General features: G+C 46.7%; 2 protein-coding genes across 2 annotated transcripts in view; one reads left to right on the top strand and one right to left on the bottom strand.

The window, feature by feature from the left end:
* Positions 1 to 6254, top strand: part of LOC142263179 (uncharacterized) — a 67543-nt gene extending 61289 nt beyond the window's left edge. The window contains 5 exon segments of the mRNA XM_075332204.1: positions 64 to 161; positions 243 to 321; positions 428 to 510; positions 634 to 745; positions 4216 to 6254. Coding sequence (XP_075188319.1) covers positions 64 to 161; positions 243 to 321; positions 428 to 510; positions 634 to 745; positions 4216 to 6098 — 2255 coding nt within the window. The 3' untranslated portion in view covers positions 6099 to 6254.
* A 19659-nt stretch (positions 6255 to 25913) lies between these two features.
* LOC142257971 (uncharacterized) lies at positions 25914 to 65073 on the bottom strand. The gene is made up of 11 exons (XM_075330315.1): positions 64955 to 65073; positions 56095 to 56192; positions 55933 to 56011; positions 55735 to 55832; positions 39747 to 39855; positions 32987 to 33042; positions 32817 to 32903; positions 32623 to 32691; positions 32085 to 32301; positions 31822 to 31981; positions 25914 to 27155 (listed from the first exon to the last, which is right to left on the bottom strand). Exons 1-11 carry the CDS (start codon positions 65037 to 65039, stop codon positions 26345 to 26347), a joined length of 1869 nt encoding a protein of 622 aa, XP_075186430.1. The 5' UTR covers positions 65040 to 65073; the 3' UTR covers positions 25914 to 26344.
* Between the last annotated feature and the right edge of the window lie 7016 nt (positions 65074 to 72089).

Here is a 72089-nt window from a genome sequence, read left to right as displayed (position 1 = left end):
GAAGTGTCTCTTATATAAACAAATACACGGCCGGTCATGTATTCCATCTTTGTGTCTTCACAGATGGATCCAGAATTATCAACTCCCCAGAGAGATGTCCCCGTCCTCTGTGTCCCCAGGACTGTCCAGAGGAGAAGCACAATGTCCCGGAGACTCATCAGGTAGATGGGGCTGAAGTCTCCACAACATCTGACCATAAAGTGATTGCACTGGAGCTCGATTTACATTTTCTTTCCTTTTAGGATGAAGATCTGATTGATATTAAGGGTGAAGTTATAGATGAAGCAGAAGAGACGATGGATTTATGGGCCGATCCTCAGGGTGAGGAGGGGAGACTGACATGTCTTTTCTGTGGTCATCTACTACTACACCCATCATCTCATCATCACATGACACAATCTGTTCCATCACTGTGTGTTTCCTACAGATGGACTTATGGAAAGAAATTCCCCAGAGAGATGTCCTCAGGACTGTCCAGTGGAGAAGCACAATGTCCTGGAGACTCCTCAGGTAGATGGCGCTGAGCCCTGGACCGGATCTGTATATGGGGGACATTTCTGCTCCTGCGGTCGTAGGTGTCATAGATATTGGAGGTCTCTTGTATTGTGCTGATTGTTACATCTGATATATCAGGGGGAAGATCTGACTAATATTAAAGTGGAGGAAGAAGAAGAAGCGATGACGAGGGGGGATCAGCCGAGTGTGAGTGACGGGAAGGAGGAGAGTCCAGGAGAGGTTTCCACAGGTATGTGGTGGTGATGATGGGCAGTTGATGATGACAATAGCGGTTGTGTGAGTCTCCGGTGCTCGCAGTAAAGCTTTATCCGCCGTCCACAAAACAGCAGAAGTGTCTGGTGATGGCGCAGCAGCTCCTGTACAGAGTGCGGCTATATGAATGTCTGAGCTGGTGTTACAGGCTATGACTCTCCCCATCCTATGGACCTCAGTGATGTCGCCGCTCTGTGCCCCGGCACTGACAAGTGACGACACGTTTCACATATATAGTTGTCCTACTTGTCGCCCTCTGTTTGCCGCCCACACTGAGGCCAGCATTCTGCTCCTTCTGCATCCCGAGCCCTATGATAAGTCAGTAAGTACCAAGCAATGGAGATCTGGATCAGGTGTGCAGCTGTCGTCCCTGTGCCGCTATGGAGGACATATTGGATGTTGGAATAACCAGCACACAGGTCTCAGGTGGAGGCAGCGGAGGGCACCGGGGAGGTGACAGCACAGGACAGATATTTAGTCACTTTTCTGTGCCAGGATGGAGGGAGGCTTTACCATTATATTACAATGTATGTACAGATGCGATGTCAATATCTAGAGTTGCCTTTATCTGGCAACCATGTTGGTTTCTGAAACCTGGTTCAGCCAACGTATAAACATGGAAACAAATTACTACTCGCAGAGAGTGTCCTTTTCTGCGCACGGTTTATGTCCCCTGCCAGCATGTCCTTTAAAGCCAAATCTTGTAATATGGATAGATTCACTATATGGAGAAAAGTATTGGGTTGCAGACGCACACATTAATTATTGAATTCCGATTTCTCCTTTAGTCTCCTCTCCCTCCTTCATGTATAGAATCTGGCTCCTCACTCCTCTGTATAATACCCCACCCACCCACACACACACACACACACTGCCCATCTGTATAATATCCCCCATACACATGCTGCCCCACTGTATAATATCCCTGCTCCTCGCAACAAATTTGGTGGGCACCACAGTGTAATAAATATAAATAAAGGGAGGGGTGCTAACAAAAACTATCCAAAAAAATGAATTGCAACACGAGAGGAAAAAAGCTGCATAGTAAAAATGTGCACACCCAGCTATTTATATATAAACGTGGCTTTTATTGATAAAAAACATATAAGGCTGACAAAACCAAAGGTTAAAAATATGATTGACAAGAGAAAAAGAATGGATGAAATAGGGGGATGGACATAATAATCTTGTGCTTATCCCCAATGAAATATCAGGGCACTGATAAGAATGCCCAATAAGTATATAAACAAGGCAGTGTCCGCAGATAAATAATATAATTCCAAAACACCTGGTTGTAGAGCCTCATCTTAAAGGTAAGGTGGCAGTAAGTCAATAAAGGGTATAAAAAATTACTAATAAGACTTACGGAGCAAATACAACACAGCCAATGAGATTAAACAGTGCAAAAGATATAATGCAATAAGAAACGGCAGGGCATTTTTTTTAATACCCTCTTTTGACTTACTGCCACTTTACCTTTAAGGTGAGGCTCTAAAGCCAGGTATTGTGTGTTTTGGGATTATATTATTTATCTGCAGACACTGTCTTATTTATATACTTATTGTGCATTCTATTATCAGTGCCCTGATACTTCATTGGGAATAAGTACAGAATTATGTCTATCCTCAATTTCATCCATTCTTTTTCTCTTGTCAATCATGTTTTCAACCTTTGGTTTTGTCCACCTTATATGTTTTGTATCAATAAAAGCCAAGTTTATATATAAATATATATGTCCCCTTTCTGGAATATATCACCATCCTGGGCCCCTTCTAGTATATATATATCCTCCTGGTATATATGTCACCCTCCTGGGCCCCTCCTGGTATACTTGTCCCCATCGTGGTTTATTTGTCCCCTTCCTAGAATATATGTTCTCATCCTGGTATATGTCCCCTTCCTGGTATATATGTCCCATTCTGGTATATATATATCACATCTTGGGCCCCTCCTTGTGTATGTTCCTGCCTGTGCCCATTCTGCTATATATGTCATCCTTCTTGCAAATATGTCCCTTTCCTCGGCGCCTCGTAGTATAAATGTTCCCCTTCTGGTATATATGTCCCCCTTCTGGTTTATATGTCCATCATCCTGGGCCCCTCTTGGTATATATGTTCCCATCCTGGTAAATATATCTCTGTTCATCATTATACACACTCTCCCCGCCTCCCATGTCTCACGGCGTCTTCTCTGTGCCGCGATGCATTTCAGCTGGATGTGCATCTTGGGGCACACATACAGCTGAAGCAGGAGCTGGGGTCTACGGGCCTCCCACCACCACCACCCCTAGCCCCTGCGATTATCCCGTCCCTGTCTTCAGCTCACAAAGTGCTTACCTTTCCCTGCTGGCTTCCGGGTCCTTACCACCTCCACAGCTCTGTGTTTCCCGCAGCATTGGGATGAGGTCGCAGCATGATGACTTCATCACGCTGCTACATGCAGGGGGGCGGGATGAGATACTCTGCTCTGCCTCTGGATCCACCACATGCCTAATTGTCATGCGATGACTCTGAAGAAGATTGCATGCAACTTAGGCATGTGTAGGGGCCAAAGCGACACGACTGGGCCGGCACCTGATGCTGCTGTCTGGGACCCAGTGAAGCCCCGGGCCCCCCCTCTTAATAAAGCTAAGTATGGGGCCCAGTACACCCTCTTTACCGGGCCCCATACACCAGTAATGGTTGTAATGCCCTGATGGTGGCCCTGCCTGACTTGTTACCAATGTCACCAGTTTATAACAGTTAAGCCTGATTTACACCTTACGATCCAGCATACGATATCGTATGCGATCGTAACCGCCCGCATCGTATGTGCGTCACATTCAATTTGTTGAATGTGCCGCACATATGAGCAACACCCCGTCACACGTACTTACTCGTCCATACGACCTCGATGTGGGCGACGAACGTCCACTTCCTGGACTGGGAGGGACGTTCGGCGTCACAGCGACGTCACGCGGCAGCCGGCCAATAGAAGCAGAGGGGCGGAGCTGAGCGGGACGTAAACATCCCGCCCACTCCCTTCCTTCCGCATTACCGGCCGGGAGCCGCAGGACGCAGGTAAGATTTGTTCATCGTTCCCGGGGTGTCACACACTGCGATGTGTGCTACCCCGGGTGCGATGAACAATCTGACGTTCAGTTCACGAGAAATGAACGACTTGTGTGCGATGAACGTTTTACCGTTCAATCGCACGTAGCTGTTACACACTGCAATTTACCTTACGATGCCGGATGTGCGTCACTTACGACGTGACCCCCGCCGACACATCGTAAGATACATTGCAGCATGTAAAGCGGGCTTAATTCACTTTACCCATCATTGTGTTAATGTTATGACGTACTGTCACTGACTAGGGTCTTAGTTGTGAACGTTATAAAATAAATGTATAAATCCTTTTTATGTTGTAGAAAAAAAATCACATCCAATCTATCTTTCATCCTTATAGGAAATCCTTGTGAGAATAACTGTTTATTAAATTGTAAAAAAGAAGATATCGGGAAGCCCTCTAATGGAGAAAACCTCATTACCCTTCATTTATATCCTGGACTTCATGATACCTCACTATCATATAATCCCCCTACTCATGAGGAGCCCTCTCCTGAGCAATCTCAGATTGTTACCATAATTCCTGGTGACAAAGAGGAGACAAGATTTCAGTGTGACAAACAACTTGCTAAAAACTCAGAATTTTTAACACAAAGAAAACACCTAGGCGAAAAGCCATACTCCTGTTCAGAATGTGGGAAATGCTTTACAAATAAATCAAAGGTAGTTATACATGAAAGAATTCACACAGGAGAAAAGCCATTTTCATGTTCAGAATGTGACAAAACTTTCACAAATAACGGTAGTCTAATTAAACATCAGAGAATTCATACAGGAGAGAAGCCATATTCATGTTCAGAATGTGGGAAATCTTTTAGAAATAAATCACAACTTGTTAAACATCAAAGAATTCACACAGGAGAGAAACCGTTTTCATGTGTAGAATGTGGAAGATGCTTCACAGATAAATTAAATCTTTTTAAACATCAGAGAATTCACACAGGAGAAAAGCCGTACTCATGTACAGAATGTGGGAAATGTTTTAGAAATAAAGCGCATCTTGTTAAACATCAAAGAATTCACACAGGAGAGAAACCGTTTTCATGTTTAGAATGTGAAATGTGCTTTACAGATAAATCACAACTTCTTAAACATCAGATAACTCACACAGGAGAAAAGCCATATTCATGTTCATACTGTGAAAAATACTTTACAGAAAAATCCTGTCTTGTTAAACACGAGAGAAGACACACAGGAGAGGAGCCATATTCATGTTCAGAATGTGGGAAATCTTTTTTATATAAATCAAGTCTTGCTACACATCAGAGAATTCACACTGGGGAGAAGCCGTATTTATGTTCAGAATGTGGGAAATCTTTTATATATAAATCAAGTCTTGCTACACATCAGAGAATTCACAGAGGAGAGAAACTATATTCATGTTCATTTTGTGAAAAATGCTTTACAGATAAATCAAGTCTTGTGACACACAAGAGAAGTCATACAGGAGAGAAGCCGTATTCATGTTCAGAATGTGGTAAATCTTTTTTATATAAGTCAAGTCTTTCTACACATCAGAGAATTCACACAGGAGAAAAGCCGTATTCATGTTCACTTTGTGAGAAATGCTTTACAGAGAAATCAAGTCTGGTCACACATGAGAGAAGACACACAGGAGTGAAGCCGTATTCATGTTCAGAATGTGGGAAATCATTTTTATATAGATCAAGTCTTGTGACACACGAGAGAATTCATACAGGAGAAAAGCCGTATTCATGTTCACTTTGTGAGAGATGCTTTGCAGACAAATCAAGTCTTGTGACACACGAAAGAAGTCACACTGGAGAGAGGCCATATTCATGTTCAGAATGTGGGAAATCTTTTATAAATAAATCAAGTCTAGTGACACATGAGAGAATTCACACAGGAGAAAAGCCGTATTCATGTTCACTTTGTAAGAAATGCTTTGCAGACAAATCAAGTCTTGTGACACACGAGAGAAGTCACACCGGAGAGAGGCCGTATTCATGTTCAGAATGTGGAAAATCTTTTATAAATAAATCAAGTCTCATGAGGCATAAGCGAATTCACACAGGAGAAAAGCTGTATTCATGTTCACTCTGTGAAAAATACTTTACAGATAAATCAAGTCTTGTGACACACGAGAGAAGTCACACAGGAGAGAAGCCGTATTCATGTTCAGAATGTGGGAAATCTTTTAGCAATAAATCAAGTCTTACTAGACATGAGAGAATTCACAAAGAAGAGATGTTTGATGTTTAGAGTGTGGGAAATGTTTTGTAAAGAAAATAAAATCTTTTTATGCATGAGAAAAGTTATACAGGAAAGAAACTAATTATTTTCACAGTGTTTTAAAATTTTTAATAAACTGTGTTAAGCTTAAATGAGTAAACCCCTGTTGCTAAGTAAAATGTTCATATCTCCCGGAATACAAGAACAATTTCCAAAATGTTGTCAACATGGAGTTTCACAACATTTTTTTTAACTAATAACATGAAAGTAAGGTTAATAATATCACGTTCATTACAAGATCTTCTCAAATTAGTTGATGCAAATATGAGTACATCCCACATCAAAAACTATATCTAGTATTTTGCATGGCCTTCATGATGGTTAAAGACAGCACCAAGTCTAGGCATGGAATGAACAAGTTGATGACATAATTGTCACGCCTTCAGCATTAAGTTTCATGTTTTTGTTACAGAGTTTTTGTTCTCCGTTTCCATCTAGGGCTGAACTTGCTTAACGGCACTAATATTGTTCCTCTGTTTTTCCCACTTTCTCTCTCTGGTGGTTTGACTCAAACCCAAAATATGGCTAATCTACCAGTGGACAGACGCTGCATAGATCCTCTTTTTACCAGCATTGTTCTTGATGTTTTGAACCTTGATCCATTGTTACACTCCATACTAGAACTGGTCAAGCCAATAGTAAACATTGGGCTGTCATATTTACTTGCATGTCTACTAGGGCTGTTCAAGTAGACGACATTGATTCCCTTGACACTTTGAGTCTTATTAATTCTCTCAGACAATTTATTGCCACCTATGGACCCATCAAACACCTATGTTTGGACAGAAGAACTAACTTTGTTATTACAGAGAGGAGAGAGCCCGCACTGGCTATGAATGGCATGCAACAAATAAAAAGCGTAAATTTCACAAATTCATTCTTTCTCTACTATAGTACAAAATGAGATTTTTCGCAAACAATTGATCAATAATTTGAGCCACCCCTGCCACGTCAAGGCAAATCTCACTAGGGGGGGTCCTACTCTATATTGTATAATTTACCATTGTGCCATACGGCCTCCTACATATTTTAATGAGCAGAACTATATAAAAGCAACACATATACCTGTGACATCTCAGAACCGCTCCCATGTAGTAAACACAAACAACTGCGAGTAAAGGCTGCCCAGGTGCCAACATATGCAGCGAGGCCACATTCACCAGCACAATGTCAGAGCTAGCCCTCACAGTGTGACCAGCAGCCAAGGATAAAGGCGGAGCAGGCCCAAGTAAAGGGTGCTTAATTAATGATGCCTGCGGAACAGGGGGAGGTGGTTGAGTGTGAACAGCTACCATTCAACCACCTCCCCCTTGTCAACAGGCTTTGTTAATTAAGCACCTTATACTTGGACCTGTTCCGCCTTCATTCATGGACCCTGGTCTGGCACTGTGAGGGCCAGTTCTGACATTGTCCCGGCCTTGTGTGGCGTTCGCTGCACATGCTGGGACCTGGATTGCCTTTATTCGCAGTTGCCGTTCCTTGAAAACATGGAAGCGGTTTCTGAAATGTTACAGGTATATGTGATGCTTCAATATGGTTCTGATTTTAATGAATTTAGGAGGCCGCATGGCACAATGTAAATATTAAATATAAAGTAGGACCCCCCTATCGAGATTTGCTGTGACGTGGCTCAAAAAATGAATCAATTGTTTGCTAAAAATCTCATTTTGCATTATAGTACAGTTGGAATAATATGTGAATTTTCACTTTTAATTGTTTGCATGCCATTGTGAATCAGTGCTGGCTCCCCCCTTTTCTGTTGTTAACTAACTTTGTTGGTGCAGCTAAAGAATTTGGGATTCTTTTAAATCTGCACTGCAAAACTCTTGAGTGATTAGTGACCAGAGTTGCAAATGGACATTCAACCCTCCTCACTCTTCTCATATGGGAGGATGTTGGGAAAGAATGATTGGTGTAATTTTTAGAATTCTCGACTCTACTATTCTACAAACAGGCACAGAATGCTCACCCACAAAACCTTTAATAGCCTTCATGGCTGAAGCTATAGCTATAATAAATATCAGACCCTTAGCTCCAGTCCGAAATGACCCTCAAGGGCTTTTATTATTGGCTTCAGCCACTCTCTTCACCCAGGAAACAGGGCTATTAAGCGCTCAACTAGGCAAATTTGATGTCAAAGACCACTACAGGAAACAATGGAGATAGGTAAAAAGTCTCCTTGGTAAATGATGGTAATGTCTCCAAAGTAGAAAAATGACCAAAGGAGACAAACCCAAGACATTACTCAGATCACTATCTGAACCAATACTACTCTTATTCTTTGAGGACCAGGATAGTACCATCCATTGATGCCAGGCAGGGAGTGTTATGCCTTCACCATTAAGTTTCATGTTTTCCTTACGTACTTTTTGTTAACATGATACATTCTCCATCTAGTGGCTGAATTTTGCTTATCGTCACTAGTTGTGTCCCTCTACTCTTCCCATCTCCTCTCTCTGTAGTGGTGCATTGTGGGAATGGGCAGCTCATTTTTCTCATATTCCGGGGACAGAGGACATCCACCATTTTAGCCCCTTTTATGATTCCATCGCTAGTAAGAATGATTATGTAGCACCTGTTTACAGCCAGCAGATACTCAAGACTCTCACCCCTGGATTAGTCAGCTGCATTTATAAGACTGGATAACAGGCTTGTTGGTTTAACACATGTTGTTCATACACTGTTCAGCCATTTGTCACATGCATTTCTGTGTTATCCTACACACTTGCTGACCCCTTGTTATTTTATTGCTTCTAGTTTCACCGAATACATCTACTTAATGGTTAATAAACTGCATAGTCTTCAGGGTTTAGCTGCATGTCAGGCTAAGCACACATCTCAGGGTACCACATATCAAGGATAGAACAAAAATGCAAAATCCATCTTTCTTCCCTTCAAAAATGAGCTATTTTAGAGTCTAGATGGTGGATAGAGAGCGAAGCAACTTGTCTCTTCAGAATAGCTGGGTTCAGACCAGGAGACGCTTTTCCGCTGAATCACTGATACCCTGTTTCTTTTTCAGAAATGCAGCAGTGGCCTTATGATGTGAGTTTTCTATGATGCAAGTAAAGTGCAGTAATATCTAGGGCCCAGAGTTGTGGTGGCATCTTCTCTGTCACTATAGAGCAGTACATCCATTGTTGATGAGAGCCATTAGATCAAATACTTGATTAACCTCTTGACAGGGGATTGTGAGAAGTGTGTCGATTTGCCTTACATAAACCAGGTTTTCAGAGATAACTAAGATGGCCACCGATGACATCACAGACCCTCCCATCAGCATGAATCCACCAGATGACGACATTGACCTTCCCATCAGCATCACCACGGATCTGTCCAATTACGTCATAGACCCTCCCATCAGCATGGATCCTCCGGATGACGACATAGACCCTCCCATCAGCATCACCACAGATCCGTTCAATGCTGTCATAGACCTGCCTACGATGACGCCCATCAATCAGCTTATGGACTAACACATTGTTCAACCCATTGTCCAATTGACACATCCAAGTATGCCCACTGCAGGGCTGACCATGCCCCTTTTCCTAGTTTTTAATAGAGCATGTTCTTGGAATAAATCAGTTCATTTTGGGCCGACGTCGATTGAGGAAAGATGAACATCCGACAGTGTGTCTGATCTCATTTTTCAAGCATGCATTTGATCCACACCAATTAGGCCAGGCAGCAGGCAACAAGTGACCTCTGGTTAAGAGTTCACCCTAACACTGTGATTTCATGATACCATCAATGGAATGTAGCTCCTCCACACTAGCAGTGCTCATGCAGCCCCAGATAAGAACAGGGCCACTAAAAGGTTTCACTATAGGCGCCACACATTTTTTATTGTATTCGTCACTTTTGTTATGTCATACAGTTTTTTTATAACAATCAGTTAAAAAAAACAACCATTTATCTTGGTGTCATCACTCCAGAGTATAGAGTCCCAGTATCTTCATGTTTTTCAACAAGTGCTCTGGTAAATTGTAGGTTATCCTTTTTGTGCATGGCTTGTAGGCATGACTTTCGGCATCCCTGCACTGCTCTGCCTTTTTCCAGTAGGGACGACGATTCGCTCACTGCCGCGGTCTGACTCCATCACCCTGCCTCGCTTCGCCACGGTCCTCTACGTGTGAGTTTCCTACTACCGAGACCTGTGCACGCCGCACAGGTCCTCCTGGAATGTGCTTAGGTCGCGTGCGACTGCACTGCTCTTAAAGGGCTGGCACGCTATTTCCCGAAGTGCCTATCAGCCTGTTGTGAATACATTTGAATTAGATTCCAGTTTGGGGCTCCCTCTTGTAGTCAGTGCTGGTAAAATGCATATGACTTGCTGAGTGGGAACTGGACAGCTGAGTAGGATTTGTAATCAGGCCATTTGGTTTAGGCCTATATAACTATGTAGCTTCCTTTTGTTCCTTGCCGGTGCTCAATTATATTTCCTGTGTTCTAAGGATTTCCTGAAACCAGCCCTGTTCGCTATCTCTACTAGAACTCCTCTCAGATAAGTTGGTCTTGTACCTTTGCACTTTCTTATGATTTTTCCTGTGTGGAGTTCCTGGTGGAATTAGATTATTCCCTGCTGGGAGTATCTGTGTACATTGCTCCATGTTCTGTTATGTAGTGTGTTTTGTCATGCTTGGTACAATATTCAGTCCCCTCTCTATATCAATGTTTTTCTTGGATCCCAGTAACACCAGAGTACTGATATAGCGGGGGAGAGCCTGTTCAGGCTCAGTATTTTTCCATGTCAGGCGTGCTGGTATTTATTAGGGTTTTTACGGCTGCAGTCAGTGCGCTTTCCTATGGAGATAGTTTTGGGCCTCATCTTTGCTGACTCTATTCTCTAGCTATGTATTGTGTTTTCCTATATCACCGTAATTTTTACATGTGGGGGGCTATCTATATCTTTGGGGACTATTCCGAGGCAGATTGGCTTTTCTACATTTCTCTCTGTTACAGTATTTAGTTCTCCGGCTGTGTCGAGACGACTAGACATCGTAGGCTCGTCCCACGGCTACTTCTAGTTGTGTGTCAGTATTATGTTTGCAGTCCGTTAAGATTCCACTCTGGTTATTTTCTGGGTTTTCGAGTTATTGCTATTTTCTGATCCTCCTCGGTCACTGGATCACAACACAGCCTTTTGCTGAGAGGCATCGGGTACTTAACCCTTCCTCTAATTAGGAAAAACGAACAGTTTTTTTTTCCTCCAGCAATCCACCGCGGACTTGAGGATTATTTCAAAATTGCGCTTTTATTAAATGACAATCATTCCATCGGTCAACAGCAAAAAAAAACACTCCACGCAGGGAGGGGGACACGTGCAATGTGTTTCAACCACCGCAGTGGTCTTAGTCATGAACTCGACCACTGCTTAGTTCAAGACTAAGTCCACTGCGGTGGTTAAAACGCGTAGCACGTTTCCCCTTCCCTGCGTGGAGTGTTTTTTTTTTTTACGGTTGACCGATGGAATGATTATCATTTATTAAAAGCGAAATTTTGAAATAATCCTCAAGTCCGTAGTGCATCGCCGGAGAAAAAAAAGTTTGTTTTTCTTATTGCCACATGCCACACAGCGTGTATCTCCGAGCTGAAGTAAGAACAGAATGCAAGAGCGTACAAGGTTGAGCTGACTCAAACTGTGTGTTTTTCGCATCCTCCAATTACTGCATGTTTGTCTAGCTAGCTAGTTGTCCGGTCCCATTGCCTACTATCTGTTTTCTGTACCTGAGTGTACCTACCCATACCTGTAACCTTGTCCCAGCTATGCCCTCTGTACCCACCTGCTTCTACTCTCCTGTCTGCCTTGGCCATCTCGGCTGCATCTGTCAGCACCTGCGACTGTATGTCCATACCTGAGCCGGTCCCTGTTATGGAGTACAGCTGCTACAGTCCTGGACAATGCCTTGGGAGTGGTACCTGGTGTCTACCCGGTTGGTGCTTACTCTGTTGAGGATAAGAATTGAGTATACAAAAATACTTAATTCAGCCATTTCATAGACTCAGGTATATAGTCTGGTAAATGTAAACTAACACACATGTTTATGTATGCTTTTGTTCCTTGCTAACACGCATATATGTATATTGCATATTCAGTGTATTTTCCTTAGACACAGTATATACCAGCACATGTAATTGTAAAGATGGCTGCCATTTCCTGTCTACACCTGAGGTGATAAAGAAAAGAAATTCCTGGAGTCTGGACTGTCCAATCAAAGAGAGGATATGCAGTTTTCTATACGTCATGAAGCCCCGACCCACGATATTTGATTGGACTGTATTTTGTCCACGCCCTTCACTTCTGAAGAGTTGTGGAAAGTTTTAAACAATAAAGACCACTTGGTCAGTGCCAGTCATGGAGATAGATGTAACAGACTCGTCCGTTATTTAGTCTCGAAGTGCACTCATGACATTATGATTTGAAACAGCGGTCAGTCCGAAAAGGGATCGCTTGTGTCCCGTCCTTAACAATTCAAAGCCCTTCTCATGACTGGGTAAGCCCAGGTCCTATGTTCCAGTAGGTCCATTCCCGGTCACTGCCTTATCACCAAAAGCCAGCGTAACAGATTGCTCAGGCCATGGACTCCGCTAACTCTGACTCTCTGCCCCTGTCTGAACTATACTGTGAGATCTTCAAATTAATTGGCACACACCCACTTAGGGTGGCGAGGTGCAAGTGGACAGATTATGTTCAACCAAAATTCAGTTGTGACGCCAACAAAGTCTTTTATTTCAGAGCTTTTACATATATGTGGGTGACTGTAACGATGTTTCGACCTGAAGGGATTTGCGTAGAAGCCAGAGTTCCACCATGTGCAGAAATTAGCCTCAGGTGATGTCACAATAGAGGCTTGCATGTGGTAAGCTGGTGCTTATGATCACTGTTATGTGCTATATGACCATATGACCATATTAATGAGTGGAGAATATTTTCCCTCACAGTTATCAATTTTTTATTTGTATATATTTAAGCATTTTTTTGTACATCTTATGGTTGCGGTTTTTGCAGATTTTCGCACATGTTGTTTTGCACATGCAGTAGGGGATAGTTCACACTTTTTCTCCATCTTTTCCTTTTTTTCTACGTAAGAGGGACCAACAGGGCGCCTAGGGCGAGCTGTCATTGGTTGGGGGGCACCAATGTGAACCATAAGATGTGACAACTCCGTTAGTAGGCAGGGATTTTTTTTGAGGGGGAGTGTAGATTATAACAAGGCGCCCTTTTCCCCAACATTTACGGCATGTCACTTGGTTGTACCAGGGTTTGTTCTTTTTGTACTAGCCCTTCCTGGCATTGATCCAGTTTTAATAATAAAATCTATTAAAGATTATATTTTCATTTTTGATATACAGTTAGGTCCAGAAATATTTGGACAGTGACACAATTTTCGCGAGTTGGGCTCTGCATGCCACCACATTGGATTTGAAATGAAACCTCTACAACAGAATTCAAGTGCAGATTGTAACGTTTAATTTGAAGGTGTTAAAAAATATACTCTTAAATATATATTTCTTCAAATACGTAAATGCGCATGAAAGAAAGAACTTCGAAAATGTAAAAAATAAATGTATTTTATCTATTTAAAAATGGTTGTCAGGGTTCAGTTACAGAAAGGAAAAATAATATACTTCGTTAGCTTACGTAAAAAGAGTTCATTTAGTCCATACTGATCAATGGGAAATCTTCATCCATCTCTCCTTGGGTTCTGAATGGCAAAGCAGGGGGTGATATCCCTAGGCTGGACAGCATGTGTTCATCTTGCAGCCTCGGGGCCTTCTGGGCAGCTGACAAAGTGCTGGAGCGACCACTAGCCCCCTCCATCGTGTGTTATATACCAACTGTTCAGTCCATATAGGGTGTTTAGTTGAACATAGTTCCATATGACATAATCTAGAAGCTACCAGAAAACTTATATATATCCTTCCATGTCAGTACTCAAGTATATTCAATATGGGCATTTTAATATTTATTCCTTATAAAAACTTTATTAATAACCTATGCCCTCCAACATAAACAGAACTGTGAACATATATGTCCTACTATAAAATATTTGATAACTAGATGTATTAATTTTAATGTTTTTACAGAAGGTTTGAACAAAAATATCTGATAGAAATTGTAGGAATTGTCACATTTCTTTACAAACACTCCACATTTTAGGAGGTCAAAAGTAATTGGACAAATAAACCAAACCCAAACAAAATATTTTTATTTTCAATATTTTGTTGCGAATCCTTTGGAGGCAATCACTGCCTTAAGTCTGGAACCCATGGACATCACCAAACGCTGGGTTTCCTCCTTCTTAATGCTTTGCCAGGCCTTTACAGCCGCAGCCTTCAGGTCTTGCTTGTTTGTTGGTCTTTCCGTCTTAAGTCTGGATTTGAGCAAGTGAAATGCATGCTCAATTGGGTTAAGATCTGGTGATTGACTTGACCATTGCAGAATGTTCCACTTTTTTGCACTCATGAACTCCTGGGTAGCTTTGGCTGTATGCTTGGGGTCATTGTCCATCTGTACTATGAAGCGCCGTCCGATCAACTTTGCGGCATTTGGCTGAATCTGGGCTGAAAGTATATCCCGGTACACTTCAGAATTCATCCGGCTACTCTTGTCTGCTGTTAAGTCATCAATAAACACAAGTGACCCAGTGCCATTGAAAGCCATGCATGCCCATGCCATCACGTTGCCTCCACCATGTTTTACAGAGGATGTGGTGTGCCTTGGATCATGTGCCGTTCCCTTTCTTCTCCAAACTTTTTTCTTCCCATCATTCTGGTACAGGTTGATCTTTGTCTCATCTGTCCACAGAATACTTTTCCAGAACTGAGCTGGCTTCATGAGGTGTTTTTCAGCAAATTTAACTGTGGCCTGTCTATTTTTGGAATTGATGAATGGTTTGCATCTAGATGTGAACCCTTTGTATTTACTTTCATGGAGTCTTCTCTTTACTGTTGACTTAGAGACAGATACACCTACTTCACTGAGAGTGTTCTGGACTTCAGTTGATGTTGTGAACGGGTTCTTCTTCACCAAAGAAAGTATGCGGCGATCATCCACCACTGTTGTCATCCGTGGACGCCCAGGCCTTTTTGAGTTCCCAAGCTCACCAGTCAATTCCTTTTTTTCTCAGAATGTACCCGACTGTTGATTTTGCTACTCCAAGCATGTCTGCTATCTCTCTGATGGATTTTTTTCTTTTTTTTCAGCCTCAGGATGTTCTGCTTCACCTCAATTGAGAGTTCCTTAGACCGCATGTTGTCTGGTCACAGCAACAGCTTCCAAATGCAAAACCACACACCTGTAATCAACCCCAGACCTTTTAACTACTTCATTGATTACAGGTTAACGAGGGAGACGCCTTCAGAGTTAATTGCAGCCCTTAGAGTCCCTTGTCCAATTACTTTTGGTCCCTTGAAAAAGAGGAGGCTATGCATTACAGAGCTATGATTCCTAAACCCTTTCTCCGATTTGGATGTGAAAACTCTCATATTGCAGCTGGGAGTGTGCACTTTCAGCCCATATTATATATATAAGGCCTAAGCCACACGGCGAGAAAAACAATGCGAGTGGAGTGCGATAAAACATCGCATTCCACTCGGACCAATTCTAGCCTGTGTGTCAGCACACGAGCGATTATTTTCTCAGCCCTAATCGGACCGAGAAAACAATCGCAGCATGCTGCGATTGTAAGCTGAGACTCTTTCTCTCGCACCCATTCAAGTGAATGGGGCGAGAGAAAAATCGCACTGCACTCGCGGTACACCGGTGTACCACAAGTGCAGTGCGAGAATGGCAATAACCGGCTATGCAGGCGAGAGGGAGAGAAATCCCTTCCTCCCCTCCTGAGTGCCTGCCCGCCCCTTGCAGCTGAGGTCTGCTCGCACGAACGGACCTCAGTTGCAAGGACACACGCATGACACTCGGCTCTGCTGTACTGCCAGCACGAGCCGAGTGTCATGCAAGTGGATCGCAGTAATCCCCGTGTGGCCCCAGCCTAATTGTATTTCTGAACATGTTTTTGTAAACAGCTAAAATAACAAAACTTGTGTCACTGTCCAAATATTTCTGGCCCTGACTGTATTTTGATGAATCCTGCTTGTTATTAATATATCAGTGTATATCATTTAATTAGGCGATTAGCCCTAGATTAATTCCTTGAGAGGTGTAGTATCCAGAATGGGGTTGCTTTTGGGGGTGTCTGCTATTTTGGCATGTCAGGGGATCTTCAAATGTGACATGGTGTCCGTAATCTTTTCCAGACAAAATGGTGCTCCTTCCCTTCTGAACTGTGCCGTGAGGCCAAACAGTAGTTTTCCATTCACCCATGACAGTGTACCGCTCCGCGCTCAGCTGCAGCCAAGCCGCTCGGATCCGGGCTCGTTGGTGGGTGGCTCGAGCGCCTCCGGACCCGGGGTCACTTCGCTCTGAAAGGGGATGTTGGCGCTTTCGGTGGGGTTTAGGTAGGTGCACGGCCGGAGCCGCGCTTGAGTTCGTGACGCCACCCACGGGATGTGGTGAAGGTAGACAGCACTGCTGCAGTTACGGGGCACCCGGGGGAGATGGTAGTGCAGCCAGATGTTAACCCCTCTGTGGGCAGGGATGATGGCCCCGGGACCCGTTGGGGATAACTGGGCGGTGCAGGGCGATGTGCGCGGCCGGAGGGCACTGTTGTACTCACTGTTACTGACACACACAAGTCTCTGGTAAACCAAGTTGATGGTGGTCGGTGCCCGCAGCCGGCTGCGGTCGGGTTCCCCACCCGGATGGTGGTCTCTGCCTTTCTCCTGCACCGTGTTGTGTAGCTGTAGACTGCCTGCGCTTCAGCGATGGGAGTCCGCTCCCCGGCTTTGTGTATGTTGGGAGAGCCCGTTTGCCCGCAGACGCTGGCCCGTGGGATCTCTCTGCCTGTGTGGTGGCTTTCTATCCTCGGTGGACTGTTGTCTTCAGTCGGGACTTGGGTGGGAAAGGACCTATAGTCCAAACTGCAATCAGTTAATTAACTCAGTCCAGTGGACTCTGGACCTCGTTTCAGGGTCTGAGTACCCCCTGTGTGCTCCGGTTTCCGAGTCGGTTCCACAGGTCGGTACCGGCGGGCCACTACCCTGTTCTACCACGGTTTCACCGAGCCGTCTTCCCGGCTCCTGCAGGCTGAGGCCACCGCTTGCCTCCTAGCCAAGGTGTTCGGGCTACGACCCTCACACCTGTCAGACTGTCACAGGCCTTTCTCACAGGCCTGACCTTCTCCACTCCTCAACTCTAAAACTGATCTGACTACAACTGAACTGTGTTTTCCTGCCTCAGGCCCTCTGAACTCCTCGGTGGGCGTGCCAACCGCCTGGCTCCGCCCCCCTGGTGTGTTCATCAAGCACTGAGGGAGGTGACTAGGGTTTTTGTGGTTGGCTGATGACTCCATTTTAGGGGACCGGTGTTGTGTGGGGCACTAACTGTGACTACCTGGCTAGTCACACATCCGTTAAAACCACGCACGTGTAATACGGGCCGTTTTTCAGGTCCATGATCCATTTTTTTGTCCGTTTTTATGGTCCGTGTGGGCTTTGTATGACCGGCGTATGCTAGCCGTGTGTGCGTGTGCAATGCCCGTGTGTGTGTGTGATGTTTAACTGACGTGTGAATGTTTTTTCCGTGTGAAATGTTCCGTATTTAATGTAAAAACTCGTGTTTGATTACCCGCTGACAGCAGACAGAGTTGCGCGCTGAGAATGAACTCGGGTGAACTTCACCCGACTTCATCCTCATACTGCGGCTCAGTCTGTGTCGCATCCTGATTCGCGGTCACCCGTGAAGGACTCACCGGTGACCGCTAATCCCCTGAGTGACTGTAGTGAGCAGCGCGATTAGCGCTGCTGTCACTCAGGTTAGCCGCGGCTAGCTGGATCCTCCACCCATGACCGCAACTCACCTGTGACTTCATCGCTGTCACTCGGGCGACTTGCAGTCGCAGGTGGAGGATCCAGCGGTGGCCGCGAGTTACCTCAGTGACAGCACAGATGATCGCAATACTTACATCAGTTGCTGCATGGATCTGGCAGGAGCGGCGGTGTTCTTCTGCAGCTCATGTCACCTTCATGTAGCAGAGCTGGAAGCGACGCGGGACCTCCGTGGATTACGACGGACATGGATGGGTATTTGGGGCATAATTGGTGAACGAGGTTTTTTTTTTAGTGTTTATTATTTCAAATAAAGGATTTTTCGTTGTGTGTTTATTTACTGTCACATACAGATTAATCATGGAAGGTATCTCGGGGAGACGCCTGCCATGATTAATCTAGGACTTATTGGCAGCTATGGACTGCCATTAACTCCTTATTACCCCGATTGCCAACGCACCAGGGCAAATCGGGAAGAGCCGGGTAGAGTTCCAGAACTGTCGCATCTATTGTATGCGGCAATTCCGGGCGGCTGCTGGCTGATATTGTTAGGCTGGGGGGCTCCCCATAACGTGGTGCTCCCCATCCTGAGAATACCAGCCTTCAGCCGTGTGACTTTTCCCTGGCTGGTATCAAAATGGGGGGGACCGCACGTCGTTTTTTTTTTTTAATTTTTTTTTTTTTTACTGCACAGTATAGACCCGCCCACCGGCCGCTGTGATTGGTTGCAGTGAGACAGCTGTCACTCAGCGTGTGGGCGTGTCTAACTGCAACTAAAGGGACTGGTGGGCATGGAAAGCAGGGAATACGAGATTGATTAATGAGCGGCCGATTTTTCAAAATAGTAAAAGTCGCCGGAGCAGTGTGAACGCCGTGCAGCGCTGCGCCGGTGATCGGGGATCGGTAAGTATGAGAGAGGGTGGAGACTGACCAACAGACAGAGAGAGGGACCGACCGACAGAGAGAGGGACCGACCGACAGAGAGAGACTGACCGACGGACTGAGGGAGATTGACCGACATAGACAGAAAAAGAAAGAATAGCCGACATCACTACAAAAAAGCACAAAACGTACACGGAACATACAGAGATGCATCCGTGTCACGTACTTGTCCGCACCAAACCATTGACTTTCATGGTGTCTGTGTGTGCGTGTTCCGTGCAGGAAACGGACATGCTGCCGTGCAAAACGGAAACACATACAGATCACGGACACGGACACACGGACATGATGAAAAATGCAAGTTTGACCACAAACATAGATTAACATTAGTGCACATTTGTCCGGGTCTCTAGTATATTCGGAAACGGAAAAAACACGCACGTTTTTAACAGATGTGTGTCAGAGGCCTGAGAGAGGTTCCCCCCATTCAGGACGGGAAACCCACTGAAATTAAAGGGCAGCACCTCTCCTCTGCATCAGTCAATTTCCTGTCCTGGATGGGAGACCTCAAGAAGAAAACAAACTGCAGCTGAATGTCCCAGTCCTGCCCCGGTAGCAGGAAGAATTACTTACCTGGCTGTGGCACAGGTGAATCAGGCCTGGAAGTGCCACCCCATGGCTTTGGATAGCTGATGCGGTGGCGGGCGTGTACACCACAGGTTCGGTTGTGATCTGCTTCTTTACACTGCTCAGGCAGCGTGCACGAATGTCCATTAATGAGATGGTATGCCCTGTCGTGATACACAGAGAGTGAAGGCGAGGCAGAAGTACAGAGACTCCAGGAAGGAACAACCCTTGACCTAATCCAGCCTCCAGATCCAGTATCTTTGAGTTACAATGGGTGGTGAGTAATCTTCGGTGTAATTCTCTTGCTAATTTGGCCCCCTAGGGCCGGGAACACATATCCGGCTTTCGCCGGTTTGACGGATGCGGCGCACTCCAGTACAGTTTGATACACTACAGTGGCAGCGCCGCAACCTCCGGGTCATATGCTCCGGTCACATGACAGCATGTGACCGGCACTTGTTGCACTGCCAGTGTACTGTATACAATGTACTGGCGTATGCCGCATCCGTCAAACCGGCGAAAAGCCGGATATGTGTACACAGCCTTATTTGTTGTCTTTTCCAATAGGCGAGGCCTAGCTAAAAGGTGGCAAAGCTGAAAAGTAGGGAATGTGCACTTTAAACTTATAAATTCCCTTTTCCATCCGCCTTGCCAAAGTAAATGTGTATTTGGAAAACAATCTGTGAGGAGGCCCCTAATTTCGCATTAAGTCTAAGCTCAATGATTAGGACAGAGGTCTTAGAACCTTGGTGCAGTACAAAGGAGGCCTAAACAGTTGTTGGTGGATTTAGAGAGATCTTTTGCGATGGGGGATGATTCAGATTCTTGATACTCCTCCTCCTTTTTCTCTTCATAGTCTGAAAATGAAGTGGGCGGTAGACCATGTTTTCCTGTGGGAGATACTAGCCATTTGATTAATGCAGTAAAAGCCATCATGGAGCTAGTAGAGACAGGGGCTTTCCATCCATGACATGGCAATGGGGGTTTACAGCTGAAGAATGGGAATCTGATACCAATCAACAATGGCCTGCTGTATGAAAGTATCGGCCAAACCAGAGCCCAGTAAGGCCCCGTTTCGGAGAATCGGGTGTCTCCACTTGTTACGGACACTGTCAAATGAAGGGGTTGAGTGGACTTGCTCTCATTTAGGGTAGCCTCTCCTACCGACCCAAGGTTGGGCAGTTTCCCAGCTTCTTAGGAAAGAGGCGGTTCCGGTGCATAGGACTTCCGCAATAGAAGCATCCCTCTCAGGTGCGACGGACCTCACGGCAGGGTTTTGCCAGATACACTTGATCCAGCTCCATGGGTTCTTGAGGCATTGCAGAGGCTACAGATGGGCATGATGGGCCTCTAAAATGAAGGAGCCAGGCTCGACTACCTCCTCTCCTGCTTTGCCTCTATGGATTGTTCTTGGAACAGAAGGTCGATGCGGATAGCCAGTGATTCTATGTTGTCCAGAGAAGATGGCACATGTCGACTGGCCACCTCGTCCTTTATTCTTCCAGATAATACTTCTCAGAATATGGCCACCGGTGCTTCATTATTCCAGCCCAGTTCAGAGGACAAGGTGCGGAAAAGGACAGCATATTGGCCTACTGTGAGACTCCCTAGACAGAGTCTAAAGAGTGAAGATGTCAAGGAGCCAGCTCATCAAACTCTTTGAGGAACATCACCAGGTAGGTCGATAGGTTCTGGATGATTGGACCATTCCTCTACCACAATGGGTTGATACAGGACAGGGCATTGCCAGTCAGGTGCGATATCATGAAGGCCACATTGGACTGGTCTGACACGAACAGATGTGGAAAAAGTTCAAAGTGTACAGTATTAAGCACTGATTTATGAAGACCCTGCATAGTTGGGGATCACGGAGGCGAGCAAAGGGATAGGGATCTGCTGGACCAAGGCAACAATCTCTGACCTGGAGGAACTTATCTGTACGATTACTGAGTCTTCACTAAAGCCTCAGGTGGTGGACATAGACAGGTGCTGGTAAGTAGCCGCCATGTGCAGCTCCGGGGGATCTCTGTACCTCAGCAGCTAGTGCCATAAGGATGGATAAAGACAGTCTCTGCAGCGGCCAGTAATGTAGGTTCAGCTAGGATGGATGAATGCCAGCAGCAGCGGCCGGAACTGTAGGTGCGGTCAGGGTGGATGGATGCAGCAGCATCGGATATGTCATACACTGGAACACATAAGTATTAACAAAACAGCACATATCACAGTAACAGCAGCACTTGGGATCTGTCAACAAGCACCATAAAAACCACGTTGGCCAGGCACCTCCCTTAAGGGTAAGGTGCCTTAAATACCTGATGTCTCTCAGCAATTGGCTGAGAGGCACTTCTGTGTTACGACATATTGGCCCTTTAATAAAATGTGTGCAACCTAGGAGCCCTCCCAGGAGGCCTGTACGGCATGCACAGGCCCCAGGAGGTGGCGGGAGGGACTGAGGATAGAAAAGCCACCACTGAGCTGCTGGCAAGGTGAAGGTGCTTCTACTTGAAGAAGTCCTACACAACTGATCTGCTTCTGTCGTAACATTCTGGGAAAGTGCTCTGCCTTGAGTCAGTAGAAGAGGCTACCCTAGGTGAAAGCAAGTACTGTCCACCTTTATATGTGACCATGCCTGTAACTAGTGATGACACCTGGTTCATCGAAATGTCCCTACTGGACTCTGGTTTCATCAGGAATTTCATATAGCAGGCCACAGTGGATTAGTATCGCATTGCCGGTCATCAGCTTCAAACTCCCATGCTGTGTTGTCCCTGGATGGAAAGCCTCTGTATGAGGCTATCCAGTTCTTAACTGAGCAAGTTGACCTTCCAGTGGTAATGCTGAATATGGAAAAAATCACCTTCCATGTACTACCGGGAATGTTACATCCACGATTACGGAGTCTGCCATGGCTTCAGAAGCATGAACTCGTCCTGGACTGGAGATCCGGAGATGTGGTCAGGTCCGGTCACTCCTGCCACAAAAGCTGTCTCATTTCTGTACAACCTACTTGGCCACCTGTGATACCCTCTAATCTTATGGGTCTGCTGTCCGCCTACTGGGCCTACACGGACATCTTTGACACGAAGGAGGCCAAGACTCTGCCACCACAAAGGCTACATGACTGTACCATCGACCTTCCTTGTTCCATTCCTCTCCACTGTCGGATTTACCTTCTGTCACAGACTTAGGGGTACTTTGCACGCTGCGACATCGCTAGTCGATGATCGCGATGCCGAGCGTGATAGTACCCGCCCCCGTCGCACATGCGATATCTTGTGATAATGTTCGCTACGGCAGCTATCGCTACGGCAGCTTCACACGCACTTACCTGGTCGGCGACGTTGTGTGACTGCCGAAGAATCCCTCCTTCAAGGAGGCGGTGCGTTCGGCGTCACCGCAACGTCACTAATCGGCTGGCCAATAGAAGCGGAGGGGCGAAGATTAGCAGGATGTACATATCCCGCCCACCTTCTCCCTTCCGCATTGCCGGTGGACGGCGGGCGCAGGTAAGAAGATGTTTGGCGCTCCTGCGGCTTCACACACAGCAATGTGTGGAGCTGCAGGAACGACAAACAACATCGTACCTGCGGACGCACCGACAATATGAAAATGGATGACGTGACACAGATCACCGATTTTTGACTGTTTCACGCTCGTTCATCTTCTCTCCTTGGCTTTACACGTTGCGACGTCGTTATCGGCGCCGGATGTACGTCACTTTCGATTTGACCCCGGCGATATCGCAGTAGCGATGTCGCAACGTGCAAAGTACCCCTAAGGCTATGTGGCCATGCTGCGGAAAATGCGAGAATTTTGCCGCGGATTTTTCGCGGAAAAGCCGTGGATTTTCCAGAAATCTGCAGCACAGCTACTCCCCAGCCATTTCTATGGCATTTGGGAAATGCTGTGCCCACGCTGCGGATTTTTCCGCAGTGGAAATCGTGCGGATTTTCGTGCGGAAAAATCTGCAGCATGTCAATTATTGTTGCGGATTTTCGTGCGGATTTTGCCTATTCAATTGAATTAAAAAAAACCCAAAAAACGCAAAATCCGCAACAAAATCCGCATCAAATCCGCACTTATGAAAAGGTGCGGATTCCGGGGGAAAGCTGCGAATTTTGATGCAGAAAAATCCGCAGATACAGAGTCCCGTGGGCACATAGCCTATAGACCGAAGCCATATCCGAGTAAATAAAGGTGAACCTGACTCATCCAAAAGTCTTCCTCTGTGGTTGGAGCTGGATTCTTCTTTGTGAAGAAAAAGCACTGTTCTCCTTGGCCTTGTATCTACTACAGAGGTCTCAATCAAATCAGAGAAAAAAATAAATATCCACTGCCGTGAATTATTCAACCGGCTCCGAGATTCCATAATCCTCACCAAACTCAACCTCCATGCTGTGTACAACCTTGTCTGGATATGGTCCGGTGACAAATGTAAGACGACCTTCAATACTTGTAACGGTCACTATGAGTCTCTGGTAATGCCATTTGGACTCAGCAATGCTCAAGCGGTCTTCCAGGAATTCATCAACGATATATCCGGAGATCTGCTCTACTCATGCGTGGTGGTGTACCTGGATGACATTCTGGTGTTTTCTCCCTATCTGCCTACACACAGGAGTGTCTGCAATGTGTTGCAGAGACTAAGGGAGAATTGTCTTTATGCCAAATTCAAGAAGTGCCTCTTTGAATGGTCCTCCGTGCCTTTCCTTGGCTACATAATCTCGGATACCGGCTTGAGGATGGATCTGGAGTCACTACTGAAGTGGCCTTGGCCCGACAGTTTGAAAGCTATCCATTGGTTTCGCAAATTATTATCGGCAGTTCATCCTGCAATTCCCGTCCTGCATGCTTCCCATCTCGGCCCTGACCTGCAAGTGGGAGCATCCATAGGTGTGGGCCCCAGAAGCGGAAGATGCGTTTATCGTCCTCAAGAAGGTCTTCTCTTCTGTTCCAGTGCTTCATAGACCTGAATTTAGTAAGCAATTCCTCCTGGAAGTGGATGCTTCTTCCTCAGATGCGGTTCTCATACAGATGTCGGCTGCGGGTAAGATGGTAATTTGCAGATTCTTTTCCAGGGCCTTCTCTCCTGCTGGGTGAAATTACTTGATCGGTGACTGAGAACTGTTGGCAATAAAGAAGGCTATGGAGGCGTGACAATACCTACTGGAGGGAGTGGTGCATCCAGTCATCATTTACACCGACCACAGGAACTTGGCCTTCCCACAGTCGGCTCAGAGGTCGAATCTGTGCCAAGCGCGGTGGTCGTTATTCTTTGCCTGCTTCGAGTTTATAATGCACTTATGTCCAGCCTAGAACGTAAAAGCCAATGCACTTGTCTTGGTCTTTTCTGTTAGCCGATCAAGAGGAGGAGCCTTAGCACATTATCAAGCTTTCCATGATGCTCACGGTGGCATTACTGGTGGCTTATGCTTCATCAAGATGTTCTGTAGCTTGTTTTAGCCTGGTTCTCAACAACAAAACCGCCAAGAAGCTTCCTGCTTGCGGACGGCTTCCCCTACTGGTGCCATCTGCTCCTTGACAGCATATTTCGATGGACTTTGATCACCAACCTGCCGAAGTGCTCTGGCTGCACTGTTCATCTGAGTAGTAATGGACAGGTTTTCCAAAATGGCCCATTTCACCCCGCTGTCTGGTTTACCATCTGTACCAGTGAGCGCTGAGCACTGTGTCCAGCACATCTTTCGGCCGCACGGTCTACTACTTCACATTGTGTCAGACAGAGGTGTTCACTTTATGTCTCAGATCTAGAGGGCCATCTGTAAAGTACTGGATGTCACCTTGGACGTCTCGTGGGCATACCATTTGCAGTCCAACGGCCAAGTGGAACAGACAAAACAGATCCTGACACACTTCATGTGGCACTTCTGTCAACGAGCACCATAGTCAATGTGTCAGGTCTCCATTTCACAGTGTATGGACAGCGACCTAAAATCACATTACTAGTGGTGCTCACCCACTAATATATTCCCCAAAACACACACACACACACACACACACACACACAAACACTATTCTGAAATACAATTTGTAGCCCAAATACTATACAAAAATGAAAATAAACAAAACCCATTATGTAAAAATGATTTATATGGAAAGGGGATCACGATTTATAATGTTGTAACAGTCCTTTGTAGTTGAGCTCATCAGAAATGTGGCTGCTTTTGTGTATTGTCTTTTGACGAGGGTGGCAGCTGAAGACGATCACTCCGGTGAGAATATCTGGTTTACATGACAGACCCGAGTGCCCAGCTCGAATTCCAGATATCTTCTACCCATATATTATACTCTTCAAAAAAAGAATCCACTGTTCTTAATTATTAGAATTTTTTTTTTATTCTTAAACTATTTTTTTTAATTTGGCAAAGTATAGAAATTTACATATAGGCATAAAAAGACAAGGCGAAAAAAAAAGTATTTTACATTATTTTACTGGCTCAACATTACCTTTACTTTTTACATTTTCTTAAAACCTAAACAAAACTAATATTTCTATATATACTGTATACAAATACACACCCAGACGGAGGAAAAGAGAAGTATTTAGCTTCTGTGTGTGTGTATGTGAAGGGGTAATGGTGGAAGTCAACCTCAGTGTCCTCGATGTTATTGGGCTCATCAGAGGTACTTTTAAAGGCCTCGGTCCGTGTGGGAAAGTCTACAGAAGGGATATTAGGAGAGAAAAAGAGAAAAGGACTATAGAATGGCCAGCTGGGTTAGAGGGTGTAGCAATGACAGAAGAGACAGGTGAGGAGGAAAGACGACAAACAGGTGAAAGAGCGAGAGGAAAGAAAGGTCTAGGAGCGGGAATAGGACTGGGAGGACTGGACATAATGGGACGGGGGTAGGGACTGTGGATAGGACTGGGAAGGGGGATGGGATTGGGGAAAGGATTGAGATGGGGAATGGGACTGGGATTCAGGATAGGAATGTGAAGGGGGATGGAACTGTGGATAGGAATTAGAGGGGGAATATGACTCTGAAGGGGGATGGGACTGGGACGGGGGATGAGAGCGCTGTAGGAATTCCAAAACGGTGTGAAGAAGTGTCAGGCGGCACTCATGCTGCTGCTCAGGAGTCATTAGGTCCATCCAGGGACTGAGACTTATGAGGTACTGAGTATTTCTTGAAGGGGGAAGTGACGTCCCCACCCCTTCAACCAATCGATTCAATTCTTCTCTTAAAGAAAGGTTCTGTTCTTCCAATCCCATCATGGCTTCACGTGTGATCCTTGTGATATCGTCTAAGACCTCTAGACGTCTCCTACCGGATCGTTCCCGCCGTAACAAAGGCTCGGACACATTATACATGGCTGTCCGAGCAAGAGCAGAGTCTGGAAGGGGACACTCAGGTGCTTGAGCGCGTGTACTAGGGACAGAGGGGCCGGCTCTGGCTTCTTCCTCGGGGACCACTACATTTACGACTACTGGTGCCCGAGCGCGAGTATGAGGGACAGAGGGGCCGGCTCTAGCTTCTTCTTCCGGGACCGATAGATGACGAACTACTGGAGGCTGAACGCGAGGATGAGGGAAAGAGGGGCCGGCTCTACCCTCTTCCATTGGGACCACTACATGAGGGACTTCTGGTGCCCGAGTGCTGGATGTCGGCCTGAAAGGAAGATAAAAATCAATTATTCACCTAATATAATATAGAAATGACAAGTCTACGTGAGGAGCTCTAGAAATAAAGATCTAATCAATTATACTTATGTTGTTAAGTCTCTTTATTACGAGCGGAGGCAGCGTATTTCACAATGTGGGGCAGCGAGGAGCGGAGGATGGACGAGAGCCGGTTTCTAGTGTGAGAGGTGAAAATTTATGAGATTTTACTAAAGAACAGGTGATGGGGATTAGCAGGGCAAGGCGGGTCCTGGATGTTTTTACGGGAAGTATTGGTACTTTGTTTTGCAGAATATGAGCCGATCAGCCGTTGATTATATATTTGGTTTCTGTAAGCAACGATAGTAGCTCTCTCCCGTGTCGCCGCACCCCAGTTACAGTGAGTAAAATAAGCATTTGATCCTCTGCCCATTTTCCAAGTTCTTCCACCTACATAGAATGGAGCGGTCTGTAATTTTTATGGTAGGTAACAAACTGTGACAGAATAAAAAAAAAATACAGAAAATCACATTGTATGATTTTTATGTGATTAATTTGCATTTTAATGACTGACTGGCAAAAATTCTACTCTCACAGACCTGGTATTTTTTTTTCTTTGAGATACTCCTACTCTGCACTTATTACCTGGATTACACAATCACACTCCAACCTCTCAACCATGGCCAAGACCAAAAGAGCTGTCTATGGACACCGGGGACAATATTGTAGACCTGCACATGCCTGAGATGAGCTACAGGACAATAGGCAAGTGGCTTGGTGAGAAGGCAACAACTGTTGGTGCAATTAGAAAATGAAAGAAACACAAGAGGACTGTCAATCTTACTCGGTCTGGGGTTCCATGCAAGATCTCGTCTCGTGGGGTAAGGATGATTCTGAGAAAGGTCAGGAATCCACCTAGAACTACATGGGAGGACCTGGTCAATGACCTGAAGAGAGCTGGGACCACAGTCTGAAATATTACCGTTAGTAACACACTACGCTGTCATGGATTACAATCCTGAAAGGTACACAAGGTTCCCTGCTTACACCTACACATTTCCAGGACTGTTTGAAGATAGCCAATAACCATCTGGATGATCCAGAGGAAGCATGGGAGAACGTCATGTGGTCAGATGAGACCAAAATAGAACTTTTTGGTACCAACTCCACTCGCCTTATTTAGAGGAAGAAGGATGAATATAACCCCAAGAACACCGTCCAAACCGTGAAGCATGGGGGTGGAAACATCATACCTTAGGGGTGCTTTTCTGCAAGGGAACAGGTCAACTGCATCATATTGAAGGGAGGATGGATGAGGTCATTGCGTGACATTTTGTCCAACAACCTTATTGACTCAGTAAGAGTATTGGAGATGGTTCATAGCTGGGTCTGCCAGCAGGACAATGACCTGAAACACACAGTGAGTGCATCTAAGGAGCAGCTCAGTAACAAGAATTTCAAGGGCCTTGTTGCTAAGTGGCTGGCCGTTATTTCAATGGCAATAGACTGGCATCCATCTTCTCTCTCGTCACACAGGCACATACCCTTGCTCGCTGTTCCCATTATGTGTGCTGTATTTTAATCCTGCAACCTTCTCTTGGTATATACCTCTGCTTGCTGTAACCTTTGCCATATGTCATCTGTTGCATTCTGTTCAATACTCACCAATGTATGACTGTATTCACATCATTGTAAACTTTATCTGATGGTGGAAGGTGTGATTTTGTGTAGACTGGAGTCAGGCCTGGTGTTAGAGCTTTTCTGTTTCCTTTGATTAGTCCCTCTTGTCAGCCCTATATATGTGTGTGCATCATAAGGGTTGCACGTGTGTGGGGTCTTCTGCCAAGTGCCCTCGTTGCTAAGTGTCTGGCAGTTATTTAAATGGCAGTTAGTCAGGGCAGGAGTCGGGTAGCCACCTCTTTGACACACTTTTTTAATTAAGACATTCATTTCTACGTCAGACTGTCTATGTGTTTTGGTTATCTCCTTCCCGCTCATATGCACTTTCCACCTTCCTGAATAATCTCACTTCACCATGCTCTAGGGTTCTGCATCATAAACCAAGTCACAAATCGAAAAACTATCTGCTCTTTCTCCTTTTACTGCTGCTTCTTTCAGGCAATATCTCTCCTAATCCAGGTTCATGCTGATGACTGGTAAAGGCATCCTTTATCTATCCCCCATATCCTTGAGATGGCTGGGCCATCATTGTAAATAAGCACGTGTACCTTGGGCCCCCCACCTCATTGTAGATTATAAGTTCTTACGAGCAGGGCTGTCTTCATTTTTACCCCAATTATTGTATCCTCTATAACTGTTACTTACCTGTATATGAACCTCTGAACTGCGGAATATGTTGGTGCTATAGCCTAATAATAATCATTATTTCTATGTGCCCATGGGAGAAAGTAACTGTGGACTTTGCCGCGGAACACTGCGGATTTTCTAGATTTTCAAATTAAATCCGCGGGTTTACACAAGTACAGACACTCCCCATGTTATCCTATGAGATTTGGGGAGTGCTGTATCAATACTGCGGTATTTGCAGCTGCGGAAAATGCTGCGGATTTCCCGCAGCCGCACGTAACTGCATGTCAATTATTCATGCGGAATTATCTGCGGAATTCTCCACTATGGAGATAGAGGCCGGGAATTCCGCACGAAATCCGCACTGTTTACCGCAACAATTTCACAGAAATACCGCCGCAATGGATAGCTGCAGATTCCGGGGAGATGCTGCGTGAACCTGTGGAAATACCTGCAGAAAAGACCGCAGGTACGATCTCCCGTGAGCACATGGCCTTAAGGTCCTGGCGTGGCTTAGCCAATCTCCAGACCTAAACCCAATAGAAAATCGTTGCTGTATGGAGGAGTGTCCTGGAAGATCTGTATGGAGGAGTGACCTGAAAGATCTGGAGAAGATCTGTATGGAGGAGTGACCTGAAAGATCTGGAGAAGATCTGAATGGAGGAGTGACCTGGAAGATCTGGAGAAGATTTGTGTGGAGGACAGACCTGAAAGATGTGGAGAAGATCTGTATGGAGGAGTGACCTTAAAGATCTGGAGAAGATCTGAATGGATGAGTGACCTGAAAGATCTGGAGAAGATCTGTATGGAGGACAGACCTGAAATATGTGGAGAAGATCTATATGGAGGACAGACCTGAAAGATCTGGAGAAGATCTGTATGGAGGAGTGACCTGAAAGATCTGTATGGAGGAGTGACCTGAAAGATCTGGAGAAGATCTGTATGGAGGAGTGACCTGAAAGATCTGTATGGAGGAGTGACCTGAAAGATCTGGAGAGGATCTGTATGGAGGAGTGACTGAAAGATCTGGAGAGGATCTGTATGGAGAAGTGACCTGAAAGACCTGGATAAGATCTGTATGGAGGAGTGACCTGAAAGTTCTGGAGAAGACCTGTATGGAGGAATGACCTGAAAGATGTGGAGAGGTGTATGGAGGAGTGACCTGAAAGATCTGTATGGAGGAGTGACCTGAAAGATCTGGAGAAGATCTGTATGGAGGAGTGACCTGAAAGATCTGGAGAGGATCTGTATGGAGGAGTGACCTGAAAGACCTGGATAAGATCTGTATGGAGGAGTGATCTGAAAGTTCTGAAGAAGACCTGTATGGAGGAATGACCTGAAAGATGTGGAGAAGATCTGTATGGAGGAGTGACCTGAAAGTTCTGGAGAAGACCTGTATGGAGGAATGACCTGAAAGATGTGGAGAAGATCTGTATGGAGGAGTGGTCAAAAACCCCTGCTGTAGTTTGTGCAAATCTAGTCAAGATCTACAGGAAACATCTGACCTCTGTAACTGCAAACAAAGGTTTCTACCAAATATTAAGTTCTGTTTTTCTATTGTATCAAATACTTATTTCCTGCAATAAAATGCAAACTCATTATTTAAAAATCATACACTGGGATTTCATGGATTTTTTTTTATTCTGTTACACTTAAAGTTAAAAATAAAAATTACAGATCTCTCCATTCTTTGTAGATGGGAAAACTGCAAAATTGGCAGAGGATCAAATCCTTATTTTCCCCACTGAATATGATTGTGTCACTACTGGAGTGGATCTCTGGTGTGATATGAATGCAGAAAGCCTGTAACCAATGAGTACTGGGTCACGATTGGATCAGGTTCTCCATGTGTTCTAACTTTCTTTTTAACCCCTTCTAGACATCCTAAGTATATACACCTCAGAGGCGGGTGTTTGGTGTGGGGCACACAAATGGTATAACACAGCTGGCATCTGGCAGAGCTTAGCTTGGATTGCTGCTGTCAATCATTGTTAACAGCATTTAAGACGTGTGGATCAAGAGAAGGTGTCATTATTGCACATGCCAATCGCCCCCTCACCCCATGGCAGCCATGTTGATACATCTGAAAATCCAACATTTTAGCTATATACTGAAATACAGTTTCATTCCACCACATAAAAGCGATCAGAAGATAACAGGTTAAAAAAACCAAAACATTGCACCTTAATAAACGCTGTAGAAACAAAAGCTCAAAACCAGAAAAAGCAAAATTGCAAAAAATGAAAAATTGGAGGGAATAACACATATTCAGGTAACTACTAATTTTCTGAAGTTCTACCTTGTGCTTACCGGGGACGTATCTGGGAGATCGGTGCTGGAAGCAGTGACATAATAGAGGAGATACTTACAGACGGAGGTCGGCGCAGCGGTCCAGGAACCGCAGCATATCCCTGTAACAGTACAGGGGTCTTCGGGTGGGCGTTGGGCCGCTCACGCCATTTCTCTCTTCTCTTAAGTCTCTCATGTAACGGTCCCTGATTGATCGCCACCGAATCAGAATTTTCTCTCCTATGAAAAAAAAAAATACAAATTTTTTAATCCACAACTGCAGCGCAACATTAAACTTTACCTCCTCCAGTGACCGACCAGAGCGGCTCCACACATCACTCACCGCTTTTCCTCCTCTGCTCAGGCGTGAGCTCACCCCAGCGGATGTCAATAGTCCGGTATATCTTCTCCCAGAGGCGGCGGGTGTGGACGTAGTCGGCATGTCTTGGGTCCATCGAATCCCATAAAGGGGCGCTTGCCTCCACCAGTTGGATGAGGAGCTCATTGTCGATGTCCGGACCTTTGTACTCCTCGCCCTCCCTGTTGGCGCCTCTGGAGACCTGTAATAAAAACATATTTTATCCAAATTGGTTGGTTGCCATTCAATTCAGAGATGAACACAGTAAGAGGTTAGATAGAAAATGATAAAAATTGGGTTCTGGTCCATCATTGCATATGGACTTTAGATTATTCTTATTTGCCATCAATCTCAGGACTCCCGAAATCCATGCAAATGCGTTCTGTGAGATGCCGAGGACTCGAAGCGGCTCCAGAGTGCGGGGTATCCTCCATATTTCTCCGACCTTTCTGCTACTTAATGTTTTTTGAGCTCCGATCTGTGAGACACACAGGAATAACGAGGAAGGAAAGAGATAAATTACCTTTCTGCGGCCGCGCCGAGCTCCCCGATGTCTCTGCTGCCGGTATGAAGGTTGGCCTAAGAACAGATCCTTTAGGATGGAGAGAAACATTCTTAAGAAACTTTGTGCAACTTACACTGCGGCCTTTTCCAGTTCCGATAGTTGGCCCTGACGGTAACTACATGAACCATAATGATTACTATCGTCGTACTCACAGACGTCTCTCCTCCTCCCGCTATGAACCTCACTGGTGGTGGGGGACAATCCGTAGCTTCAAGGAGTCTCACCGAGGGTAAAGAACTCTACGAACAGACAAAAAGTATATGATAAAAAAAAAATAAAGACAATCTTATTAATAAAATTAAATAAATAAAGATAAAGTTACCTCAATTCTATGTCGGCGACGGGGAGGCCTAGCGGTCTCAATGGGCATTTGGGTTCCTGTAAAATAAAATAAATATATAGGTGTAGTTTGTTGAGAAAAGACGAAAAACAAAGAACTTGGTCCTATAGGACGTAGTCAGAGTTGACTTCTAGACTGACTCCTTTGAAGAAAAAGCCCAATTATTTGACTACGCTACATGGAGAAAGGTGTATTGAGAATACGCTTTATTTTTTGTTGTTTTTGCAGGATTTCTTGTGGAGCATTGCAGGTGTCATCCAAGACGAAATCAAAGATGGTGGCTGCCAGGGTGCGGTCACCTGGGGTTTAATCTGGTCACTGGACCGGTCACTGTCACCTCTAGTGTTGTGGGCATGAGCAAACACAGATCCGTTAATGGATGATCGTTCCCATTATGATGCATTGCTCACCAGTAGTCCCCATGTCAAAAGAAGTAAAACAAAAAAATGCTCACCAAAAACAGGCATTGGCCAATAGGTCAAACAGCAAAAAGCACTGTCAGGATGCAGCAGGCCCCCTTTAAAAAAGGTGGGGGCAACACAGGTGCAGAATACCGAGGAGACAACCACTCACAGCCTGCCATATCATGGAGGGGGTGGTTGCTGGTCTCTTGCATCAGATCATCTACTACAATTTTCTAACAGTATCGGCAGCATGAATGGCTTCCATCTTCTTTGATATCTCTATGCATAACCGCAACAGCTTGGTGAATTCTCTCCCCGTGGTTGTCGCTCGCTGCTCCGCAATTTGGTGGAAAAGTTTAGATGCGAATATAAAGACTTACATGTTACAGCCAAGATCCTTATACATTTTGAGGAGATTTTCCACCATCGCTTCATAGTTATCTGCTCTTGAGCTTCCCCAAAAATTAGTTATCACTTATATGAATTCTACCATTGCATCTTTTCCTTTCCAACACAAGGATAAACGCCTCATCTTGAAGAAGCTTACGATTCGGACGTCCAAAAAAAGACAATGAGACACTTGATGCTTTTGCATTTTTATCCATTGGCATTACAAACTTCTTAATTCACCCAACTTAATATGCAATGGTGGTAACAAGATCTTATGTTGGTGAACAAGGGCTGATGCTGGACATTGCTACTCTCTGGCTGAATGTCGGGGCGGCCGGTCTCTTATTGTAGTGATATTCTCCTGCACGATTATCCCACGCACACAGAAAGAAGCTGGACTTTGTGTATCTACCCTGGAGACCAAGTAAGAGGACAACCATCTTGAAGACAATACCGAGGAGCCACAAATGTTGGCCATAGTTCAGGTCCCTCAGCAGCTGTTTTATGCGGTGATAGGTTTCCCTCATGTGGACAGCACAACCACCTTGTATTGAAGGCAGCACATTGCCCTTATGCAGCAGGACGGCATGTAGCCTTGTTTTGGAAGAATCGATGAAGAGCCTCCAATCGTCTGGATTATGACTTATCGTCAGAGCTTCCAATAAACTGTTCATGTTGCCAGAAGATCGTCCACCATAAAAAAGTATTGGGCAACATCTTTATCACGGTTGTGGAACAAAGAAATCCAAACATTGGTGGCTCGGAGATTCCACTGCTGGAGCCAGGAACCTAAGAGCTCAGCCTTACTCCTGGGAAGATCCAAATCTCTAACAAGATGGTTCAGGTCACTTTGTGTTATAACGTGTGTCAGTAGAGGTTGGTGACAAAGTATGGGTGGTGAGAGGAAAATGCTTCATGACACCAAGCACCCTCTTCCTCTTCTTCATCATGTGATTCGATTGGAAAGGTTTCTGGAGCTTTTGGAGCTGGCAGTTCTTCTGTATGTGGTACTGGGCGTATTCCAGATGGAAGGTTTGGATATCGTAAAGTCCACTTCTTACTTCTTCCTTAAAACTTCTTCCTAATGGGGGGCACCATGCAGACATAGCAGTTGGTAGTGTGATTGGTTGGATCTCTCCAGATTATTGGGACTGCAGAAGCCATATATTGCCTCTTCCCATGCAACGACTGGATGTGACGCATCACTATCAGAATATCTGTAGAGCCCAACCCTGATCTCCTATTCTGCAGCCAAAATACAGATTGTACCTTTTCCTGATCATGGTAGTAAAGTTTCGCCTTTGTGACGCAACCGTGATTTCTCCCCATATGTAGCAAAAACTATCTGCTTTAGAATGCAAAAATGAGGCATATCTGAGAAACCTCATATAGAAACATGTCAATATGCTAAGAAATCCTAACACTGTAGACCTTACACAGAGAGAATTTATAAAAGGTGACGCAACTGTGATTAGGATGACATCATTGGAACAGAGTTGGCGTTATTTGATTGTTCACCCTAAGATGATAGAATACTGAAGGCTCAATAGACTAAATGGAGGATGTAATAGACTAGATACTAACAGTGCAATAATGATAAGGAAATAATAAAAACGCAATCTTTCTATAGGTCGGTATGAATGGTGTCATAAGTAATTACAACCTCCTCTAGAGCCTGAAAATTCGAGCCGATCAGCAAATTTAAGCCTCATATTTATTTTCAGCTCCACAAAATTAGTTCAGATTCAACTGTTTTGGTCTCTGAACCAATTTGGTTGGAATAAACACCAGTAACATTGTTCTACAATCAAATTGTGTGATTTGTAAGCTAAAAACTATTGAAATCTGATGTTACTAAGGAATGACATGTAGCTGTAAAGTGTCCGAAATTAATTGGGAGAGAACAACGATTTGGGCTTGACATCTTGATGAATATTAGTAGTTGTTGCTTTTATTGACATATCATTTGCTGTTACTAATTCCAGAGAAATGCAAACTGGTGTATAACCTGGGTTTTTCAGCACATTTTTTTATGCTGAAAAAGCCCCCCCCTCGGCTTATAATTGAGTAAGGGCCCCACTTCCGGACTAGAAGATGCAGTTTTTTCCCCCAAAACTGGAATAAAGCTCACCAGGTCAGCGGAGTTGGGCGGGACCACAGGACACCGGGTTTGCGATACTGTGGCTCAGGGGTGTAGCGGTGGTGTCACGGCTCAGGAGAGTTGGCGATACTGGGGGCTCAGGGGTATCGCGGCTCAAGAGGGTCAGCGCTACTGGGGGCTCAGGGGTGTCACGGTGGGCGCCATTGAGCCTGCCGGCGGGCTCTGAGATTTCATTCTGTATACGCACTGCTTTCACGGCCATATTCTTGAAGTCTATCACGTCATCCGCCGGCGGGCTCAATAGAACCTGCCAGCAGGTTCAATGAACACACATTATCGCCGACCCTACTGAGCTGCGACACCCCCGAGCCAGAAGTATTGACAACCTTCCGACCCGTGACCCTCCTGAGCCGTGGACACCCCCATATTCCAAGCCCGCAGCATCGCCGACGCAGGCTCTGAAGCGCTCTACCGCCACCGCCGCCCTGGTGAGCTAAGACACACTAGGATTATAAGACGGACCCCCATATTAACATTAAAAATTATTTTTTACAATTTTCCTTCTCTAAATTTGGGGTGAGTCTTATAAACTTAGGCTTATACTAGAGTCAATAAGTTTTCTATTTTTTTTTGTGGAAAAATTAGGGGCCTCGGCTTATATTTGGGTCGGCATATACATGAGTATATACAGTAAATATTTCTGTCTTTCCTCCAATTGTAATGTCTCAAGTGATAATCCATCATCTGCCATCACGTTTTATTACTTGTTATATTCCAGCTTTTATAAAATTATATTTTATTTCGGCTATAAGGAGACGAGGCTGAGCGTGGAGATATTGGTAGAACATTCTAGGAGACGTTCCATAGATAAGTTGTACTCACAGACCCAAGGCTCATAGGGGTTTCCGTATATTCCTTTTTATGTTACCTCTATCCCTTTTTAATTGTAACTTTTATTATAAATTTCTTTTTTTATTCAAATAATGTCAGAATACAGATCTTTGCTGGTACAGTGCTGTATCAAGTGGTGGAGAATGCGGGCACATCCAGGAGTCTCCGTTCCCTTGGCAAAAAAAAAAAAGTGTCCAGGCAGCTACTGCTATAAGTGTAAATGGAATACAGCAGGACAGAAACGGTAGCCCCTTCATCAAGGAAAGTGGACCCCATGAAAAGAATCTTATACAAATTTTTCTAAAATAATAAGGACCGGTCTCTCTCACACAGATCAGGTAGTGCCGCTGGCATCACTCTACTCCAGAGTCCAAGCATTGCAGCTGCTTCTGGTCACCAGGGGGAGCCAATCACTACACCTCTCAAACGGCAAGAGGCCTGGCAGTGATGCCGATCTGTGTGTGAGAGCCCATACACCATCAGCACTTGCCTACTCTAAATAGGTCCAAAGGGGTCTGGTGAATGTGGTTCTTTTACTGGTCTCTGCTTTCCTTGATGAATGGTCTACTATATCTGTCCTGCTGTACCCCATTTACTTTTTTAAATTAACCATAACAAAAATTCAGCCAGTGCTCCCATCCTGCTCAAATGTGCGAACGTGAGAAGACGAGGGGCACTGATCAATCGCAGGGCTTGCGTTTCATAATATCACATGGGCCCCAGGAGGGAGACTTCAGACATTGCTGGATTTGTGGCCACATTGGCAAGGGAGGAATAGGATTAGTTATTTTTGTGTGGGGTAAATAAAGGGAATGAGTAGAGGTTTACCAAGTAGTGGACATCCTCTTTAAGATTGGGGATTTCATAATTATTGGTACCTGAGCCACACCTTAGTTACCGGCCCCCATCTGAGGTCAGTGAGAGAGGTGGGGGCAGTAGCTGGTACCTGATAAAAGCAGATTCTGACCTAGAGCCCATGTTCAGTGCTGTAAGAAAAGTACCATTTTCTAAAAGGAGAGCTCCCCTTTGCAAGATCTGATTCCTATGACAACAGGTCTAGGGACTGTATATACTGTAATGTCTTGTCCCCATTGTAACATCTTTTGTGTATTTTTATAAGCATTGTGTAACTGTTATATTAAATATATAAAATTCAATAGCTTTGTTCCTCTTGCTCTATAAACCGCACCCCTGAAGCCTCGTGAGGCTCAACGTTACCAATAATGGGTGTCGAATGGGCCTGTAATAACAGACTGGTGGTGACAAATCGTTTTTTCTTTAGTTATTACGGAGCAAAGTATATACATTCATAACCATGTGTTGGATTCTCTCTGGATCGTTGATGGTCAAGGATTGAACCGGATGTGTGTATATAATACAAGCCCGCTCCTGTTGCTTGAACCTCAAGAACATCTCTAGAATCCGCCCCTTTCTCACAATGGAAACGACAAAAACCCTCACTATCTATTAATTGGTCTCCCCCTAACTAGACTCTCCCCTCTACAGTCCATCCTTAATGCAGCAGCCAGGGTCACCTATCTGGCTAACCGCTACTCGGATGCCTCTGCTGTGTGCCAGTCAATGCACTGGCTGCCCATATATCACAGGATCCAATTCAAACTGCTTGTTCCCACCCACAAAGCGCTCCACAGTGCGACACCCCCTACACCTCCACCCTCCTCTCTGTATATCATCCTACCCATTTCCTACGCTCTACAAATGCCTTTTGACTAACATCCACACTAATCTGAACCTCCCACTCCCGAATCCAAGACTTCTCCCGAGCTGCACCAATCCTCTGGAACGCTCAACCCCAAGAAGCTAGGACGGATCAAAACGTACTCAGCTTTAGACACTCCGTAAAAATGCATGTTTTTAGGGCGGCCTATCACACTCCCTAGCTGAATTAAATATACATAGTCCCTCCACAACTTCTCAGAACATAACACCACGTCAAACTCCACTGCACCCAAATGCATCTCAAGGTTCTGGCTGACTGGTTAGGGCGTCCCTTATATGTCCCCCATTTCCGCTCATCTGATTCAGAGTTACTAATCTGCAACAGATTAAAGACTCCAACGCACAGCTCTGTGTATAATCTCGTATGGGATGCCAGGCGCCTTCTCCATAAAATTCCTCAATGTTTGCTGTTATTAAAATACTATCGATTCCAAACTTCAGAACCTCAGGGGAGGAGAGGAGAGGACTGGCTGCCGCCCAACAATCTTCATTAATATCCCAACTGGATGTGATGCTCTTTTACATAACTATTGCACTGTGTTAATATGAAGAACTCTTTCTTTTTCTATTTTCGTATGGTCAATGATTAACGGATGTTACACTTACTAGTGTTAAGCCTCATGCGTTGCAGGATCCATAGGACACCGTAAGAAAATTACATCCCCTCAGATCTTGCACTACACCACACGGTGTCACTTTTATTTGAAATGTTACTTGAACTCCTTCCCATCACTACACTGCCTTCTCACAACCTAATGTGCCACTAAACCATGAAAAGGCAGCACGTCTTCACCCCAGAATCGTTATCTCAGGGTTCCCCATGTCTAAAAGTGCTCATTTCACAGCTGATAAAATTCCATGGAATGCACTTTTCTCCACAGCATGGGAAGCTGGGGTGACGGGGAGGACATACAGTATATCACAGTTGATGATGATGATTACACAGCTCCTGTCACACAGTTATAATAAAGGAGGTGCCAGTTTATCCTCTTGTCTGTATACAACAGTGATCGCAGCATGTACGACGTTTAAAAAAGAGAGCGCTCTTACCATATTGGCCCCAAAGTGAAAACTACAGCTTGCTGAATATAAAATAAGCCCTCATACCTTGCTGGTAATAATCGGCTCCTGCGAGCAGTGTGATAGGATATGTGCGACAGGGAACACAAATACTGAACTTTCACAAATGTGTTCCTTCTATCTGATTACCACGAACCTGTGGTCACATCTGGGATTTCCTCCTTCATGATGTTCATACTCGGTTCACCTTCCCTCATCACTTCTTCTATTTCTTCCTCAGCTTTAATATTACTGAGATCTTCCCCCTGTGACAGATGGAACAATTCAGTACAACTGGGAATTTACCAGCGTCAGACACCAGTTCACGCGTCTCAGTGTCATGTACACGCTCTACACCGTGTGCGGAATTATTAGGCAAGTTGTATTTTAGAGGATTTTTTTTTAGTTTTGTTCAACAACTATGTTCTCAATCAACCCAAAAGCTTAATATTTTTGGCAGTTGGAGTGGGTTTTTTTTTAGATTTGGCTATCTTAGGAGGATTCTGTTTGTGCAGGTAACTATTACTGTGCAGAATTATTAGGCAACTTAATAAAAACCAAATCTATTCCCATCTCACTTGTTTATTTTCACCAGGTAAACCAATATAACTGCACAAAATTTAGAAATAAACATTTCTGACATGCAAAAACAAAACCCCAAAAAATGAGTGCCCAATATAGCCCCCTTTCTTTCTGATGACACTCAGTAGCCACCATCCATAGATTCTGTCACTGCTTGATCTGTTTACCATCAACATTGCGTGCAGCAGCCACCACAGCCTCCAGACACTGCTCCCAGAGGTGTACGGTTTTCCCTCCCTGTAGATCTCACACTTTATGAGGGACCACAGGTTTTCTATGGGGTTCAGATCAGGTGAACAAGGGGGCCAGGTCATTATTTTTTCATCTTTTAGCCCTTTACTGGCCAGCCTCGCTGTGGAGTAGTTGGATGCATGTGATGGAGCATTGTCCTGCATGAAAATCATGTTTTTCTTGAACGATACCGACTTCTTCCTGTACCACTGCTTGAAGAAGTTGTCTTCCAGAAACTGGCAGTAGGTCTGGGAGTTGAGCTTCACTCCATCTTCAACCCGAAAAGGTCCCACAAGTGGATCTTTGATGATCCCAGCCCATACCAGTCCCCACCTCCACTTTGCTGGCGTCTGAGTCAGAGTGGAGCTCTCTGCCCTTTACTGATCCAGCCTCTGGTCCATCCATCTGCCCATCAAGAGTCACTCTCATTTCATCAGTCCATAAAACCTTTGAAAAATCAGTCTTAAGATATTTCTTGGCCCTGGCTTGACGGTTTATCTTATGTATATTGGTCAGAGGTGGTGGTTTTCAGCCTTCCTTACCTGAGTATGGCACACCTTGTGCTTTTTTGATACTCCAGTAATGTTGCAGCTCTGAAATATAGCAAAACTGGTGGCAAATGGCATCTTGGCAGCTTCACGCTTGATTTTCCTCAATTCATGGGCTGTTATTTTGCGCCTTTTTTGCCCAGCACGCTTCTTGCGACCCTGTTGGCTATTTGCCATGAAACGCTTGATTGTTCGGTGATCACGCTTCAAAAGTTTGGCAATTTCAAGACTGCTGCATCCCTCTGCAAGACATCGCACAATATGGACTTTTCAGAGCCCGTCAAATCTCTCTTCTGATCCATTTTGCCAAAGGAAAGGAAGTTGCCTAATAATTAGGCCCCCCTTATATAGGGTGTTGTGTCATTACACCGCACCCCTCCTCATTACAGAGATGCACATCACCTGATTTACTTCATTGGTAGTTGGCTCTCAGCCTATACAGCTTGGAGTAGGACATCATGTATAAAAAGTATCATGGGATCAAAATACTCATTTGCCTAATAATTCTGCACACAGTGTATACATCTGTTCAAGTCTAAGACATGAACTTACGTTATTCTTTGAGCCCTCACCCAGCACTGGCCCCTTTAGTTTCACTGGACAAAGAAAAAAAAAACAAAAAACCAAGGCATCTAGGTTATATCAAACTTGTGAACCAACTATTGTAAATATACAGTGGATGAGACTAAGGGATAAATCACCGTCTGATCGCATTTGCGTGAATGTACATTGGATTTCTGTGAATTTCTCTGTGTCGGATCCGCATACTCCAGAATATCCCAACATCATTCTGCTGGATATACAGTTAAGTCCAGAAATATTTGGACAGTGACAGAATCTTCGTGATTTCAGCTCTGCAGGCCACTTTTGTTTTTAAATAAAACAACTGAGATGCAATTAAAGACTTTGCGGTTTAACTACTCCTTCACGACTTACAGCCCTTACACAGCCGTATGTCACAAAAATGAAAACTATACAATTCTCAGAAAATGGTGACACAAGCAAAATTAGTTTTTACAAAGTTTTGAAATTTGTTTTAATCACTTAAATATAAAAAAAAAATACACGTTTAGTAACTAAGTACTCCTACTGACATGAAGAATCATAGTGCCAGGTCAATTCAACTGTATAGTGAACATGGTTTATTAATAAAAAAAAAAGGCCAAAAACTAATTGTGAATTGCACTTTTTTTTTGCAATTTCAACGCACTTTACAATTTCTTTTCTTTTTTTGCAGTACAATATGGGGCAGAATGAATGGTGTCATTCAAAAGTAAAACTTGTCTGACAAAAAAAAAACCAGGCCCCCATATGGCTATTTTGACAGAAAATGAAAATATTATGCTCTTGGAAGTATAGGAGGAGTAAAGATTAAAATGACAAAAACAAACAAAAAAAAATACAGAAAATTGTTGGTTCATGAAAGGGTTCACCAAAAATATCCTGTGAAATGTTTCGGAATTGCAGCCATTTGTCTACAAATCTTCCACATTTCAGGGGCTCAAAACTAAATTGGACAAAATAACTTTCCCGTAAATTAAATATTCATTTTTAATCCTTAGAGAATCCTTTGTAGCAATGACTGAAGTCTTTTGGCCATGGACATCTCCATCGCTGGTCTCCTCCAGTGTGAGGCTTTTGGCTGTGGACGTCTCCATCGCTGGTCTCCTCCGGTGTGAGGCTTTCGGCCATGGACGTCTCCATCGCTGGTCTCCCCCAATGTGAGGCTTTCGGCCATGGACGTCTCCATTGCTGGTCTTCTCCGGTGTGAGGCTTTCTGCCATGGACGTCTCAATCGCTGGTCTCCTTCCGGTGTGAGCCTTTGCCGCCTATATTGCGGTAACTTCAGTTGTTTCTTGCTCTTTCTACTTTAGGTTTTGTGTTAATCCTGTGAAATGCAGCTTAATGGGGCTGAGATCTGGTGAGGACTCGGCCATTGCATAATATTCCACTTCTTCACTTTTGCAGGATCTGTTGGGTCATTGTCCATCTATGAAGCGCCGACCAATCATTTCTGCATTGGTTGAATCTGAACAGAAAGTCTCGTCCTGTGACTTCAGAATTCATCCAGCTGCTTCTGTCTTTAGTCACATCATCAGTAACCACTAGTGCCCCAGGGCCATTGTTAGACCTGCAGCCCGGCCAGAACACTGCCTCTGTCATATGTTTCAGAGGACGCGCTGTGCCCTGAATTAGAAACCGCTTCAAGCCTTCTCCAGACTTTCTTCTTGCCATGAATCTGGTATAGGCAGTCTCATCCGTCCACTACTGCTTCTTCAGAACTGGGGACTTCTTTAGATGTTTCTTTGGTAAAGTCTAATCTGGATTTTCTATTTTTCAGGCTGATTAATGGTTTGACCCTTGGTATTTGCCCTTTGTGGTAACCCCTCTGTATTTGCTCCTTGTGGTGACCCCTCTGTATTTGCACCTTGTGGTGACCCCTCTGTATTTGCACCTTGTGGTGACCCCTCTGTATTTGCTCCTTGTGGTGACTCCTCTGTATTTGCCCCTTGTGGTGACCCCTCTGTATTTGCTCCTTGTGGTGACCCCTCTGTATTTGCTCCTTGTGATGACCCCTCTGTATTTGCTCCTTGTGGTGACCCCTCTGTATTTGCACCTTGTGGTGACCCCTCTGTATTTGCCCCTTGTGGTGACCCCTCTGTATTTGCCCCTTGTGGTGACCCCTCTGTATTTGCTCCTTGTGGTGACCCCTCTGTATTTGCTCCTTGTGATGACCCCTCTGTATTTGCTCCTTGTGGTGACCCCTCTGTATTTGCTCCTTGTGATGACCCCTCTGTATTTGCTCCTTGTGGTGACCCCTCTGTATTTGCTCCTTGTGGTGACCCCTCTGTATTTGCTCCTTGTGGTGACTCCTCTGTATTTGCTCCTTGTGGTGACCCCTCTGTATTTGCCCCTTGTGGTGACTCCTCTGTATTTGTTCCTTGTGGTGACCCCTCTGTATTTGCTCCTTGTGGTGACTCCTCTGTATTTGCTCCTTGTGGTGACTCCTCTGTATTTGCTCCTTGTGGTGACTCCTCTGTATTTCCTCCTTGTGGTGACTCCTCTGTATTTGCTCCTTGTGCTGACCCCTCTGTATTTGCCCCTTGTGGTGACCCCTCTGTATTTGCTACTAGTGGTGATTCCTCTGTATTTGCTCCTTGTGGTGACTCCTCTATGTTTGCTCCTTGTGGTGACCCCTCCGTATTTGCTCCTAGTGGTGATTCCTCTGTATTTGCTCCTTGTGGTGACCCCTCTGTATTTGCCCCTTGTGGTGACCCCTCTGTATTTGCCTCTTGTGGTGACCCCTCTGTATTTGCTCCTTGTGGTGACCCCTCTGTATTTGCTCCTTGTGGTGACCCCTCTGTATTTGCACCTTGTGGTGACCCCTCTGTATTTGCTCCTTGTGGTGACTCCTCTGTATTTGCTCCTTGTGGAGACCTCCTCTGTATTTGTACCTTGTGCTGACCCCTCTGTATTTGCACCTTGTGGTGACCTCCTCTGTATTTACTCTTTGTGGTGACCCCACTGTAATTACTCCTTGTGGTGACTCCTCTGTATTTGCTCCTTGTGCTGACCCCTCTGCATTTGCCCCTTGTGGTGACCCCTCTGTATTTGCTCCTTGTGGTGACCCCTCTGTATTTGCTCCTTGGGGTGACCCCTCCGTATTGGCTCCTTGTGGTGACTCCTCCGCATTGGCTCCTTGTGGTGACCCCTCCGAATTTGCTCCTTGTGGAGACCCCTCCGTATTTGCTCCTTGTGGTGACCCCTCCGTATTTGCTCCTTGAGGTGACCCCTCCGTATTTGCACTTTGTGGTGACTCCTCTGTATTTGCTCCTTGTGGTGACTCCTCTGTATTTGCTCCTTGTGGTGACTCCTCTGTATTTGCTCCTTGTGGTCACTCCATTGTATTTGCTCCTTGTGGTGACCCCTCTGTATTTGCTCCTTGTGGTGACCCCTCTGTATTTGCACCTTGTGGTGACTCCTCTGTATTTGCCCCTTGTGGTGACTCCTCTGTATTTGCTCCTTGTCGTGGATCCTCTGTATTTGCTCCTTGTGGTGACTCCTCTGTATTTGCTCCTTGTGCTGACCCCACTATATTTACTTCTTGTGGTGACTCCTCTGTATTTGCACCTTGTGGTGACCCCTCTTTATTTGCTCCTTGTGGTGACCCCTCTGTATTTGCTCCTTGTGGTGACCCCTCTGTATTTGCTCCTTGTGGTGACTCCTCTGTATTTGCTCCTTGTGGTGACCCCTCTGTATTTGCCCCTTGTGGTGACTCCTCTGTATTTGTTCCTTGTGGTGACCCCTCTGTATTTGCTCCTTGTGGTGACTCCTCTGTATTTGCTCCTTGTGGTGACTCCTCTGTATTTGCTCCTTGTGGTGACTCCTCTGTATTTCCTCCTTGTGGTGACTCCTCTGTATTTGCTCCTTGTGCTGACCCCTCTGTATTTGCCCCTTGTGGTGACCCCTCTGTATTTGCTACTAGTGGTGATTCCTCTGTATTTGCTCCTTGTGGTGACCCCTCCGTATTTGCCCCTTGTGGTGACCCCTCTGTATTTGCCTCTTGTGGTGACCCTTCTGTATTTGCTCCTTGTGGTGACCCCTCTGTATTTGCTCCTTGTGATGACCCCTCTGTATTTGCTCCTTGTGATGACCCCTCTGTATTTGCTCCTTGTGGTGGCTCCTCTGTATTTGCTCCTTGTGGTGACCCCTTTGTATTTGCGTCTTGTGGTGACCCTTCTGTATTTGCTCCTTGTGGTGACCCCTCTGTATTTGCTCCTTGTGATGACCCCTCTGTATTTGCTCCTTGTGGTGACCCCTCTGTATTTGCACCTTGTGGTGACCCCTCTGTATTTGCTCCTTGTGGTGACTCCTCTGTATTTGCTCCTTGTGGAGACCTCCTCTGTATTTGCTCCTTGTGGTGACCCCTCTGTATTTGTACCTTGTGCTGACCCCTCTGTATTTGCCCCTTGTGGTGACCTCCTCTGTATTTGCCCCTTGTGGTGACTCCTCTGTATTTGTACCTTGTGCTGACCCCTCTGTATTTGCCCCTTGTGGTGACCTCCTCTGTATTTGCCCCTTGTGGTGACCTCCTCTGTATTTGTACCTTGTGATGACCCCTCTGTATTTGCTCCTTGTGGTGACCCCTCTGTATTTGCCCCTTGTGGTGACCTCCTCTGTATTTGCCCCTTGTGGTGACTCCTCTGTATTTGTACCTTGTGCTGACCCCTCTGTATTTGCCCCTTGTGGTGACCTCCTCTGTATTTGCCCCTTGTGGTGACCTCCTCTGTATTTGTACCTTGTGATGACCCCTCTGTATTTGCTCCTTGTGGTGACTCCTCTGTATTTGTACCTTGTGCTGACCCCTCTGTATTTGCCCCTTGTGGTGACCTCCTCTGTATTTGCCCCTTGTGGTGACCTCCTCTGTATTTGTACCTTGTGATGACCCCTCTGTATTTGCTCCTTGTGGTGACCCCTCTGTATTTGCCCCTTGTGGTGACTCCTCTGTATTTGCTCCTTGTGGTGACTCCTCTGTATTTGTACCTTGTGGTGACCTACTCTGTATTTACTCTTTGTGGTGACCCCACTGTAATTACTCCTTGTGGTGACTCCTCTGTATTTGCTCCTTGTGCTGACCCCTCTGCATTTGCCCCTAGTGGTGACCCCTCTGTATTTGCTCCTTGTGGTGACCCCTCTGTATTTGCTCCTTGGGGTGACCCCTCCGTATTGGCTCCTTGTGGTGACTCCTCCGCATTGGCTCCTTGTGGTGACCCCTCCGAATTTGCTCCTTGTGGAGACCCCTCCGTATTTGCTCCTTGTGGTGACCCCTCCGTATTTGCTCCTTGAGGTGACCCCTCCGTATTTGCACTTTGTGGTGACTCCTCTGTATTTGCTCCTTGTGGTGACTCCTCTGTATTTGCTCCTTGTGGTGACTCCTCTGTATTTGCTCCTTGTGGTCACTCCATTGTATTTGCTCCTTGTGGTGACCCCTCTGTATTTGCTCCTTGTGGTGACCCCTCTGTATTTGCACCTTGTGGTGACTCCTCTGTATTTGCCCCTTGTGGTGACTCCTCTGTATTTGCTCCTTGTCGTGAATCCTCTGTATTTGCTCCTTGTGGTGACTCCTCTGTATTTGCTCCTTGTGCTGACCCCACTATATTTACTTCTTGTGGTGACTCCTCTGTATTTGCACCTTGTGGTGACCCCTCTTTATTTGCTTCTTGTGGTGACTCCTCTGTATTTGCTCCTTGTGGTGACTCCTCTGTATTTGCTCCTAGTGGTGATTCCTCTGTATTTGCTCCTTGTGGTGACTCCTCTGTATTTGCACCTAGTGGTGACCCCTCTGTATTTGCTCCTAGTGGTGATTCCTCTGTATTTGCTCCTTGTGGTGACTCCTCTGTGTTTGCTCCTTGTGGTGACCCCTCCGTATTTGCTCCTAGTGGTGACCCCTCTGTATTTGCTCCTTGTGGTGACTCCTCTGTATTTGCTCCTTGTGGTGACCCCTCTGTATTTGCTCCTTGTGGTGACCCCTCTGTATTTGCTCCTTGTGGTGACTCCTCTGTATTTGCACCTTGTGGTGACCCCTCTGTATTTGCTCCTTGTGGTGACTCCTCTGTATTTGTTCCTTGTGGTGACCCCTCCGTATTTGCTCCTTGGGGTGACCCCTCCGTATTTGCTCCTTGGGGTGACCCCTCCGTATTTGCTCCTTGGGGTGACCCCTCCGTATTTGCTCCTTGGGGTGACTCCTCCGTATTTGCTCCTTGGGGTGACCCCCTCCGTATTTGCCCCTTGTGGTGACTCCTCTGTATTTGCACCTTGTGGTGACCCCTCTGTATTTGCCCCTTGTGGTGACTCCTCTGTATTTGCTCCTTGTGGTGACTCCTCTGTATTTGTTCCTTGTGGTGACTCCTCTGTATTTGCACCTTGTGGTGACCCCTCTGTATTTGCCCCTTGTGGTGACTCCTCTGTATTTGCTCCTTATGGTGACCCCACTATATTTACTTCTTGTGGTGACTCCTCTGTATTTGCTCCTTGTGGTGACTCCTCTGTATTTGCACCTTGTGGTGACCCCTCTATATTTGCCCCTTGTGGTGACTCCTCTGTATTTGCTCCTTGTGGTGACTCCTCTATGTTTGCTCCTTGTGGTGACCCCTCCGTATTTGCTCCTAGTGGTGATTCCTCTGTATTTGCTCCTTGTGGTGACCCCTCTGTATTTGCCCCTTGTGGTGACCCCTCTGTATTTGCCTCTTGTGGTGACTCCTCTGTATTTGCTCCTAGTGGTGATTCCTCTGTATTTGCTCCTTGTAGTGACCCCTCTGTATTTGCTCCTTGTGGTGACCCCTCTGTATTTGCTCCTTGTGATGACCCCTCTGTATTTGCTCCTTGTGGTGACCCCTCTGTATTTGCTCCTTGTGGTGACTCCTCTGTATTTGCTCCTTGTGGAGACCTCCTCTGTATTTGTACCTTGTGCTGACCTCCTCTGTATTTGCTCCTTGTGGTGACTCCTCTGTATTTGCTCCTTGTGGAGACCTCCTCTGTATTTGCCCCTTGTGGTGACCTCCTCTGTATTTGTACCTTGTGGTGACCTACTCTGTATTTACTCTTTGTGGTGACTCCTCTGTATTTGCTCCTTGTGCTGACCCCTCTGCATTTGCCCCTTGTGGTGACCCCTCTGTATTTGCTCCTTGGGGTGACCCCTCTGTATTTGCTCCTTGGGGTGACCCCTCTGTATTTGCTCCTTGGGGTGACCCCTCCGTATTGGCTCCTTGTGGTGACTCCTCCGCATTGGCTCCTTGTGGTGACCCCTCCGAATTTGCTCCTTGTGGAGACCCCTCCGTATTTGCTCCTTGTGGTGACCCCTCCGTATTTGCTCCTTGAGGTGACCCCTCCGTATTTGCACTTTGTGGTGACTCCTCTGTATTTGCTCCTTGTGGTGACTCCTCTGTATTTGCTCCTTGTGGTGACTCCTCTGTATTTGCTCCTTGTGGTCACTCCATTGTATTTGCTCCTTGTGGTGACCCCTCTGTATTTGCTCCTTGTGGTGACCCCTCTGTATTTGCACCTTGTGGTGACTCCTCTGTATTTGCCCCTTGTGGTGACTCCTCTGTATTTGCTCCTTGTCGTGAATCCTCTGTATTTGCTCCTTGTGGTGACTCCTCTGTATTTGCTCCTTGTGCTGACCCCACTATATTTACTTCTTGTGGTGACTCCTCTGTATTTGCACCTTGTGGTGACCCCTCTTTATTTGCTTCTTGTGGTGACTCCTCTGTATTTGCTCCTTGTGGTGACTCCTCTGTATTTGCACCTTGTGGTGACCCCTCTTTATTTGCTCCTTGTGGTGACTCCTCTGTATTTGCACCTTGTGGTGACTCCTCTGTATTTGCTCCTTGTGGTGACTCCTCTGTATTTGCTCCTAGTGGTGATTCCTCTGTATTTGCTCCTTGTGGTGACTCCTCTGTATTTGCACCTAGTGGTGACCCCTCTGTATTTGCTCCTAGTGGTGATTCCTCTGTATTTGCTCCTTGTGGTGACTCCTCTGTGTTTGCTCCTTGTGGTGACCCCTCTGTATTTGCACCTAGTGGTGACCCCTCTGTATTTGCTCCTAGTGGTGATTCCTCTGTATTTGCTCCTTGTGGTGACTCCTCTGTATTTGCTCCTTGTGGTGACCCCTCTGTATTTGCCCCTTGTGGTGACCCCTCCGTATTTGCTCCTAGTGGTGACCCCTCTGTATTTGCTCCTTGTGGTGACTCCTCTGTATTTGCTCCTTGTGGTGACCCCTCTGTATTTGCTCCTTGTGGTGACCCCTCTGTATTTGCTCCTTGTGGTGACTCCTCTGTATTTGTTCCTTGTGGTGACCCCTCCGTATTTGCTCCTTGGGGTGACCCCTCCGTATTTGCTCCTTGGGGTGACCCCTCCGTATTTGCTCCTTGGGGTGACCCCTCCGTATTTGCTCCTTGGGGTGACCCCTCCGTATTTGCTCCTTGGGGTGACCCCTCCGTATTTGCTCCTTGGGGTGACTCCTCCGTATTTGCTCCTTGGGGTGACCCCCTCCGTATTTGCCCCTTGTGGTGACTCCTCTCTATTTGCACCTTGTGGTGACCCCTCTGTATTTGCCCCTTGTGGTGACTCCTCTGTATTTGCTCCTTGTGGTGACTCCTCTGTATTTGTTCCTTGTGGTGACTCCTCTGTATTTGCCCCTTGTGGTGACCCCTCTATTTGCTCCTTATGGTGACCCCACTATATTTACTTCTTGTGGTGACTCCTCTGTATTTGCTCCTTGTGGTGACTCCTCTGTATTTGCACCTTGTGGTGACCCCTCTGTATTTGCCCCTTGTGGTGACTCCTCTGTATTTGCTCCTTGTGGTGACCCCTCTGTATTTGCCCCTTGTGGTGACCTCCTCTGTATTTGCTCCTTGTGGTGACCCCTCTGTATTTGCTCCTTGTGGTGACCCCTCTGTATTTGCTCCTTGTGGTGTCTCCTCTGTATTTGCTCCTTGTGGTGTCTCCTCTGCATTTGCTCCTTGTGGTGACCCCTCTGTATTTGCTCCTTGTGGTGACCCCTCTGTATTTGCTCCTTGTGGGGACTCCTCTGTATTTGCCCCTTGTGGTGACCCCTCTGTATTTGCTCCTTGTGGTGACCCCTCCGTATTTGCTCCTAGTGGTGACCCCTCTGTATTTGCTCCTTGTGGTGACTCCTCTGTATTTGCTCCTTGTGGTGACCCCTCTGTATTTGCTCCTTGTGGTGACTCCTCTGTATTTGCTCCTTGTGGTCACTCCATTGTATTTGCTCCTTGTGGTGACCCCTCTGTATTTGCTCCTTGTGGTGACCCCTCTGTATTTGCACCTTGTGGTGACTCCTCTGTATTTGCCCCTTGTGGTGACTCCTCTGTATTTGCTCCTTGTCGTGAATCCTCTGTATTTGCTCCTTGTGGTGACTCCTCTGTATTTGCTCCTTGTGGTGACCCCTCTTTATTTGCTTCTTGTGGTGACTCCTCTGTATTTGCTCCTTGTGGTGACTCCTCTGTATTTGCTCCTAGTGGTGATTCCTCTGTATTTGCTCCTTGTGGTGACTCCTCTGTATTTGCACCTAGTGGTGACCCCTCTGTATTTGCTCCTAGTGGTGATTCCTCTGTATTTGCTCCTTGTGGTGACTCCTCTGTGTTTGCTCCTTGTGGTGACCCCTCCGTATTTGCTCCTAGTGGTGACCCCTCTGTATTTGCTCCTTGTGGTGACTCCTCTGTATTTGCTCCTTGTGGTGACCCCTCTGTATTTGCTCCTTGTGGTGACCCCTCTGTATTTGCTCCTTGTGGTGACTCCTCTGTATTTGTTCCTTGCGTTGTGGTGACCCCTCCGTATTTGCTCCTTGGGGTGACCCCTCCGTATTTGCTCCTTGGGGTGACCCCTCCGTATTTGCTCCTTGGGGTGACCCCTCCGTATTTGCTCCTTGGGGTGACCCCTCCGTATTTGCTCCTTGGGGTGACTCCTCCGTATTTGCTCCTTGGGGTGACCCCCTCCGTATTTGCCCCTTGTGGTGACTCCTCTCTATTTGCACCTTGTGGTGACCCCTCTGTATTTGCCCCTTGTGGTGACTCCTCTGTATTTGCTCCTTGTGGTGACTCCTCTGTATTTGTTCCTTGTGGTGACTCCTCTGTATTTGCACCTTGTGGTGACCCCTCTATTTGCTCCTTATGGTGACCCCACTATATTTACTTCTTGTGGTGACTCCTCTGTATTTGCTCCTTGTGGTGACTCCTCTGTATTTGCACCTTGTGGTGACCCCTCTGTATTTGCCCCTTGTGGTGACTCCTCTGTATTTGCTCCTTGTGGTGACCCCTCTGTATTTGCCCCTTGTGGTGACCTCCTCTGTATTTGCTCCTTGTGGTGACCCCTCTGTATTTGCTCCTTGTGGTGACCCCTCTGTATTTGCTCCTTGTGGTGTCTCCTCTGTATTTGCTCCTTGTGGTGTCTCCTCTGCATTTGCTCCTTGTGGTGACCCCTCTGTATTTGCTCCTTGTGGTGACCCCTCTGTATTTGCTCCTTGTGGGGACTCCTCTGTATTTGCCCCTTGTGGTGACCCCTCTGTATTTGCTCCTTGTGGTGACCTCTCTGTATTTGCCCCTTGTGGTGACCCCTCTGTATTTGCTCCTTGTGGGGACTCCTCTGTATTTGCCCCTTGTGGTGACCCCTCTGTATTTGCTCCTTGTGGTGACCTCTCTGTATTTGCCCCTTGTGGTGACTCCTCTGTATTTGCACCTTGTGGTGACTCCTCTGTATTTGCTCCTTGTGGTGACCCCTCTGTATTTGCTCCTTGTGGTGACCCCTCTGTATTTGCTCCTTGTGGTGACCCCTCTGTATTTGCTCCTTGTGGTGACCCCTCTGTATTTGCTCCTTGTGGTGACCCCTCTGTATTTGCTCCTTGTGGTGACTCCTCTGTATTTGCTCCTTGTGGTGACCCTACTGTAATTACTCCTTGTGGTGACCCCTCTGTATTTGCTCCTTGTGGTGACTCCTCTGTATTTACTCCTTGTGGTGACTCCACTGTAATTACTCCTTGTGGTGACTCCTCTGTATTTGCTCCTTGTGGTGACTCCTCCGTATTGGCTCCTTGTGGTGACTACTCCGCATTGGCTCCTTGTGGTGACCCCTCCGAATTTGCTCCTTGTGGTGACCCCTCCGTATTTGCTCCTTGTGGAGACCCCTCCGTATTTGCTCCTTGTGGTGACCCCTCCGTATTTGCTCCTTGTGGTAACCCCTCCGTATTTGCACTTTGTGGTGACTCCTCTGTATTTGCACCTTGTGGCGACCCCTCTTTATTTGCTTCTTGTGGTGACTCCTCTGTATTTGCTCCTAGTGGTGATTCCTCTGTATTTGCTCCTAGTGGTGATTCCTCTGTATTTGCTCCTTGTGGTGACTCCTCCGTATTGGCTCCTTGTGGTGACTACTCCGCATTGGCTCCTTGTGGTGACCCCTCCGAATTTGCTCCTTGTGGTGACCCCTCCGTATTTGCTCCTTGTGGAGACCCCTCCGTATTTGCTCCTTGTGGTGACCCCTCCGTATTTGCTCCTTGTGGTAACCCCTCCGTATTTGCACTTTGTGGTGACTCCTCTGTATTTGCACCTTGTGGCGACCCCTCTGTATTTGCTCCTTGTGGTGACTCCTCTGTATTTGCACCTTGTGGTGACCCCTCTGTATTTGCTCCTTGTGGTGACTCCTCTGTATTTGCTCCTTGTGGTGACCTCTCTGTATTTGCTCCTTGTGGTGACTCCTCTGTATTTGCTCCTTGTGGTGACCTCTCTGTATTTGCCCCTTGTGGTGACCCCTCTGGATTTGCCCCTTGTGGTGACCCCTCTGGATTTACTCCTTGTGGTGACCACTCTGTATTTGCTCCTTGTGGTGACTCCTCTGTATTTGCTCCTTGTGGTGACCACTCTGTATTTACTCCTTGTGGTGACCCCTCTGTATTTGCTCCTTGTGGTGACCACTCTGTATTTGCTCCTTGTGGTGACTCCTCTGTATTTGCCCCTTGTGGTGACCTCCTCTGTATTTACTCCTTGTGGTGACCTCCTCTGTATTTGCTCCTTGTGGTGACCTCCTCTGTATTTGCTCCTTGTGGTGACCACTCTGTATTTGCTCCTTGTGGTGACCTCCTCTGTATTTATACCTTGTGGTGACCTCCTCTGTATTTACTCCTTGTGGTGACCTCCTCTGTATTTATACCTTGTGGTGACCTCCTCTGTATTTGCCCCTTGTGGTGACCTCCTCTGTATTTGCTCCTTGTGGTGACTCCTCTGTATTTGCTCCTTGTGGTGACCTCCTCTGTAATTACTCCTTGTGGTGACTCCTCTGTATTTGCTCCTTGTGGTGACTCCTCCGTATTGGCTCCTTGTGGTGACTCCTCCACATTGGCTCCTTGTGGTGACCCCTCCGCATTGGCTCCTTGTGGTGACCCCTCCGAATTTGCTCCTTGTGGTGACCCCTCCGAATTTGCTCCTTGTGGTGACCCCTCCGTATTTGCTCCTTGTGGAGACCCCTCCGTATTTGCTCCTTGTGGTGACCCCTCCGTATTTGCTCCTTGTGGTGACCCCTCCGTATTTGCTTCTTGTGGTGACTCCTATGTATTTGCTCCTTGTGGTGACTCCTCTGTATTTGTTCCTTGTGGTGACTCCTCTGTATTTGCACCTTGTGGTGACCCCTCTATTTGCTCCTTATGGTGACCCCACTATATTTACTTCTTGTGGTGACTCCTCTGTATTTGCTCCTTGTGGTGACTCCTCTGTATTTGCCCCTTGTGGTGACCCCTCTGTATTTGCTCCTTGTGGTGACCACTCTGTATTTACTCCTTGTGGTGACCCCTCTGTATTTGCTCTTTGTGGTGACCCCTCTGTATTTACTCCTTGTGGTGACCCCTCTGTATTTACTCCTTGTGGTGACTCCTCTGTATTTGCTCCTTGTGGTGACTCCTCTGTATTTGCTCCTTGTGGTGACTCCTCTGTATTTACTCCTTGTGGTGACCCCTCTGTATTTGCTCTTTGTGGTGACCCCTCTGTATTTACTCCTTGTGGTGACTCCTCTGTATTTGCTCCTTGTGGTGACTCCTCTGTATTTGCTCCTTGTGGTGACCCCTCTGTATTTGCTCCTTGTGGTGACTCCTCTGTATTTGCTCCTTGTGGTGACCCCTCTGTATTTGCTCCTTGTGGTGACTCCTCTGTATTTGCTCCTTGTGGTGACTCCTCTGTATTTGCTCCTTGTGGTGACCCCTCTGTATTTGCTCCTTGTGGTGACCACTCTGTATTTACTCCTTGTGGTGACCCCTCTGTATTTGCCCCTTGTGGTGACCCCTCTGTATTTGCTCCTTGTGGTGACTCCTCTGTATTTGCTCCTTGTGGTGACCCCTCTGTATTTGCTCCTCGTGGTGACCTCTCTGTATTTGCACCTCATGGTGACCCCTCTGTATTTGCTCTCATGAAGTCTTGTCTTTATGGGACACTTAGATCCTGAAGCACTGACATCCCAGAGAGTGTTCTTCACTTGGGTGGATGTGGTGAAGGGTTTCCAATCACCATGATAAGGATTCTGCAATCATACACCACAGTTGTCTTTCGGGGATGTCCAGACCATTTTGAGTTCCCAGCTCAGCAGTGAATGTACCAGACTGTTGATTTGACTGCTCCTAACATTTCTGCTCTCATGTTGTCCGCCCAATGATATTTTTTTTCTCCTCCATTGAGATCTCCTTTGACCGCATGGTGTGGGATCACAGAAACTGCTCTGAGTGCAAATGCCGCACTTGGGATAAGCTCCAGACCTTATACCTGCTTAATTGATGATGGATTAATGAGGGAATAACCTATGCAGCCCATTAAAGAGCTTCTGAGATAATTGTCCATTTACCTTTGGGCCTTTGAAAAAGAGGCAGCTACATTTTAAAGACGGATAATTCTTAAACCGTTCCTCCAATTAGGATGTAAAGACCTCAAATTAAAGTTGAGAGGCAGCACCTAAAGCTTAGTATATAATTGTATCTCAACTATGTTTTGGTGAACAGCTAAAATGTCAAAACTTATGTCCCTCTCCAATATCTCTGGACTTAAATGTTAGATGTGGTCACTGCTGGAAAGATCTACAGGCTCTTCTCATCAACGATAACAGAGACACAATATGGTCTGAGGCTGGAAAGATCTAACAAATCAACTTAAAAACTGCCAGAACCTATGACATCTATGGTTGCAGGAGCAAAAATGTCCCACCAGATACAGATCTGGTCCAGAGCTCAGCGCCATCTACCTGATGAGTCTCCGGGACATTGTGATTGTCCTCTGGACAGTCCTGGAGATACAGAGGACGGGGACATCTCTCTGGGGGATTTCTTTCCATGAGTCCATCTGTAGGAAACACACAGTGACAGAATACATTGTGTTATGTGATGAGGAGATGATAGGAGTAGTAAACCACAGAATAGGCACGACAGTCTCCCCTCCTTACCCTGCGGATCTGCCCATAAATCCATCGTCTCTTCTCCTTCATCTATAACCTCAACCTTAATACCAATCAGATCTTTACCCTAAAAAGACAAGAAAAACATAAAATTGAGCTCCGGTCCAATCCATTATGATCAGATGTGGTGGAGACTTCAGCGCCATCTACCTGATGAGTCTGCGGGACATTGTGATTCTCGTCTGGACAGTCCTGGGGATACAGAGGACGTGGACATGTCTCTAGTGGGTTTCGCCTTCTGGATCCATCTGTGACAGACACAAACATACACTAACTGATGACACAACGTGTGTGTGTATGTGTGTGATAGATATATATAATATATATAAAAGATACAGTAACTGAATGTGGCTGTCCTGGTCCTTGCTATTCCATGCGCTATGCAGCAAGTCTACTTACACTGCATGATCTCCTCCAGTCTTTGTTAATCCTGACCTTTAGCTTAGAGAATCCAACACACTTCACGAGTCTCAAAAGGATGATAATTAGGGATGATCGAATACTTCGATTATCTGGCTTCGCAAATATTTTCCTAATACCTCGCTGCTATTCGAATATTCGATGCACAATGTAAGTCTATGGGAAGCCCGAATAGTTCCGAATAGTTGTTATTCGGGTTTCCCATAGACTTACATTGCGCATCGAATATTCGCGAATAGGGGCGAGGTATTCGGAAAATATTCGTGAAGCCGGATAATCGAACAATTCGATCATCCCTAATAATAATGCAATGGAATCTAAAGATGCAACTGGATAGGGAGGACTTATCTGAACTAGCGATGCAATTTATTTCAAGCCAACATGAGGTCTTCGTGCTGTGAAACACCTGTAAGCCTGTATGGACACACTGCCTCAAACATCTAGTGTTTAATCTCTGGTTTATCAACATCTGCCGCAACCTCTAGGACATTCTTTTTGGAGTTCATCTCCACATCTGTCTATGCCTACTCACTTCGATGGTGATCCTAAGGCCTGCCAAAGCTTGGCTGGGAGGATCAAAGTTCTAAGTGTGTGGAGCATTTACCAATTTGTTTTCTGACTGGTATGTTGTTTGGTGGTGCCATCGATAGGGAATAAGACAATCTTATGATGCCATCTCAATCCTCCTTCCTGGCCGACATCTATACACTGTTTGACGAACCAGGAAAATGTTCCCCCCAACGGCTAACTCTATTCTTTTGGATTAGACACGGAACTCTCTCTGTGGGACGTTGTTCCAGTCAGTTCCGAACAAAGTACTCTAAAATGGTCTATCTAGCCTGATGAAGAATGCACATGCTGGTAGAGATATTCCATCTTCCCTTGATGAACTCATTTCTCTTGCCACCCGTGTGGGCTTACGAATTAAAGAGAGATAGAGAATTTTCAGGATTTAAAGGGAACCAAACATCAGGATTTTCGTGTATAAGCTGCAGCCAGTGCAGTACTGGCACTATCATGCACATTGTGTACATACCATCAGGGGGCAGCTCGGGTGTTTAGGCAGTGAAATACAACTTTATAAAGTTTGAAATTTCGTGCACTTTTTGATTGACGTGTGCACCTCTGCAGATAATGTCCGGGCGGGTTATGCAGGAGTTCCCCGCCCCCCCACCAGCCTGTTCCTCCCTCTCTCCTGATGTCCGGGTGGGTTATGCACGTGTTCCCCGCCCCCCCGCGCCGCCTGTTCCTCCCTCCCTCCCTCTGGCTGTATGTAAATATCTAATCTTCAGAAACATGGAGCCGGAGTGGGCCTCTGCGCATAGCGCTTATCTCCGGCGCCATGTTTCTGAAGCCCCCGCATTACACAACTTGGTGTCTGAGAGGGCGGCGCATGCGCCCTCGTTTCTTCACAGCCCGTTGTGACCGCGGGAGCGCGCGCGATTAGAACAGGACAGAACAGCTGACCGGAGGACGCGATTACCTGCTGCTCCTGTATCGTGCCGCCCCAGGACACCGGGCCAACACACCAGCCGGTGTGACATCGCTGTGGCGCCGCCCTCTCAGACACCAAGTTGTGTAATGCGGGGGCTTCACAAACATGGCGCCGGAGATAAGCGCTATGCGCGGAGGCCCACTCCGACGCCATGTTTCTGAAGATTAGATATTTACATACAGCCAGAGGGAGGGAGGAACAGGCAGCGCGGGGGGGCGGGGAACACGTGCATAACCCGCCTGGACATCAGGAGAGAGGGAGGAACAGGCTGGTGGAGGGGCGGGGAACTCCTGCATAACCCGCCCGGACATTAACAGAGAGGTGCACACGTCAATCAAAAAGTGCACGAAATTTCAAACTTTATAAAGTTGTATTTCACTGCCTAAACACCCGAGCTGCACCCTAATGGTATGTACACACTGTGCATGATAGTGCCAGCACTGCACTGGCTGCAGCTTATACACGAAAATCCTGATGTTTGGTTCCCTTTAAGAGTTTTTAATATCTGAGCATCTTGAAAAGCTCATCTCAGAGAGGCCACACAGGAACCCATGCAAATTGGCCAGAAGAAATTATTTTCAGTAAAGTTTACCTTAAAAAGATTTTGACACCAGATGGAAGGACTTTGTCTATGTTGTAGTGAGAAGACGTATTCCCACAAGGACAGTTCTAAACTCAAAGGCAAACAGTTAAAACTGTAGACCAGTGGTTCCCAAACTCCAGTCCTCAAAACCCCCAACAAGTCATGTTTTCAGGATTTCCTTAATATAGAACAGGTGATGCCTTGATAATGATTCCATCACCTGTTCAATAGTAGGGAAATCTGAAAACATGACTTGTTGGGGGCCATGAGGACTGGAGTTTGGGAAATCCTGATCTAGACGGTAGGAGAAGGAGGAGATACTGCCATGGGGGTTAACATTTACTTCCATCAAAAACAAGCTTGTGGTGCCTTTGTCTATTGTCTTCAGCTCCTCTAAGGTCAAGGAACAAGCCTCCATGGAATCTGAACCTGCAGAGAATTTTATTGACTTTTCATTAGTCGGAAGGCTGAAAATGAGTTTAATTTCTTTGCAGACACTTTAGAAATTAATCTCGATGAATGGTTCCAAAATTGCCGGTGTTCGTATCCAACTTTGGACTGACTCTCTAAGTTGGAGCACTTAACACGGAGAACATTGCTCTTTTTGTTTAGCCATTTTCTGATTCATCAGTGATCTTCGGACTTTCATGGTTAATAATAATATATTTATTCACTTATATAGTGCCATTAATTCCACAGCACTTTACATGCATCATTACTGTCCCCATTGAGGCTCACAATCTAAATTTCCTATCTGTATGTTTTTGGAGCGTGGGAGGAAACCGGAGAACCCTGAGGAAACCCACACAAACACGGGGAGAACATACAAACTCCTTGCAGATGTTGTCCTTGGTGGGATTTGAACCCAGGACCCCAGCCCAACCACTGAGCCATCATGCCGCCTTTAAAAGCTACACACTGTCATTATTTTCCCGTTGTCACACCAAATCGCACAGTGGAGATAATTTTCAAAATTGCCTCAAAGCCCCTACCTCTACTTCCTTCTCTACGGTTTCCATTTTCTCCACCTTGCCTTTCCTTTTTAACACTTTGTTGACATCTTTTCCAAGCAGAAGACCAAAGCGGTACTTCCTCATGGACCGTTTGACTGTACCATACCCCCTTTTCCTGGTACTGAACGGCTCGTGGGGGAAGTTCATCTCCTCTCCCAAAGAATTAAGCAATGTCTCTTTACATTAAAGAGAATTTAGAAAGTGGGTTCATCCAAAAGTATCTGGCCCTGATGCAGCAAAGCTTTTACACCAGTCATAAAACACTTTGAGAAGTCACCTAAATTTATGTGCAATACAGAGTTACGCAAAATTTTTGCGTTTTTTGGTGTTTTCATGCATGAGTGCTAGCGGGTTTTTTTATGTCAGATAAGCAACTCCAGTATTGGAGTAATATTTGTGATACAGCGCATGCCATTGAGAAGATGCGCTAAACTCAGTAAGTGGCATGTGCTTCTTAAGAAATTCAAATTAAAACTACGTGTAGCTTATAACCTAATCTGCATTAAAAAGGGTAGCAAATAAGTTGTATTCACTAGGCTTGATGGTCCATATGAATTTTTTGGCCATTGTTCCTAATTATTTAATGCAGCGGCTTTGTTTCAGTATTTCATTAATTAAATCTTTTGTGATGTTCGGAATCACTGTTTATTTTACTTGCTTAAATAGCGCCATTAATTTTAAATTTGCAGCATAGACATTATCATCACTGTCTTCATTGGGCCTCACAATCAAAATTCCCTGTGCGTATGTCTTTGGAGTGTGGGAGAAAAGTGCAGTGCTTGGAGGAAACCGACCAAACACGGGGAGAACATAAACTGCTTGTATACATTGTCTTTGGTAGGCTTTAGTCTACCAGCATGACATCCATATCTCTCCAAGACCTGGATTCACACAGTCTTCTTGTCCATTCCAGTTGAAGAGCCTGCGACAAAATCTTCTACAGTGGGTGAAATAAGTATTGAACACATCAACAATTTTCTAAGTAAATAGATTTGTAAAGGTGCTATTGACATGAATGTCTCACCAGATGTCGGTAAAAAACCATCCGATCCACACAGGCAAAAAAAAAAAAAAAAAAAATCAAACCATAGATGTCCATAAATTATGTGTAATAATGAGAAATGACAGGGAAAAAAGTATTGAACAAATAAAGAGAGGTGCAAAACGCCCTGGAAAATCATGACACCAACGGAAATCTGTCAATAATTAGAAAGTAATCCTGCCGCTCATTGAGAAATTATACCAGCTGGTTCGACTGATGGCCTATAAAGCAAAAAAAAAAAAAAAAGTGTCTCATTATCAAGCTTTTATACAAGAAACATCCCATGATGTGTAAAAACAGTGAGCTGCCACAAGACCTTCACAACCTTATTGTTGCAAAACATACTGGAGGCATTGGTTAGAGATAGAAGACTTTCTAAACTACTGAAGGTTTCAGTGAGCCCTGTCGGAAATGGAAAGAACAGCATTTCTCCATGAACTGGTCACAGCTAGTTGCTCCACGCAAGATTTCAGACAGAGGAGTGAAAATAATTGTCAGAAGAGTTGTCCAAGAGTCAAGGACTCAGTGGAGAGCTACAAACAGACCTGGAATCAGCAGGGACAATTGTTTCATAGAAAACAATAAGGAATGCAATCCTCGTCCATGGCTTGTATACATGCTCCCCACGCAAGACTCTATTGCGGAACAAAAAGAAGGTTTAAGAGCGTTTACAGTTTTTTCAACAAAATTTAGACAAGCCTTTTGAAATACTGGGAAAATATAGTCTGGTCAGAGGAGAGCAAAATTTTACTCTTTTGAGGTCATAATACATACATATTTGGCAGCAAAATGGCAAATCACTCCAAAAACACCACTGGAAAAGTGAAGTTTGAGGTGGGAACATCATGGTCTGGGGCTGTTTTTCAGCAGACGGCGCTGGCAAATTTCATACAATTGAAAAAAGGATGAATGGACAAATGTATTGCTAAATACTTGATAAAAACCTGCTGCCATCTACTAGAATGAGTAAGTGACCGCGTTTGCCCTGAGATGGAGCATATTTAATTCAATTCTGTACTGAAGGGGTTGAGGTTTATTTCTATCCTGCAGTAATTTAACAAGTAGTTGTAGCCTCAGCAGCCTCTCCCTTCTTGTATAAATATCCGCTTCTCACTCCTTCCTATGCTGGCTATAGTTCATACCTATGCTGTCCACTTTGAAGGAGATTAACATCTCGCTGGTATTCACTTGACAGGGTGAGGTCAGGGCTAGCGAGGGCCTAGGCATGTGATGACGTACTGGAGGAAAGACCCATTTAGTCATGTAATGGAGTGCAGAGATCAGCCTGAGATGAGTGTTAAGAGGTGACCCCGCTCCTCTCTCCCTAGCACCAAGACCTTTCATTGTAGTCTTGCCATGGTGTGTTGCGCCGCTTGCTGAGAGTCCTCTTGTACCTGGCGTGACACCTGCAGTCACATCGTGACAGGTAGCTCCTCTTACGGCCCCCATTTGGAAGGGTGCCAATTCTCAGAACTGGTCAGATTCTGCAGTTCAAGCAATTCTGTTTCTCTACTTCTACACCACCTAGATTTTCATGTTCTTCCTTGAAATGGATGCCTCTGCTATTGATGCAGGAACAGCTCCATCACAATATTTATGAAGCTCTATAAAGTATTTTTGCTGTTTCCTTTCCAGGAAATTCTCTATACAGATCATAAAAACATGGAGTACTGTCAGTTGGATGATGCTGAAACCTCATCAACCTTAATGGTCGCTCTTTTTCTCGAGGTTTGACTTCATCTACACCCACTGGACAGCTTGGAAAAAAAAAAAAAAGACAGATCTGATGCCATTTCGAGATCTTAGGATTCAGATTTAAAGGACTTCAACCTACTCGGATCAATGATCACGCAAGATGTAGAGACGATGCCAGAAGTCAATCGGAGAATAGCTATGGGCAACCTAACAATGAAGTCATTGGACAAGGTCTTCAAATCAAGGAACATTTCACTGGTCACGAAGACACGGCTCATACATAGTCTAGTCTCGGTTCGTACATAGTCTAATCTCAGCTCGGACATAGTCTAGTCTGTTCTCTAGTAACATACGGATGCAAAACCTGGACGATAAAAGGAACAAGAAAGAAGAAGAATCAACGCCATCAAAATGTGGTGCTGGAGAAGGATGCTATCAATACCATGGATGGTAAGAAGAACAAACAAGTCAATTTTGGAACAAATCAAGCCAGACATGTCACTTGAAGCAAGAATCATCAAGTTGCAACTTGCCTATTTTGGACACATCATACGAACTGGAGATCATCATCAAATTCGGAAGAATATAAGCCACAAACCAAAGAGGAAGACCAGCAACATGATGGCTTGATACTATCGAGAAACTGGCAGAGGAGACCCTGGTGAACCTAACTAGGCTTGCTCAAGATCAATTTTCCAACAGAGCATTCGTCCATCAAGTTACCATGGCTCGAGATTGAGCTGAAAGCCTTTAAATAATAATAAAATCATGATGCTTCGGTAAATGTCCCCCTCAAGTAACTGAACTTGTTAATTTTCTTGTTTCTACTACTAACTATCCATCTAAAAGACAAATCTGACCCATTGTTTACAAAGAAGATTTGTTATTTTACACCCAAAACATTTAATTTCTTAAATTCATGTCAGGGTGCTTTCAGGGCCAGCAAGAGCCCAGGCACGGGATCAACACATGAAAGGAGGTGGGGGAGGAAGGGGGGGTGAGGGCCCATCTAGGCAAGTTAGGGAGTGCAGGGATCAGCCACCCTGCTCCACTCTCCCTAGCGCAATGGCCCACCATTGTATTGTGTACCCTTTGTGTGACATCCCTCACCAGGGAGTTTCCCGTCCCCCGGTCTATCACCACCCAAGTATTTCTGCTGAGTTGCACCATTTGCCTGGAGACCACTTGTGCCAGTCGTGACGCCGGTAGTCACATTGTGACATTGATCTGGCACCTCATGGTGTCAAATTGTCCAGCCCATTTTTTCTCATTATCCCTTGTGTGAATTAAAACTTTTGACACGAAAGTAAAATTTTAGCACAAAAATCCACTAAGTTTTTCATTTGTTTATAGGTCGCTTTACTCGTATCGGCCTTTTCAGCTTTGCCCATAAGGGCTTTGTGATGGCCACTCCAAAACATTCACTGTGTTATCCTTAAGCCACTTTGTAGCCAGTTTGACAGTAGCTTCGGGTTATTATCCATTTGGAAGACCCTTTTCCACCCAAGCTTTAAGTTCCTGGCTGACGTCTTGAGATGTTCCTCGGTATTGTCACATAATCTTCTCTCCTCGTGATGCCATCTATTTTGTGAAGTCTCCAGTCCCTCCTGCAGCAAAACAACCCCACAACATGATGCTGCCGCCCCCGTGTGTCACAGTTGGGATGCTGTTCTTAGGCTTCAAAGCTTCTACGTTTTTACTCCAAATGTAACAATGTTAAATTTTATCTTCGTCAGATCACAGGACACGTCTCCAAAAATTAAGCTCTGTGTTCCGGTGTGCATTTGTAAACATTAATCCGGCTTTTTTTCTGTTTCTTTTGGAGTGATGGCTTCTTCCTGGAAGAGTGACCTTTCAGCCCATGTTGATACAGGACTCATGTCACTGTGGATAATGATACAATGTTACCAGCTTCCGCCAGCATCTTCACAAGGTCTTTTGCTTAGTTCTTGGGTTGATCTGCACATGTCTGACCAAAGCACGTTCATCTCTGGTACAGAGAACCCGTCTTCTTCCTGAGCGTTATGATGGCTGGATGTTCCCATCTTGTTTGTACTTGTGTATAATTGTTTGTACAGATGAACGAGGCATCTACAGGTATCTGGAAATTGCCCCCAAGGATGAACCAGACTTGTGCAAGTCCACAATTCTCCTCCTGAGATCTTGGCTGATTTCTTGTGACTTTCCCATGATGCTACACAAACAAGCAGTGTGTTTCAGGTGTGCATTATATACATCCACAGGTGTGTCTCTAATTAACTCAGATGTTGCCAATAAACCTATCAGAAGCTTCCAAAGACATGACATCATCATATGGGCTGTCCCATATTGTTTAAAGGCACAGTACTTTGTAAACTTTTTACTTTGCAAAAAGTAATAAAAATGCCTGAAAATATTCTCGCTCATTATTCCGGCATTTGGCAAATAGAAATAATTTTTGTTCCTAATTGACCGAAAATGGGAGAAAAACCTATAGATGGGTCTCTATAGAAAGCGTCGGGAAAAACCTGCAGATGTGTCTTTATAGAGAGCGGAGGGAAAAACCTGCAGATGTGTCTCTATAGAAAGCGGAGGGGAAAACCTGCAGATGTGTCTTTATAGAGAGCGGAGAGAAAAACCTGCAGATGTGTCTGTATAGAGAGCGGAGGGAAAAACCTGCAGATGTGTCTGTATATAGAGAGGAGGGAAAAACCTGCAGATGTGTCTGTATAGAGAAGGAGGGAAACTAAGGGTTTCAACTGTATAAAGGAGTCAACTCTCACCTTGTGATGTCAGAGGCCGGTGTTCCTCAATGAGGACATCCTTCAACCGGTCCTTGGGTCCTTCCAGATACTCCCACTCCTCCATGGAAAGACAGCGCCGTCCTGACGCCTTATGGGAGCCTGAAACACAATGACACTGACATCACCCAGAATCCTCCAGTGCTCCCTGTATAATGTCCCAGCAGTCACCTCTCCCCTCATCACCCAGAATCCTCCAGTGCTTCCTGTATAATGTCCCAGCAGTCACCTCTCCCCTCATCACCCATAATCCTCCAGTGTCTCCTGTATAATGTCCCAGCAGTCACCTCTCCCCTCATCACCCAGAATCCTCCAGTGCTTCCTGTATAATGTCCCAGCAGTCACCTCTCCCCTCATCACCCAGAATCCTCCAGTGCTTCCTGTATAATGTCCCAGCAGTCACCTCTCCCCTCATCACCCATAATCCTCCAGTGTCTCCTGTATAATGTCCCAGCAGTCACCTCTCCCCTCATCACCCAGAATCCTCCAGTGCTTCCTGTATAATGTCCCAGCAGTCACCTCTCCCCTCATCACCCAGAATCCTCCAGTGCTTCCTGTATAATGTCCCAGCAGTCACCTCTCCCCTCATCACCCAGAATCCTCCAGTGCTTCCTGTATAATGTCCCAGCAGTCACCTCCCCGGTCTTCACCCAGAATCCTCCAGTGCTTCCTGTATAATGTCCCAGCAGTCACCTCTCCCCTCAGCACCCAGAATCCTCCAGTGCTTCCTGTATAATGTCCCAGCAGTCACCTCTCCCCTCATCACCCAGAATCCTCCAGTGCTTCCTGTATAATGTCCCAGCTGTCACCTCTCCCCTCATCACCCAGAATCCTCCAGTGTTTCCTTTATAATGTCCCAGCAGTCACCTCTCCGGTCATCACCCAGAATCCTCTAGTGCATCCTGTATAATGTCCCAGCAGTCACCTCTCCCCTCATCACCCAGAATCCTCCAGTGCTTCCTGTATAATGTCCCAGCAGTCACCTCTCCCCTCATCACCCAGAATCCTCCAGTGCTTCCTGTATAATGTCCCAGCAGTCACCTCCCCGGTCTTCACCCAGAATCCTCCAGTGCTTCCTGTATAAATGTCCAAGCAGTCACCTCTACGCTCATCACCCAGAATCCTCCAGTGCTTCCTGTATAATGTCCCAGCAGTCACCTCTCCCCTCATCACCCAGAATCCTCCAGTGCTTCCTGTATAATGTCCCAGCAGTCACCTCTCCCCTCATCACCCAGAATCCTCCAGTGCTTCCTGTATAATGTCCCAGCAGTCACCTCTCCCCTCATTACCCAGAATCCTCCAGTGCTTCCTGTATAATGTCCCAGCAGTCACCTCTCCCCTCATCACCCAGAATCCTCCAGTGCTTCCTGTATAATGTCCCAGCAGTCACCTCTTTGGTATTCACCCAGAATCCTCCAGTGCTTCCTGTATAATGTCCCAGCAGTCACCTCCCCGGTCTTCACCCAGAATCCTCCAGTGCTTCCTGTATAATGTCCCAGCAGTCACCTCTCCCCTCATCACCCAGAATCCTCCAGTGCTTCCTGTATAATGTCCCAGCAGTCACCTCCCCGGTCTTCACCCAGAATCCTCCAGTGCTTCCTGTATAATGTCCCAGCAATCACCTCTCCTCTCATCACCCAGAATCCTCCAGTGCTTCCTGTATAATGTCCCAGCAGTCACCTCTCCCCTCATCACCCAGAATCCTCCAGTGTTTCCTGTATAATGTCCCAGCAGTCACCTGTGTCCTCAGTGTCTGATATCACCGGTGACCCCCGGTACAGCCGTCTCCTGTGTTCGATATCACCGGTGACCCCCGGTACAGCCGTCTCCTCAGTGTCTGATATCACCGGTGACCCCCGGTACAGCCGTCTCCTGTGTCCTCAGTGTCTGATATCACCAGTGACCCCCGGTACAGCCATCTCATGTGTCCTCAGTGTCTGATATCACCGGTGACCCCCGGTACAGCCATCTCCTGTGTCCTCAGTGTCTGATATCACCAGTGACCCCCGGTACAGCCGTCTCCTGTGTCCTCAGTGTCTGATATCACCAGTGACCCCCGGTACAGCCGTCTCCTGTGTCCGATATCACCGGTGACCCCCGGTACAGCCGTCTCCTGTGTTCGATATCACCGGTGACCCCCGGTACAGCCGTCTCCTGTGTTCGATATCACCGGTGACCCCCGGTACAGCCGTCTTCTGTGTCCTCAGTGTCTGATATCACCAGTGACCCCCGGTACAGCCGTCTCCTGTGTCCTCAGTGTCTGATATCACCGGTGACCCCCGGTACAGCCGTCTCCTGTGTCCTCAGTATCTGAAATCACCAGTGACCCCCGGTACAGCCGTCTCCTGTGTCCTCAGTGTCTGATATCACCAGTGACCCCCGGTACAGCCGTCTCCTGTGTCCTCAGTGTCTGATATCACCAGTGACCCCCGGTACAGCCGTCCTCTGTGTCCTCAGTGTCTGATATCACCGGTGACTCCCGGTACAGCCATCTCCTGTGTCCTCAGTGTCTGATATCACCGGTGACCCCCGGTACAGCCGTCTCCTGTGTTCGATATCACCGGTGACCCCCGGTACAGCCGTCTCCTCAGTGTCTGATATCACCGGTGACCCCCGGTACAGCCGTCTCCTGTGTCCTCAGTGTCTGATATCACCGGTGACGCCCGGTACAGCCGTCTCCTGTGTCCTCAGTGTCTGATATCACCGGTGACCCCCGGTACAGCCGTCTCCTGTGTCCTCAGTATCTGAAATCACCAGTGACCCCCGGTACAGCCGTCTCCTGTGTCCTCAGTGTCTGAAATCACCAGTGACCCCCGGTACAGCCTCCTCCTGTGTCCTCAGTGTCTGATATCACCAGTGACCCCCGGTACAGCCGTCTCCTGTGTCCTCAGTGTCTGATATCACCAGTGACCCCCGGTACAGCCGTCTCCTGTGTCCTCAGTGTCTGATATCACCGGTGACCCCCGGTACAGCCATGTCCTGTGTCCTCAGTGTCTGATATCACCAGTGACCCCCGGTACAGCCTCCTCCTGTGTCCTCAGTGTCTGATATCACCAGTGACCCCCGGTACAGCCTCCTCCTGTGTCCTCAGTGTCTGATATTACCGGTGACCCCCGGTACAGCCGTCTCCTGTGTCCTCAGTGTCTGATATCACCGGTGAACCCCGGTACAGCCGTCTCCTGTGTCCTCAGTGTCTGATATCACCAGTGACCCCCGGTACAGCAGTCTCCTGTGTTCGATATCACCAGTGACCCCCGGTACAGCCGTCTCCTGTGTCCTCAGTGTCTGATATCACCGGTGACCCCCGGTATAGCCGTCTCCTGTGTCCTCAGTGTCTGATATCACCAGTGACCCCCGGTACAGCCGTCTCCTGTGTCCTCAGTGTCTGATATCACCAGTGACCCCCGGTACAGCCGTCTCCTGTGTCCTCAGTGTCTGATATCACCGGTGACCCCCGGTACAGCCGTCTCCTGTGTCCTCAGTGTCTGATATCACCGGTGACCCCCGGTACAGCCATCTCCTGTGTCCTCAGTGTCAAATATCACCAGTGACCCCTGGTACAGCCGTCTCCTGTATCCGATATCACCGGTGACCCCCGGTACAGCCGTCTCCTGTGTTCGATATCACCGGTGACCCCCGGTACAGTCGTCTTCTGTGTCCTCAGTGTCTGATATCACCAGTGACCCCCGGTACAGCCGTCTCCTGTGTCCTCAGTGTCTGATATCACCGGTGACCCCCGGTACAGCCGTCTCCTGTGTCCTCAGTATCTGAAATCACCAGTGACCCCCGGTACAGCCGTCTCCTGTGTCCTCAGTGTCTGATATCACCAGTGACCCCCGGTACAGCCGTCTCCTGTGTCCTCAGTGTCTGATATCACCAGTGACCCCCGGTACAGCCGTCTCCTGTGTTCGATATCACCGGTGACCCCCGGTACAGCCGTCTCCTCAGTGTCTGATATCACCGGTGACCCCCGGTACAGCCGTCTCCTGTGTCCTCAGTGTCTGAAATCACCAGTGACCCCCGGTACAGCCTCCTCCTGTGTCCTCAGTGTCTGATATCACCAGTGACCCCCGGTACAGCCGTCTCCTGTGTCCTCAGTGTCTGATATCACCAGTGACCCCCGGTACAGCCGTCTCCTCTGTCCTCAGTGTCTGATATCACCAGTGACCCCCGGTACAGCCGTCTCCTGTGTCCTCAGTGTCTGATATCACCGGTGACCCCCGGTACAGCCTCCTCCTGTGTCCTCAGTGTCTGATATCACCAGTGACCCCCGGTACAGCCTCCTCCTGTGTCCTCAGTGTCTGATATCACCGGTGACCCCCGGTACAGCCGTCTCCTGTGTCCTCAGTGTCTGATATCACCGGTGAACCCCGGTACAGCCGTCTCCTGTGTCCTCAGTGTCTGATATCACCAGTGACCCCCGGTACAGCAGTCTCCTGTGTTCGATATCACCAGTGACCCCCGGTACAGCCGTCTCCTGTGTCCTCAGTGTCTGATATCACCGGTGACCCCCGGTACAGCCGTCTCCTGTGTCCTCAGTGTCTGATATCACCGGTGACCCCCGGTACAGCCGTCTCCTGTGTCCTCAGTGTCTGATATCACCAGTGACCCCCGGTACAGCCTCCTCCTGTGTCCTCAGTGTCTGATATCACCGGTGACCCCCGGTACAGCCGTCTCCTGTGTCCTCAGTGTCTGATATCACCGGTGACCCCCGGTACAGCCGTCTCCTGTGTCCTCAGTGTCTGATATCACCAATGACCCCCGGTACAGCCGTCTCCTGTGTCCTCAGTGTCTGATATCACCGGTGACCCCCGGTACAGCCTCCTCCTGTGTCCTCAGTGTCTGATATCACCAGTGACCCCCGGTACAGCCTCCTCCTGTGTCCTCAGTGTCTGATATCACCAGTGACCCCCGGTACAGCCTCCTCCTGTGTCCTCAGTGACTGATATCACCGGTGACCCCCGGTACAGCCGTCTCCTGTGTCCTCAGTGTCTGATATCACCGGTGACCCCCGGTACAGCAGTCTCCTGTGTCCTCAGTGTCTGATATCACCGGTGACCCCCGGTACAGCCGTCTCCTGTGTCCTCAGTGTCTGATATCACCAGTGACCCCCGGTACAGCCTCCTCCTGTGTCCTCAGTGTCTGATATCACCAGTGACCCCCGGTACAGCCTCCTCCTGTGTCCTCAGTGTCTGATATCACCAGTGACCCCCGGTACAGCAGTCTCCTGTGTTCGATATCACCAGTGACCCCCGGTACAGCCGTCTCCTGTGTCCTCAGTGTCTGATATCACCGGTGACCCCCGATACAGCAGTCTCCTGTGTCCTCAGTGTCTGATATCACCGGTGACCCCCGGTACAGCCGTCTCCTGTGTCCTCAGTGTCTGATATCACCGGTGACCCCTGGTACAGCCGTCTCCTGTGTCCGATATCACCGGTGACCCCCGGTACAGCGGTCTCCTGTGTTCGATATCACCGGTGACCCCCGGTACAGTCGTCTTCTGTGTCCTCAGTGTCTGATATCACCAGTGACCCCCGGTACAGCCGTCTCCTGTGTCCTCAGTGTCTGATATCACCGGTGACCCCCGGTACAGCCGTCTCCTGTGTCCTCAGTATCTGAAATCACCAGTGACCCCCGGTACAGCCGTCTCCTGTGTCCTCAGTGTCTGATATCACCAGTGACCCCCGGTACAGCCGTCTCCTGTGTTCGATATCACCGGTGACCCCCGGTACAGCCGTCTCCTGTGTCCTCAGTGTCTGATATCACCAGTGACCCCCGGTACAGCCTCCTCCTGTGTCCTCAGTGTCTGATATCACCGGTGACCCCCGGTACAGCCGTCTCCTGTGTCCTCAGTGTCTGATATCACCGGTGAACCCCGGTACAGCCGTCTCCTGTGTCCTCAGTGTCTGATATCACCAGTGACCCCCGGTACAGCAGTCTCCTGTGTTCGATATCACCAGTGACCCCCGGTACAGCCGTCTCCTGTGTCCTCAGTGTCTGATATCACCGGTGACCCCCGGTACAGCCGTCTCCTGTGTCCTCAGTGTCTGATATCACCGGTGACCCCCGGTACAGCCGTCTCCTGTGTCCTCAGTGTCTGATATCACCAGTGACCCCCGGTACAGCCTCCTCCTGTGTCCTCAGTGTCTGATATCACCGGTGACCCCCGGTACAGCCGTCTCCTGTGTCCTCAGTGTCTGATATCACCGGTGACCCCCGGTACAGCCGTCTCCTGTGTCCTCAGTGTCTGATATCACCAATGACCCCCGGTACAGCCGTCTCCTGTGTCCTCAGTGTCTGATATCACCGGTGACCCCCGGTACAGCCTCCTCCTGTGTCCTCAGTGTCTGATATCACCAGTGACCCCCGGTACAGCCTCCTCCTGTGTCCTCAGTGTCTGATATCACCAGTGACCCCCGGTACAGCCTCCTCCTGTGTCCTCAGTGACTGATATCACCAGTGACCCCCGGTACAGCAGTCTCCTGTGTTCGATATCACCAGTGACCCCCGGTACAGCCGTCTCCTGTGTCCTCAGTGTCTGATATCACCGGTGACCCCCGATACAGCAGTCTCCTGTGTCCTCAGTGTCTGATATCACCAGTGACCCCCGGTACAGCCTCCTCCTGTGTCCTCAGTGTCTGATATCACCAGTGACCCCCGGTACAGCCTCCTCCTGTGTCCTCAGTGTCTGATATCACCAGTGACCCCCGGTACAGCAGTCTCCTGTGTTCGATATCACCAGTGACCCCCGGTACAGCCGTCTCCTGTGTCCTCAGTGTCTGATATCACCGGTGACCCCCGATACAGCCGTCTCCTGTGTCCTCAGTGTCTGATATCACCAGTGACCCCCGGTACAGCCGTCTCCTGTGTCCTCAGTGTCTGAAATCACCAGTGACCCCCGGTACAGCCGTCTCCTGTGTCCTCAGTGTCTGATATCACCAGTGACCCCCGGTACAGCCGTCTCCTGTGTCCTCAGTGTCTGAAATCACCAGTGACCCCCGGTACAGCCGTCTCCTGTGTCCTCAGTGTCTGATATCACCAGTGACCCCCGGTACAGCCGTCTCCTGTGTCCTCAGTGTCTGAAATCACCAGTGACCCCCGGTACAGCCGTCTCCTG

This window comes from Anomaloglossus baeobatrachus, chromosome 1 (genome assembly GCF_048569485.1).
Source record: "Anomaloglossus baeobatrachus isolate aAnoBae1 chromosome 1, aAnoBae1.hap1, whole genome shotgun sequence".
NCBI lineage: Eukaryota > Metazoa > Chordata > Amphibia > Anura > Aromobatidae > Anomaloglossus > Anomaloglossus baeobatrachus.
The sequence above is the reverse complement of the archived record's forward strand: the minus strand, read 5'-3'. Positions and strand labels throughout refer to the sequence as shown.

What these genes read in the sequence shown, in the direction of transcription:
- LOC142257971 (XM_075330315.1), bottom strand. Translation starts at nt 65,039, where the DNA reads ATGGAGGAGTGGGAGTATCTGGAAGGACCCAAGGACCGGTTGAAGGAT. An exon ending in CGGGAGGAGGAGAGACGTCT is followed by an intron (nt 32,692 to 32,816) that starts GTGAGTACGACG and finishes TCCATCCTAAAG; the next exon opens with GATCTGTTCTTAGGCCAACC. An exon ending in TGAGCAGAGGAGGAAAAGCG is followed by an intron (nt 31,982 to 32,084) that starts GTGAGTGATGTG and finishes TTTTTTTCATAG; the next exon opens with GAGAGAAAATTCTGATTCGG.